We start from the raw sequence: 69498 nt of genomic DNA on the forward strand, positions 1-69498 counted from the left end.
CAGAACAGTGGAAGGAGAGTGCTCGAGGTCAGGCAGGTCTCTGGGTAAAGGGAGTGGGAGCGAGGACTCAGATCCTTCTCCTAGTCGATTCCACCGAGGTGGTGCATAAGCCAGGAAAGTTCCCCACCATAGCAGGACTGTTCCCTCACTTACTTATGTGCAAATCTCATGGTTTTTCCTAAAGTTAATTAAGTATTTTAGGAAAAAGCGTCAGAGCAGCCACCAGCAAGAGCTGCTGGCTGCACTCTGAGGCCACCAAAAATTTGGTCATGAGAACCCCTGGGCTAGATAATTGATTTGTGATGGTCCCTTCTGACTGTAAAAACAATGAGGCGTCCTTGTGGCACCTTAGAGACGAACAAATTTATTTGGGCATAAGCTTTCGTGGGCTAGAACCCACTTCATCAGATGATCATAAAGTCCATGAGTCTAACACAGGGGTAGGCAACCTAGGGCACGCGTGCCAAAGGCAGCATGCCAGCTGAATTTCCGTGGCACTCACACTGCTTGGGCCCTGGCCACTGGTCCCGGGGGCTCCGCTGCTGGCCTGGGGTACCGGCCGCTGGCCCCCTGCCAGCTGGGGTTCTGTCTGCCGGCCCCGCTCAGCCTGCTGCCAGCCCTGGGTCCTGGCCACCAGTCCTGGGGGCTCTGCTGCTGGCCTGGGTTTCCGTCCGCCGGCCCCGCTCAGCCCACTACTGGTCCCGGCCACCGGTCTGGGGGGCTGTGCTGCTGGCCTGGGGTCCCAGCCATTGGCCCAGGGCTCTACAGCTACACCCAGCTGTGGCCCACTGACCCCAGCCTGGGGCAGTGAGGGGTGCAGACAGGGGCAAGAGGGAGCACAGCTCAGCACCCTCACCTTAAAAATTGTTCCAGCTCCACTGTACTGGGATATTTTTAAGTCCTGATTTGCTGCTTACATCACTCTCACGCCACGTGGAACAGCGCACTGCCTTGGACGTTGAGATTAGAACGTACATGCAAGAACTGGAATCAGAATTTTCTCACAGATTTCAAGATTTCCAGCGATTTGGCCCAGTGCTTTCTTTTCTAATTAAACCGGCAAAGTTCAACGAAAGCAACGTGGATTTGTCTGTATTTCAGTGGATGGGTGTTGAAGATTTTGAAATGCAGCTCATTCAGTTAACAAGCTCAGAATTGTGGGCATCAAAGTTTGGAGATCTGCCGAGTGCACTTGAATCCACTGAGAGAGATTATGGGGCCTCTATTCTGACCTGCTGGACACCCCTGCCAGTGAAATTTAACTGTTTGAAGAAAATTGCGTTTGCATTCAGCATTTGAATCCACATACCTGTGTGACCAGGTATTTTCACACATGAAATCTGTCCTCTGTCCCTCTCAGAGCCGGTTAACAACTGATCACTCAGAAGCCTGTGTGCACCTTAAATACGTGCCAGACATTGGAAAATTCAGGAAGGAAAAGCAAGGGCAAGGATCACACTAAACTGATAAGATCTGCACTTTAATTTCATTTTAAATGAACCTTCTTAAACATTTTAAAAACCTTATTTACTTTACATACAACAACAGTTTAGTTATATATTATAGACTTATAGAAAGAGACCTTCTAAAAACATTAAAATGTATGACTGGCAGGCAAAACCTTAAATTAGAGTGACTAAATGAAGACTCCACCCACCACTTCTGAAAGGTTGCCTGACCCCTGGTCTAACAGAAGCCGGACACAGAGATGCTGCATTTGTTCGGTTGATCGCTAGGACCCAGGAGCACCTGTGGGGCGGCTCTGGGGGGAGCGATCGCTGGGGTCAGTCCCCGGCAGCAGGAAGTGACTCGCAGCCGCAGCGGGGACTCTGGCTCCCGGCGAGATCCCCGAGCCCCGGCGGCTGGTGCTGGGAGCCCGGAGCCCGGGCTGCAGCCGGGAGAGGGGAACCTCCAGCCGGGCCCTGCCCGCTGCTCCCCGGGAGCCTCTCCCAGGGCAGAGCCCCCAGCCCGGCCAGGGCCCCTTCCCGGCCCGGCCCCTGCCCGGGGGGCCCCGCTCGGAGGGAAGGTAAGAGAGACCCGCCCCCCCCGTCACCCCCGGGCTGCAGGGGGCGGGTTTGGCCCCGGGCTGCTCCCCGCGGAGCCGGCTGCGATTCCCTGCTCCGGGCCCGGGAAAGCTGCCGCCAGCCCCCGGTGTGTGCGGGGCGGGGGGGGAGCCACCCCCGGGGGAAGGGGCAGGATAGAAAGGGTCAGAAGAGGGGCGGGGGGCGTCGGCAAGCGGGGAGAACAGGGACGCGTGAGAGGGCAGGAGGCGGGTGAAGGGGGATCCAGGGCAGGATGGGATGGGGCGGGGGGGCAGTGGTTGCACTGAAGGGAGGATGGGGCAGTGCCTGGGAATCAAGCTGCGGAGTGGCGGGGGGGGGGGGGGATTATGGGGCTGAGGGGAACAAGGCTGGAATAGAGGGAAGATGTAAATCGGAGTCACTGCGAAGGAAAGGGGGGCTGTAGGGAGGGGAGGCTGGGGGAAGATGCTGAGAGCAAGAGGAGACTGGCGGGGGAAGGGAGAGCCCAGGGGCAGGGTTAAGGTACAGGAGCAGCTTCCCCACCCCATGGGGTGAGGGGTCTGCCCTGCCCAGCAGCCAGTGGGGATTTCCCCCCTAGAAATGGCCAAACCAGCAGTGGGGGGTGGGCAGGGTGACCATCCAGCCCGAATTGGGCAGGAGAGACCTGAAGTACAGAGTTTAAGTCCCTGTCCAGGGCTGAATGACTCCCGCACACCATTTGTCCCGGATTTCTGCCCGAGGCTCAGGGGCACCAGCCTGTTCCCCCTTAGCCCCCCTTGGCCACACGGCCCCAGACCCTGCTCCTTCTCTTTCCCCGTCCCCTCCAAAGTCCCACCGGTTGGCCAGGCCAGAAGCTAGATCTGGGCCATAATAAGAGTCACCCAGGGAGCCAAGGCTGCAGTGATAAGAGCTGCCTGGGGAGCCCAAGACCTCCACCTCCCCTGGGCAGGGAGCTGGGCTTCCTGAGAGCAGCCCCTGGCCTGTGTACCCACTCCCCAGGGCAGCTGGAGAGTCTGGGGCTCCCCAGGCAGCTCTTATCACATCCTGGCCTGGCCAGGGGGCAGGGCCTCAGGAAGAGGAGGAGGTTCAGGGGGTGGGACCTTGGGGGACAGGGGGTGGGGCCATGGAGGGGGCGGGGCTTCTGCATATGTCTAGCTTTTGCCTTTTGAAAGGTAGTCACCCTAGGGGTAGGGGGCAGGCAGGAGACTTCCCTGAAAGGGCCATGAGTTTACCAGGCAAATGTCCACCCAGAATCCCTCCCCCCCCACACACACACCCTGCTCCCAATTTCATATTTGCGTTTAAAGACAATCTCCTCATTTGGGGGGTCTGACACCTGGGTTGTCAGGACTGAACAGGTGCTGGTCTGATTTCAGAGCAGGATTCAGTGTCCAACCAGAGACACTGCGAGCCGCAAGGAGTGGAACTGGGGTTTTGTTCGGGTTCAGTTGCAGTCAGTGTATTCATTTCCAGTTCAAGACACCCCAAAATAATTCTGTTACCAGGCAGTGCCCGAGAAGGGGGAGGGGGTTGTTTGGGAGCAAGCCCTATGGCTTGCTTCAGTGTGGAACTGAATTTGGGGCATGGGGCCTGCCTCAGGTGGGACAACTGGAGGGAGGTGCTGCCCCAAGGGATGAGGACAGGTGAGAGGAGGCCTGCCGAAGGGGAATAAAAATTGAGCAGCCTTTTTCCTTGGGCTTGAAGAGTTACTGTTAACTTCTGGGACCAGGGAGCCCCCCATTTCTTCTCTCCCACCTCCCTCCCTGCTCCTGTGGGCTGCCCCCTTCCCTTCTCCTTCCATTCCGGTAGCGGTCACATGTCTGGGTGTTGTTTTGTTGTCTTGTTTTATAACGAGTGATATCAGAGTAGGTTTTATTTTATTTTGTCAACTATGGAGCTGAAAAATTGCTGAAACTTTATTTTAATTAGTGGACATTTTTTTTTCCCAAGTTCGACTCCGATTCTGGTTGACTGAGTAAGAGGAAAAATGATGGTTTAAGTCTGGTTCCAGTTCCATTAATAAATACCGGTTCAAAGTGGTTCTCTGGTTCTGTTCTGGTGTGAGTCCTGGTGGGCAAATGAAATTCTCAGCTGCTGAATTGTGCCTGGGGTCTGCGGGGGCAGCTCAGCGAGGCCCAGTCATGGGGGGCGCCTCTGGTTACTGCTAAGGCAGAGGAGGTTGGTGTCTGTCTCTCTCTCTCTGCTCATGATATTAGCGCCCGGGAGTTAGTTGAGCTTCCTGGGTCAGAATCTGCTGTCTCCTCCCTTGTGATCCTAGAGCCCAGACTGAGCAGCTGCTGCTCCCCCAGGATGGGTCTGTGCTGGGGAGAGACCTCATTAAAGTCCTCTCTGTGCCCAGCCAAGATGGGGACTTCCCCTGGTGGCTGCAGCTAGCCCCCTAGGCAACCCTGGGCTTTTCCCACACCAACTCCTGAGCCGGAGCCTGCAGGGCAGGAGAGAGAACATAGGGAAAGTGCTGGGGCGGGGCAGGAAAGTGACTCCACACAAAGGGCCCCTTTCAGGGACTTGCAGGTGAGTTTGTAGAGGAGGGGGAGGGGCTCCCCATGAGTCTGTGGGTCCCCGAGCTGCTGTTCTCAGTGACACAGCCAGGCTCACCCTGGAGAGCAAACGCCCATGAGAACGGGACAGTCCCCAGTTCTCCCAGGCAGAGGAGGCAGGGATGGAGACAGGAAGGGGAATGGTGAGACCGAAAGGAGCAGCAGGAGCAAGAAGTGGGGAGGGAGGTTCCCAGCCCTGTGCGGATCCCTTCCCTGCATCCCCCTGGGCAGAGTGACTCTCCTGGGAACAAGGTGAAGAGCTGACACAGGGACACACTGCCCTCGGGGCCAATGTCGGGGGGAATCCCCCAAAGTGGCTCCTTTGAGTCTGCTCTTTTCTAGCATTTGTCTTAGATACTCTGTCCCTGGGGGGTTTAAAACTGTCTCAGGGGGCTCAGTGCTGGTGGGAGGAGCCATGTCAGTGTTGGAATAAAGTGACTGAGGGTCTTCCCAGCATGGCAGAGTCCAGAGCGTCTGTCTGCAGAGAGAGAGCCTGGGGGGAATCGGGGTGTGACATGGACTCAAGCCCCTTCTGAAATCTCCCCCATCATCCTTCTCACCCTGACAGGCTGAGGAATCGCATCCACGTTTCACTGGTGACAGGGCAGGGAAATGGCTGTGATGGAGCCAGCTCAGGTAGGGGATTTTCAGGCAGTTGCAGGAGAGGATGTTGTAGAGGGTGAGGGGCAAGAGAGACACGGGGTGTGATATACTCTCTGGGACACATTGAACCTAGGCCTGATTTTCTAAAATAGGCCCATTGGCAGGAGGGACATTCCCCCATTTCTGAAACAGGAAACACCCCCATGGGCAGACCTGGGAAAACTGACCAGACTCCCAGTGCTGGAGCCTAGATCCATTACCCAGATGCTGCTGTAAAATACAAAGGGAAGCTGGGGGGATTCCTGTCCTGGCTCAGAGCTCTGCTTCCCGTATCAGCCTGTGGCTGGCAGGCGTGTGGGAAATGAGAAGACCCTGCCCTGCTCCGTCTGCTGTGGGGGCACAAAGATCTCTCACCTTCTCCCCACCCCCTGAAGCCTCCTGGCTGCTCTGATTAGGGTGAGGGTAGGATTCTGCTTTTCTGGACCTCTTCCCCCGTGACTAGTGGGATTGTGGCTGGGGCAGCAGGTGCTGAGTGGGAGACTCTTGTTGCTTCAGATGCCGGTGACCTTTGAGGAGGTGGCTGTGTATTTCACTCAGGGGCAGGGGGCTCTGCTGGACCCTGCTCAGAGAGCCCTCTACAGGGACGTCATGCAGGAGAACTACGAGACGGTGACTTCGCTGGGTAAGCGATTCCCATCCCCTCGGTTATTAGAAGTTGTGGGGTCTGCTTGTCTGACTCTGGTCAGATTCTTCCCTGGTCAGTTAGATTTGAGGAGGAGGGTCGCAAAGTCCACAGCTCCATTGTGAGAGACTTTCATCTCCATAGTCCATTCGAGGGAACAGGAGAGTCAGAAGCCTAATGGACAGGCTAATTCATCCTCATCTCTCCAGCTTTCAAGGGTCCAGAAGCAGAGTATTGCCCTGCCTGTATTGTTTCTCCTTCACACACTGTTAATCTGCCATTTTGGGACGAGCTCCATCGCTGGGGCGGGCTCTCAGTGCTGCAGGCTCCAGGGTGCTGGGACAATCTGTACAGTGCGGGTGCTCAGAGCCATTGAACCAAACTGTAAACCCTGGATAGAATGGAAACCACTTCAAGCCAGGGGGTCTGGCAGCTCCCCCAGCATCCCTAGCTCCAGCACGGATGTGCTGGTTTGGAAATAGGCAGGAGTTTAACACCAGAGCTGTGTGAGCCAGTAAGTCCCCCAGAGCTCATCTACCCTGAGAACTCCTCATGAGGTCATGACAACACCCCTCCTCCCACCTCCCTCCCCTCCCCTCCCCCCGCGATGTCTGCTACTCCCAAAAGGTCTGAGTTACCACAATCCCACGTAGGGCCAGGCTAAACTCAGAGAATATTCCCTGTGACAAATACTCTACCAATGTACCATGCACCCTGACCTTGCTTGATTTCACTCCCTGAGCAGGATTTCCCATTCCCAAACCTGACCTGATCGCCCAGCTGGAACAAGGGGAAGAACCATGGGTCACGGGTCTCCAGGCCGCTGAAGAAAGGAAGAGTCCGAGAGGCACCTGCACAGGTGAGGAATCAGGGAAACTGAGACAGAAACATCTGGCGAGTAAAGGAAAAAGCTGGGACTCCCAAAAATGTGCTGTGAACGACAGTCCTCAGTTCTTCCCCCTCTCACCCAGGTGAGGGCTGCAGTCAGCAGGTGTCATATGATCAAGGCAAATATCAGTCATGGCTTCCCACCCACCCTGTTAGCTGTCAGGAATTTCCTCCCTCACTTTCCTTCCCTGGGAGTGTTTGGGTGGGATGAGGAGGCAGAATCCAGTGTCTCCATCTGCCCAACAGTCACTGTGTTGTGTTTTCCCTCTTTGCTATTCCCCTTTCGGTCCCTTCTCCCCAGCACAGGCAGTGACTCCTGTCTGGGTTCTCTCTCTCCCAGCAGGTGATAGGACAGTGCGTGAGAACAAGGAGCAGAATCAGCAGCAGGAAGGTCCTGGGAAAGTGAAACCGCAGGGGATGTTTTTGAGAAGAGCTGAAGGGAATTTTTCCCAGTGCTTGGAACAGGGAAATACCTGGGGAGATCAACACAGATTAAAGATGCAGCTGGGAAGCTATCCGTGGAGGAAACTGGATGAATCCATTCAAGGTGGTGGAGGATGCAAAGATCCCAAGGAAACCACAGTCCAGCAGACAAACCACAATGAAGAGAAACCCTACAAATGCCTTGACTGTGGGAAAAGATTCCGTTTTAGTGCATTCCTTATTAGACATCGGAGAACCCACACAGGAGAGAAGCCCCATAAATGCCTGGACTGTGGGAAAAGTTTTGGTGAGAAGTCAAACTTTATTACGCACCAGAGACTACACACAGGAGAGAGACCCTATAAATGCCTTGAGTGTGGAAAAAGATTTAGTCAGAGATCACAGCTTATGGCACATCACAGAATCCACACAGGAGAGAAGCCCTATAAATGCTTAGACTGTGGGAAAAGCTTTACTAGGAAACCATATTTAATTATACACCAGAGACTGCACACAGGAGAGAGACCCTATAAATGCCTCAAGTGTGGGAAAGGTTTTATCGAAAGTTCATCCCTTACTAAACATGGAAGAATCCACACAGGAGAGAGACTCTTTCAATGCCATGAGTGTGGGAAAGATTTCATTCGTTGCTCACACCTTATTAAGCATCAGAGAATCCACACAGGTGACAAACCCTATAAATGCCTCGATTGTGGGAAAAGTTTCACTGACAAAACAAAACTTACTAGTCATGAGAGAATCCACACAGAAGAGAGACCACATAAATGCTTGGACTGTGGTAAAAGCTTCATTGAGAAGTCACTACTTATTATACACCAGAGAGTGCACACAGGAGAGACACCCTTTAAATGCCTTGAGTGTGGGAAAAGTTTTAGTCAGCGGTCACTCCGTATGGCACATCAGAGACTGCACACGAGAGAGACACCCTATAGATGCCTTGAGTGTGGAAAAAGTTTTAGCAAAAGTTCATACCTTACTAAACATGGGAGAATCCACACAGGAGAAAAACCCTATAAATGCTTTGAGTGTGGAAAAAGTTTTAGCCAAAGTTCATACCTTACTAAACATGGGAGAATCCACACAGGAGAAAAACCCTATAAATGCCTTGAGTGTGGGAAAAGTTTCCGTTTGCAATCAGGCCTTAGTACACATCAGAAGACCCACACAGGAGAGAAACCCCATAAATGCCTGGACTGTGGGAAAACTTTCAGTCAGCGCTCACACCTTACTCAACATGGGAGAATCCACACGGGAGAGAAACCCCATAAATGCGTGGACTGTGGGAAAACTTTCGTTCAGCGCTCACACCTTATTAAACATGGGAGAATCCACATGGGAGAGAGACCTTTTAAATGCCTTGAGTGTGGGAAAAGTTTCAGTAAGAGCTCAGCCCTTACCAAACATCAGAGAATCCACAATGATGTAAGAGACCCTAGAAATAGCTTGACTGTAGGAAAAGATTCAAGTTGACTTCCCGCATCAGTGATCCACACAACAAAGAGACCTTGAATGTCAGAGAAGGTTCCTTTTGGTGCTCCCAGAGTATCAGGCATCCGCAAATCCACACAGGGAAGAAACCTCTGAGATATTCTCAGTGTGAAAAATGCTCCAAGTGGAGCTAACACCACATTGGACATGGGAGTCTCCTCCGCACAACAGGGAAATTCTCTCAAAGCACTGACTAGGGCTAGCCATGGTGACAAACCCATTTCCTCGTTCCCACAAACATCAGGGGCGTTTGGCTCCCAAGGACCCAGCTGCCCATCACTGCGGTGAGGATCCAGCATCAGCCGAGCTTCAGCTGGTCAGTGACCCTCTGGTTCTGCCTGGTCGAAGCAAACCCCAAGCAGAGAAGGAGAAGCCCCCATGAGCTCCCCCTCCTGCTGCAGCCCTGGCTGCTGAGCTGATGGGCCAGAGGTGGGGGAAGGGAGAGAGAAACCCCTCCAGTCACTCCCGCTGCGTGGCTGAAGTTCCCCCCTCTCTCTTCCCTTCCCAGCCAGGATCCCCCTGGCATGGAGATGAGGAGAAGGACACTTGGGCCAGGCCCCGTCTTCAGTCTAGACCCCTGTCCCCACCCCCCATCTTCCACCAGGCCCTGGGCTGGGCTCCCCTACTGACCTGGGGCTGGTCCCTGCAGGGGGAGTGTCCCTGGGGGTTGGTAACTCCTCCCCTCCCCAAATTCCCCATAGTGCTGGGCTCTGGGGAATCAAATATTGAGGGACCAGGCAGATGGGTTCTGGGGACGACACTGGGGATTGAATGGTTGGGGCTGGGGGAGCTGGGAAGCAGGGGGAGCTGGGTGCTGGGGCTATTGAGTGTTTGGGGATGATGGGATAAGAGGTGAGGGAGAGCACAGGGGTAGAGAGGTGCTGCCTCTCATCACTCTCCCCCTCTGCCCCTTCTCCCTGCCCCCTCTGCATTCAGACAGCACCATTAGCAGAGACAGATTCCTACTGGGCATTTTCTTGGAAGCCTGGATTTCCTACCTCTGCTACAGCAGCATCAGCCGCTGAGAGGGAAGCAGCGTTGCCTAGTGGAAAGAGCACTGGCCTGGGACACAGGAGACCTAAGCTCTATTCCCCACTCTGCCAGCAGCTTGCGGGGTGACCTTAGAGCAGGGGTCCCCAACACGGTGCCTGTGGGTGCCATTGCACCCACCATGGCATTTTTGTGCTCCTGCAGGACACCCCGCTGCTGAAATGCCACCGAGAAGCGTTGCCGTTTCTCGGCAGCATTTCGGCAGCGACGCTTCTTAACCGGTGGTGGCATTTTGGCGGAGGGGTGTCCGGCGCCCGCCACAGTCTTCTGTAAAAGGTTGGGGACCTGTGCCTTACGGTGAGGGAATCAATTGGGAGTGATAATATCAGCCTCCGAGTGTCTGTCTAGGGCAGGAAAAGTTGGGATTAGCTAGTGCCGTCTCCTTTGTTCCTCCACCCTTTTTGCTAGTCTAGACTGACCCTGAGCAGTTTATTCCAACCCCCATTAGCAAAGTGATGGTTAGAGTCACTAAGTGCCCTCTTTGCAGTGAGATTGTCTCATTCCCAGACATCCTCACACTGCTCCAGGTTATGCTGAAAAGCATTTAATTATTTTGTTCTTATACACCAGAATTCAATAGATTCTAAAACAGCTGGAGCAGGGATAGTAAAATAATGTGGTGTTTTATCTTCTGTGTAGTTTGAGAGGGACTGGATGACTCTGGGGGATTCCCTCCTGCCCCCATCAACCTCACCCGTCTTCTCTCACAGAGCAGCCTCTGCCCAAGCTATGGAGAGTTTATCCTTTTCCCTTTCTACCCCTCCACCTTCATCTGTGTCATTTACCGCAGTGTCCTTTGCCCACCATGCTTAGGAATCACGCTTTGATTTTTTGATCCTCAATCAGGCCCCTGGGTGCTGGCGAAGAAAATGCCACATTCCTGAAGGGGAAATTCAAATGAACCCCAAAGCACAGTTTCAATCCGAGCCTCCATCTATTGGTAAAGTGGCATCTGGAGTTTTTCCAGCCAAATCCAGATCATCTGTAGACAGGACGTTTTTGGTTAGGTTTGTCTTTTTTTCCTTTTTCTTTTATTATGATGATGCTAAAACTTATTTAATAACACAGCCAAATAATGCGGCTGTGGTGAATAAAGCAGGTTTAGCCTGTTCAGAAGAAAATGGGTAAATTTGTTCTCCAGATTCTGAGTTTTAAGGTTCTCTGGGATTTCACTTTATGAATGGGAAAATGGTTTGTAGCCCACCCTGCATTGTGGGGTTTTCTCTCTTTCCCAAAGGCTATTCTGTCACATATTTTAATATTAGATTAGTTGAGAGAATGGAGCTCAGATGTGACTTCAAAAGACAAATGATCATTTGCCAAAATAGCCCATTCTGATTTTCTTTTCACGTTTCCCGAGCCTGTGTCATGAGATTTTCTTGTTCTTTGAACAATGACAATTATTAGTATCTATCAATAAAAACACTGAGGGCGAGTGCTGGATATGCACTCCGAGAGTCAGAGACTGAAATGGGGAAGGAAGTGATTGCCTGATCCCTGCAGAGATGTGAGATACAATTAGGATGGGGAGAGGGTGGGTGGGTGGCCAGGTCCTTGAAAGGGCACTCTTTGCTCTTGTGAGCCAGAGAGCTGAGGCTGAGAACTGTGAACTCACTGCACATGTCCCAGAAAGAGAGGAAATGTCCTACAAGTGCTGGGTGAAGTCATCCTTGAACTCTAAAGGGCTACTAATGATGCCCCAGGAGGACTGATGGGGAGAGGGGTCGCTGTCTCCCCATTGCTGAGAGGAGGAGGGAAGGCAAATGCCTCTCTCATGGATTGTGAGTGTTTTTATACTAGCTTTAACTTGTTCCTCTTCCCCTGGGGCCGATGTGTGGCTGGAGCACCAGTGTGCTGGGCTGGGGCTGAAATGCACGGTACCAAGCTGGGCATTGGATGGTGGTAGTGGTGGTGGGGATTTAGCTTTTATTTCTTGCTTTGAAAAGAATAAAGTAGAATTTAGTTTCTCAAACTCCCAGTGTCCCTTGTCTTTAATAATGTGGCGGGAGCCATGGGTCTTTAATGGACACAGCAGCAGCCTGGGAGGTGTTATTTTGCCATCCCTGAGCGCCAAATATTGCAGGATCTGGCTGTGGTGTTTTTCCAGGATGCCCTGGACTGTGAATCTCCTTGCTATCCCACCGCTCCCTGTGCCTCAGTGCAAGGAAGACATGCTTCTGCTGAACTGCGTGTCAGTTCCCTGTCACCTCCAGCCTTTTAGCTCCCCACCCAAACTCCCCAGGGCTCTGCCAGTCCTTACTTTGCCTTGCAGGTTAACACTAGGCATGACCTCGTCCTCCAGCTCCTCTGACGTGTCCTTCTGCAGTGTCCAGCCCCTCTCCACTGGACACTCAGAAATTCCCAGGTAAGCCGGCCCCAAAGGGACAATACCAGCTTGTTTGATTCAGTTGAGGATCAGCTCCAATATAACATCACAGCACTGAGATATAGTTTTAGTGAAAACAAACAGGAGATTATTACCAAGCAATAAGACCAACTGGTTACACATCAAACATAAGCTATAACAGGAGCTTGACTTTAACAAGTAAAATCCACGGCTAAAGCATTCTCCCGTGGTCACCAGTCACCACCGCTGGGATCCCCCTTTTTATGAATGCAAAACGTTCTCTCCTGTTTGCTTCCTGAAGGCTTGCAGGGTGCAATTCTTGTCCCCCAGATATAGTCCAGTAAACTGCTGAAGTGTACCTCCCTCCCATTGATTCTTCTCCAGTGTGCTTTTTCTGTTGGTCCTATATGCAAACTGGGCTTCAGTTGTGTTCACCTACAAGTCATCATTTACATATGAATCGTGGGAGGCAGATGACTCGATATCCCTTTGTCTGGCAAAACTTGTTTGTCTACCCTGCTTTGATTCAGACTTTAAAACATATTTTCCAGTATATAAACATAGTTCCTTAAAGATCATCTGCTCACACTTCTTGTAATGATCATGAGGAACAGTGTGACATGAGCCTTTATTGGAGACCACCCATGACCCATTGTGGGTAAATACTATGAAAGCAGTGCATTAGGTGTAGTGAGTTTGTCAGGCCTGATAGGCGTTGCTGTCATAGAACGATGCTCCCTTTTCCAGTTGACATTGAGGAGCTCTTAGGGTCATGCCAGAGCTTCCAGTTCTTCAGGTTTTCAGACTCTTCTATGGGTCTGTGGGGAAAATTTGTCATCTAAAAGGGAAGTCGCCTCTGGCTAGCATTTCCCATTTGCCTGCCTCCCATGGAAGGAGAGTCAAGCTGCCTGGGGAGGCATTTTTTTGAACCTAGGTAGAGCAGTTGTGGGTAGGAATGATAATAGTGTGTTTTGTCAAAGGGCTGTGAGATCTATTGATGAAAAGTGCTATCTGAGAGCCAGGCAATGTTCAGATTTATTTTTGACCTAGCTCAGTTCAGTCTCCCAGATCCTAATGGAGGAGGCAGCAGCTCGTGACCCAGGATGAACAAAGGGAGAGTTGGAGCACGGCCTCCTCTCTCTGAGCAGGGCCCAGACCCCTCTGCACACAACAGCTACTGAATCAACTCCCTCCACTGCCCACCCCTCCAGACCTCTATCCTGGAGGGATCAAGGGAAGTCCAGGCTGGATTAAGGCATAGGCAACCTAGGAATGAGTCTGGGGCTCCATTCATTGGCCGGGGGTGGGGGTGGAAAGGGCCCTCAGGAGTCTGCCCCACAACAGGGGTAAGAAGGAGCTGTGTTCACTACCCACTCGGGTTTGGTTTAGGCTCACCCCCATTTCAGGCAGGGGGTGGGAGGAACACTGCTGAGAGAGTGATGTTGAGAGCTGGTCGGTGCGAGGGCTGAAATTGACTGAATGATGCTATAACCTCACAATGCCACTCACTCAATTTTGGACCCAGTGCCCCTCTCCCATTATGATGCGTGTTATGTTGTCAGACGTTTGGCTGCGTGTGTGTGTTCTGTTAGTGTGCTGTCCCAGCTCTGTGCAGGTAGCTGGCACAGCAGACCTCGAGCGAACCGCCCAATGACCACAAAATCCGTTAAGGTACGAAGGCACCCAGCCAGGTTTATTATCGGCAAAGCACGGTCCTAGTATCCCTCAGATTCTACCGGACCACTAATGCATGTACACTCATAACAACGAACCCAGCTCAGTCAGTTGGAGGGACTTTCCACTGCCCCCGAGGCTGGACAAAGACACTTCCTCTGAGATGCATTTTTATACACCAATACGAACAAGTTACGTATTGCTCCTGACGTTACCAGGGTGCCACCCTCTGACATATTAGGGTGCTACCCATTGCCTTGTACGTGTTGGTTCGATCAAAACATCCCTATTCATCATGCTGCCATCATGACCTTATCTTTAGGATGGGTCAGTATGTTCCTTCTATCTCTGGGGAATGTGCTGGTATTGAGGTGTTCTGGTACCACCTTTCTAGAATGTGTTTGCATGCATGGCCTGTGCCTAGTACTTCTTAGGTATGTGTGTTTCTGTAATATCAGCCCTGTTCTTGCCAGATTCTGTGAGCAGAGCCTGCCTCTTCCTCACAACTTAACATTGTTTATATCAGCCAAGTTTCGACTACTTTAGCCCAGGCCTCAGGCCTCATACCAGGCCTCTGATACATGGGCTTATGTTTCAGGCCCTCTTCTTACTACATTCCCCCACTTTTTGTTTTTTTATGGGGAGGATGTTTACCCATCATCCCAGAGAACCATAATGCATGGACTGAAGATGAACCAGTGGGCTAAACACTGTTATGTGGTCAACTTACTTTGCCATCCATACATTCATGCCCCATCTGTCCCTTGGTCTGCACATTCCTTCATATGACCGATGGACAGATTTTATTTTCCAATTGATTGTAGTCCCTTATAGTGGGCCTGGGAATGTTAGGCCCGGGACCATGACTGAGGAATGTAGTATTATGATTGAGCCTTAGAGGCACTCCCAAATAATTAATATATATGAATAATATGGATATGGCGTATATATTTGTAGCTTATATGGGTATATAGGTATGTGTACATATGACACCACCTTATATCCAAGCATAACCATGTTTTTCCAGTCTGCTGGTGTACTCTGGCCCTTTAACTTTGGTGACACAGATAGAAACACACTCCTATTAGAGCAATTGCAGTTATCACCTGTATCATCATTAGTAGTCAGCTGAGTGTTTTGAAATACTGGGCTAGGCATTGTTATAGGGTGTTCCACAGTGTTATGTATAGGAGAAGTAAAACATGAATTTGAAGTCGTGACACTACAAATGATGCCTTTATATATAAATGTCTTAGTTACTACACAGTACTGCCCATGTATGTTATAAGTTACTCTTACTGCTGGTGGTCACCCTCTGGTAAGCTTTGCTGGGCAGGGAACAAGAGCTGCTAGCTTCTCTGTTCCATGGATTGCATTGCTCTGTGACACACCAGTGGTTGACATAGATCCAGTTAAAAGAAAAGGAGTACTTGTGGCACCTTAGAGACTAACCAATTTATTTGAGCATAAGCTTTCGTGAGCTGTAGCTCACGAAAGCTTATGCTCAAATAAATTGGTTAGTCTCTAAGGTGCCACAAGTACTCCTTTTCTTTCTGCGAATACAGACTAACACGGCTGCTACTCTGAAATAGATCCAGTTGTTTTTTATGGGTGCTGCCTTTCAGATAACCTACTGAATGGACAGTAACCAATGGATCAAGTATTGCTGTGTCAGGATGTAGTATTGATATCCAGACACGGAAGAAGATTGTTTTGAATAACATGCGCCTCTGTTAGGATGCAGTGTCACTGACCCAAATTATGACTGGTACGGACAGGCAATTTGTGTACCCAGTTTGTAGGTACTATAACTTTTCTGTTTGTTTGTTTAACGCTTTGTTCTTTCCTTGCCTTCATGTTGTTTGCGGCCATTCATTTGTTAATTTTTACCTGTGCGGTGGTTACACAGTTTCGCAATGTTATGTGCCTTGTCAATGATGTACAGCAATACAGTACTCATACGGTTGCTTTTACATAGTAGCCAAGTTTAACTTAACAAACAGTGGTTTTTAGCTGATTGCCAACTTAGTTGTCATAGAGTATCAGAGTTGGAAGGGACCTCAGGAGGTCATCTAGTCCAACCCCCTGCTCAAAGGGGAACCAATCCCCAATTTTTGCCCCAGATCCCAAATGGCCCCCTCAAGGATTGAACTCACAAACCTGGGTTTAGCAGGCCAATGCTCAAACCACTGAGCTATCCCTCCTCCATATAGCCATTGTCCATATATGGTAGACTGAGGTGTATTTGACCAGTCTCTTATTTATAAAGCACTTCATTTTTCATGATGCTTGCGGGTTCCTTCACTGTATACTGATATCTTCTGGTGTTTTTGTGGTACGATATCTTCTGGTCTCTTTGGTCTGTAGGATGCAACCTTAAACAGCTTACGTTAGTTAACATAATAAAGTTTTTTGTTTGGTTGTTTGACATTTCTCTTGTTTTTAGTAACCCAAGTTTAAAACACAGATTAATTTAGTGTGTTTACAATGTAATAGGGACCAAGTCTTTTATAACTCAAGCTATACTTTTGCAATTGTTGTGTAGACATTCACTTTCACTTGAGGTGCATTACTAATATTTTACACTAAGTGGAATGCTTAATGGCTAAACTAGATGCTCACAATCTTCCATGAGAAGGTGCATTGCTTTCCCTTGCTGAACACTTTTTGAGCAAAAGAGTTAGTAACTTAATTTTTACCAAGCTTTTTAGACGTAATTTGCTTGTGATGCCAATTTCACTTTTGTTAACTGCTTAGAAACACAAACGTTAGCAACCACTACTTCCCTTTAACATAAGTTAAAAGAGAATAAAAATTAAACCAAAATGAATTTTAAATACAGGTCGATGCAAATAATTTGAAGGTATAAAAGTTTTCTGACACTTGGTTGTGTTGGGGGAGACAAAGGTGGAAGTGTGTTGAAAAGGTGGAAACCAGTTCAGTGACAGTATTGTTTGCTACTTTTCCCTCCTGTGCACTTACTTGTCCCGTTCTGACAGGCACCAATGAAGGTTTAGGTTTTACCGGAACCTGGCTTTTATCATACAGGGGTGGTTGCAATGTGGTGGACACTGTTTCAAGCAAGGACTCAGATCCTTCTGCTATTCGATTCCACCAGGGTGGTGTATAAGCCAGGAAAATTCCCCACAATAGCGGGGACCATTCCCCTGCTTATCTCTGTGCATATTTATTGGGTTTTTTTGTAAAGTTAATTAAGTATTTCAGGGAAAAGCATCAGAGCGGCCACCAGCAAGGGTTGCTAGCCCCACCCTTGAGGCCACCAAAAATTTGGTGGTGAGAACCCCTGGGCTAGATGCTCAGGACGGGCCCTTCTGACCTTAGAGTCTGTGAGGGTAACAGGAGCCGGGCACAGGGATGCTGCAGAAGGGTTGATTGATCGCTAGGACCCAGGAGCGGCTGGGGGGCGGCTCTGGGGGGAGGATCGCGGGGCTCAGGCCCGGCCCCAGGAAGTGACTCGCAGCCGCTGCGGTGACTCTGGCTCCCGGCGAGATCCCCGCGCCCCGGCGGCTGGTGCTGGGAGCCCAGAGCCCGGGCTGCAGCCGGGAGAGGGGAACCTCCAGCCGGGCCCTGCCCGCTGCTCCCCGGGAGCCTCTCCCAGGGCAGAGCCCCCAGCCCGGCCAGGGCCCCTTCCCGGCCCGGCCCCTGCCCCGGGGGGCCCCGCTCGGAGGGAAGGTAAGAGAGACCCGCCCCCCCCCCGTCACCCCCGGGCCGCAGGGGGCGGGTTTGGCCCCGGGCTGCTCCCCGCGGAGCCGGCTGCGATTCCCTGCCCCGGGCCCGGGAAAGCTGCCGCCAGCCCCCGGCGTGTGCGGGGCGGGGGGAGCCCGGGCCGGGCTGGGGGCTGGGGCAGCCACACGGGGATGGACGGCGCACTGAGGAGGGTGGGAGCCGGGGTACAGGGGGTAAAAGACCCCCCGATGGGGTGAGCCAGCTGTAGTGCTTGCAAAAATCAGGGGAGGCGGGGGCAGAGGGGCTTTTCCTCCCCCTTTTGGCAGGATCTCAGCTCCCATTTCCCCGCCCGTGTCCTTAAAGGCCCAGTGCATCGCAGAGCCTGGACAGGGCCCCTCTCCCCTCCTGTATACGATGTTACTGATGTTAGAGGAGACTTGATCCAGTGCAATATTTACAGACCCTCCCCCGCCCCGAAAAAATATCATTGTCACACTGACTTTTAGTGTTTAAAAGAATCCAGTCCACAGTTTCTATGTTTGCATAACGCCGCCCAGTGCTTCATAAATGTGTTTTAGCCAGGGTGGCTGTTCCTCTGTGTTTGACTCCTCTTGGCATCCAGTCTATGATGTTTCACTCCTTTAAATTCTTTCCTTATAAAAATGTTCTTTTTATTACTCTGAGCTCTTCATCCTAAACTTCATTAGCGTTGTGCGGATGGACGTCATTGTGCCCTGGAATTCATATTTTTAATAGCAAATAATCATGGGAAATATTCATAGATGCTAGTATACCTTCAAATCAGCGGCACTGCTTTGGGTACCCACATGGCCCCACAGTATGCCCACATTTTTATGGCTGATTTAGAACAACGCTTCCTCAGCTCTCGTCCCCTAACGCCCCTACTCTACTTGTGCTACATTGATGACACCTTCATCAACTGGACCCATGGAAAAGAAGCCCTTGAGGAATTCCATCATGATTTGAACAATTTCCATCCCACCATCAACCTCAGCCTGGTCCAGTCCACACAAGAAATCCACTTCCTGGACACTACGGTGCTAATAAGCGATGGTCACATAAACACCACCCTATACCGGAAACCTACTGACCGCTATTCCTACCTACATGCCTCCAGCTTTCACCCTGACCACACCACACGATCCATTGTCTACAGCCAAGCTCTACAATACAACCGCATTTGCTCCAACCCCTCAGACAGAGACAAACACCTAGAAGATCTCTATCAAGCGTTCATACAACTACAATACCCACCTGCTGAAGTGAAGAAACAGATTGACAGAGCCAGAAGAGTACCCAGAAGTCACCTACTACAGGACAGGCCCAACAAAGAAAATAACAGAACGCCACCAGCCGTCACCTACAGCCCCCAACTAAAACCTCTCCAACGCATCATCAAGGATCTACAACCTATCCTGAAGGATGACCCACCACTCTCACAGATCTTGGGAGACAGGCCAGTCCTTGCTTACAGACAGCCCCCCAACCTGAAGCAAATACTCACCAGCAACCACACACCACACAACAGAACCATTAACCCAGGAACCTATCCTTGCAACAACATAGGGCTCTGGCCACCACTTGCCAGGATACAGAGTGTCAGTCATTCTCTGTGCCCAGGCAGCAAGTCTGCAGTCACCCCTGCCCTGTAGGGGTCTTCACAGTGATCACACACCTGTGTCCCACCACCTTGATGCTTGAGTAACACATTGGGGAAATTGAGGCGCACACACACAGTATTCCAAGAAAACATTAAGAACATCCCCACTTCATCACACCCTGGGATATCAGTTGGCTGCTCGGCACAAGAGCATGCTCATGGCTGATGTGTGGGAAGGGTTTTCTGAGAAGTGTTTTGAAAGGAAGGAGACCCTGATGTTCTTCACATCCGATGAACCCAGGTGCTTCTGCTACATGTGGCCACATTACAGAGACAGGGCTAGATTCACAATGGCATGTAGGCACCCAAACCCCAGGCTAAGCACATAAATCTGGGATTAGGAGCCTAAATCCTAAGAACTAAGAATGGTTCAAGGAAGAACACTAGATTTGTTTATGTGTAAACTGATGGCTCAAGGGAATATACCAAAGTTGTATTGTTCAAGCTAGACAATAGTTACTGATCATTCCTGGTTATGGGCAGTGTTCCTTCAAGGGAGCTCACAATGCAATTTGGCAGCTTCAGTATTTTGGATACCAATAAAGGATTTATTAAAGCTAACGTTAAAAAAAAATTACATAATACACAGGTTAAGAAAAGAGTCTGTGTACATCTGAGTATAGTGCTTAGAAATATCCACTAATACGAAGTTTGTTTTAAAAGTCAAAGATACATGAAGTACATAGTCAGCAATAACTCAAATTCAGGGGAATAAATTTAACAATACAGTGTAGATATTAGAATCCGAATACTTGGATACATCACTCATGAAATGAGTATACAGAGAGTTGTTTGTCGAAAGCAAATATATCATTGAGTGTAAATTGTCTCTCGGTAATTGAGAATTTGCAGGCGTGGGTTCGTTAACATCTGGAGCAGAGATTCCCCCATCATGCAGTGCTTCCCTGCTTTTCTGGTCCCAGAGTTCAATGCGGTTCTTGCCTTGGAATCTCTGTTCTCCATTCTGTATGCTAATGGGGGTGCTTCCTTGTCCCATCTTCTATGAAAATGAGGCTAGGGGAGTTGCCTTAATCCCGTTACCCTTGTCCGGACACCACCTTTTCATTGCTTTCTGTAAGTCTTTCTTCTGATTGGTTTTGGTTCAAGCAGAGGCACCGGGGCGGGGTGGTCCTTGAAGAGTCAGACAGGCCGGATACTGTGCCCTGGTTCCCCAAGAACACAGAGCTGATAGGTAACACTGCCTGCCCTGGGACTGGGGGCAGAGTCCAAGGCGGCTCGTTAATTGGGTGTTGCCACCAGAGGGCTCTGGTTATTGCTAAGGGAGAGGAGGAGGCGGGTGTGTGTCTCTCTCTGCTCAGGATATTAGAGCTCTGGAGTTGAGCTCCCTGGGTCTGAAGCTGCTGCCTCCTGTATTTTGACCTGGGAGCCCAAACCTAGAAGCTGCTTCTTATCCAGCAGAGGAGAGACCTTTGTTAAATCCCCCTCTGTGCCCAGCCCAGTTGGGAACTTGCTGTGGTGGCTGGAACCAGCCCATGGGGCAGCCCCGGGCTCTGCCGACACGAGCTCCTAAGCTGGAGCCTACAGGTGATGGGGGGGACCTGGGGGAAAGGGCTGGAGCCGGGCAGGAAAGTGGCTCTGCTCAAAGGGCCCCTTTGAGGGACCTGCTGGTGAGTTTGACCTACGTGGGGAGGGGGCTCCCTGTGTGTCTGTGCGTCCCAGAGCTGCTGCCCTCATGGATACACCCAGGTTCAAACCTCTGTTAGCAGTGGCTGATCTGCCTAATGAGACCAAAGCCCACAACAATGGAGCAGTCACCATTTCTCCTAAGGCGAGGGACAATGATAAAAAAGAAGAGAGGAGAGACTGGAAGGGGCACCAGGAAAAACAAATGGGGAGGGAGGTTCCCAGCTCCCAGACCTGCCCAGATCCATTCCCTGCACCCTCCTGGGCAGACTGACTCTCCTGGGAACAAGGGGAGGAGCTGAGAGAGGGAAAACCAGTTGCTGACTCTGCTGAACACGGCACTACTTGGGAGGGAAAGGGGAGAGTTAGAGGGAGTGACACAACAATGTCAGGGGGAATCCCCCAAAGTGGCTCCTTTGATTCTGCTCTTTTTCCGGCATTCAGCTCAGAGATGCTGTTACGGGGAGAGTTTAAAAGTGCCCCAGTGGGTTTAGTTCTTCTGGGAGGGGCCTGGCCTGGATGGTAATGAATTAATTGGATTTCTTCCCAGCATGGCAGAGTCCAGAGCATCTGTCTGCAGGGAGAGAGCCTGGGGGGAATCAGGGTGTGACATGGACTCAAGCCCCTTCTGAAACCTTCCCAATAGACCCTCTGGCCCTGACAGATTTCACTCGAGATCATCCCGTCTTCCAGGAGACAGGGAAGGGAAATGGCTGTGATGGAGCCAGCTCAGGTAGGGGATTTTCAGGGAGCTGCTGGGCAGGGGGAGGGAGAGGCAGGGAGGAGACAGGGTGTGATAAACCTGCTGATTTTCTGAGTAGGAGGGGGCATACCACCGTTTTCCAGACTCCCAGTGCTGGAGCCTGACCCCACTGGCCAGAGGCTGCTGTGAAATATGAAGGGAAGCTGTCTGGATTCTTATCCCTGTCCCTGACTCAGAGCTCTGCTTCCCATATCAGCCATATTATATGGCTGGCAGGTGTGTGGTAATTGGTAAATGAGAAGACCCTGCCCTGCTCCATCTGCTGGGGGGGTCAAGGAGCTCTTACCTCCCCACCCCATGAAGACTCCTGGCACTCTGAGCAGGATGGGGATGGGATTCTGCTACTCTGGCCCGCCCAGAGCTTCCGAGATGTTTTTTTTTTCTTTCTTCCTTTCCCATGTGACTAGTGGGATTGTGGCTGGGGCAGCAGGTGCTGAGTGCGGATCTCTTGTTGTTCCAGATGCCGGTGACCTTCGAGGAGGTGGCTGTGTATTTCACCCAAGGGCAGGGAGCTCTGCTGGACCCCAATCAGAGAGCTCTGTACAGGGACGTCATGCAGGAAAATTATGAGATGGTGACCTCGCTGGGTAAGGGATTCCTGTCTGCTCAATTATTATAAGTCATGGTGTCTTCATTTCTGACTCGGGTAAGGTTCTTCCCTGGTCAGTAGATTGAAGGAGAATGGGTTCCATAATGTGCAGCTGCCATGTGAGAGAAACTTTCAATGGGACACGGGTGTCAAAACCTAATGGAGATGCTAAACCATGCCCACCCCTCCTGCATTCAATAGGGCAGAAGTCGTTCATTGTCCTGTCTGTATTGTTTCTTATTGACACATAAAATCCCTCTCCCTTTCCCTTCTTGAGAATAGCTCCAACCCTGGAGAAGACTCTGGGCTCTGCAGATTTAGAAATAGGAAATGGTATATCTCCAGAGCTGTGTGCGCGTCAGCAAGGCCCCACAGCACACAGATCCTGGGAACTCCTTGTGAGGGTGTAACAATTCCCCTCACCTCCCCAGATGTCTGCCTCTCCCAAGACGGCTCAGTGACCATATTCCCGTCCTGTTGGATTCCGTGCTTCCCCAGCAGAGCATGGGGAGAGATACCACTCATGGAATGCCCTTTGTGACAGACACTCTCTCAATCCTCCATGAGCCCTGATCTGGTCTGATTTCCCCCCTGCACAGGATTTCCCATTCCCAAACCTGATCTGATCTCCCACCTGGAACGAGGGGAAGAGCTGTGGGTGCCCGATCTCCAGGCCTCCAAGGAAAGAGAGATCCCAAGAGGCCCCCACACAGGTGAGGACTGACACAGAAACCATCTGGGGAATGAAGGAAAACGTTGAGAATCCCAAAAATATAGCGTGAGTAAGAGCCCTTAGTTCTTCCTCATCTCAGCCAGGGCAGGGCTGTAGTCAGCAGATATCGCTCATGGCTCTCCACCCGTCCTGTTCGCTGCAGGAGTCTCCTTCCCAACGTTCCTTCCCTGTGAATATTTAGGTGGGATGTGGAGGCAAAATCCAGTTGCTCAGTGTTTACAGTGTTAGCGTGTTGGGTTTTCCCTTGGTGCTATTCCTCTTTCTCCCCAGCACAATGACTCCTGTCTGGATTGTCTCTTTCTCCCAGCAGGTGATGAGAGAGTGAATGAGAAGGAGGAGGGGAATCATCATGAGGAAGTTCCTGGGGAAGTGGAACCACAGGGGACCTTTGTGGGAAGAGCAGACGGGAGTTTATCCCAGTGCCTGAAAGAGGGAGAAGCCTGGGGAAATTGGCACAGGTCAGAGAGGCAGCTGGAAAACCACCCAAGGAAGAAAGTGGATGAATCTATTAAATGTGGGGGAGTATACAAGGATACCACAGCCCAGCAGACAAATCCGAAGGAAGAGAAACCCTATCAGTGCCTCGAATGTGGGAAAGGATTCATTCTGAGATCACACCGTGTGACACAACAGACAATCCATACTGGAAAGAAACCCCTTCAATGCTTGGACCGTGGGGAAAGCTTCAATAACCTCTCACTTCTTAATAACCATGGGAGGAGCCACATGGGAGAGAAACCCTATCAATGCCTTGAGTGCGGAAACTGTTTAAATTGGAAGTCAGCATTAATTACACATCAGATAAGCCCAACACGAGAGAGACCCCATAAGTGCTTAGAGTGTGGAAAATGTTTCATATGGAGGTCACACCTTGTTAAACATCGGGCATTCCACATAGGAGAGAGACACCACAAGTGCTTGGACTGTGGGAAAAGTTTCATACAGAGGTCAGACCTTATTAAACATCAGGCAATCCACACGGGAGAGAGACCCCATAAGTGTTTGGACTGTGGGAAAAGTTTCAGGAACAGATCAGCCCTTTCTAAACATGAAGCAATCCACACAGGAGAGAGACCCCATAAGTGCTTGGATTGTGGGAAAAGTTTCATACAGAGGTCAGACCTTATTAAACATCAGGTAATCCACACAGGAGAGAGACCCCATAAGTGCTTAAACTGTGGGAAAAATTTCATGAGGAGGTCAGACCTTCTTAAACATCAGGCAATCCACACAGGAGAGAGACCCCATAAGTGCTTGGACTGCGAAAAAAGTTTCCTATGGAGGTCAGACCTTGTTAAACATCAGGCAATCCACACTGGAGAGAGACCCCATAAGTGCTTGGACTGTGGGAAAAGTTTCATACGGAGGTCAGATCTTGTTAAACATCAGGCAATACACACAGGAGAGAGACCCCACAAATGCTTGGACTGTGGGAAAAGTTTCATACAGAGGTCAGACCTTGTTAATCATCAGGCAATCCACACAGGAGAGAGACCCCATAAATGCTTGGACTGTGGGAAAAGTTTCAGAAACAGATCAGCCCTTTTTAAACATCAGGCAATCCATACAGGACGGAGACCCCATAAGTGCTTGGACTGTGGAAAAAGTTTCATACAGAAGTCAGACCTTGTTAAACATCAGGCAATCCATGCAGGACAGAGATCCCACAAGTGCTTGGACTGTGGGAAAAGTTTCATACAGAGGTCAGACCTTGTTAAACATCAGCTAATCCACACAGGAGAGAGACCACATAAGTGCTTGGACTGTGGAAAAAATTTCATACGGAGGTCAGACCTTGTTAAACATCAGGCAATCCACACAGGAGAGAGACCCCACAAGTGTTTGGACTGTGGGAAATGTTTCATTCAGAGGTCAAACCTTGTTAAACATCAAGCAATCCACTCAGGAGAGAGACCCCACAAGTGCTTGGACTGTGGGAAAAGTTTCACACAGAGATCACACCTCATTAAACATGGGAGAATCCACACAGCAGAGAGACCCCATAAATGCTTGGACTGTGGGAAAAGTTTCAGAAACAGATCAGCCAGTGTTAAACATCAGGCAATCCACACAGGAGGGAGACCCCATAACTGCTTATGCTGTGGGAAAAGTTTCACACACAGCTCAGACCTCATCAAACATCAGGCAATCCACACAGGAGAGAGACCCCACAAGTGTTTAGTCTGTGGCAAAGGTTTCATATGGAGGTCACACCTTGTTAAACATCAGGCATTCCACACAGGAGAGAGACCCCACAAGTGCTTGGACTGCGGGAAAAGTTTCATACAGAGGTCAGACCTTGTTAAACATCAGGCAATCCACACAGGAGAGAGACCACATAAGTGCTTTGACTGTGGGAAAAGTTTCAGAAACAGATCAGCCCTTTTTAAACATCAGGCAATCCACACAGGAGAGAGACCTCATAAGTGCTTGGACTGTGGGAAAAGTTTCATACAGAGATCAGACCTTATTAAACATCAGGCAGTTCACACAGGAGAGAGACCTCATAAGTGCCTAGACTGTGGAAAAAATTTCATGAGGAGGTCAGACCTTGTTAAACATCAGGCAATCCACACTGGAGAGAGACCCCATAAGTGCTTGGACTGTGAAAAAAGTTTTCTACGGAGGTCAGACCTTATTAAACATCAGGCAATCCACACAGGAGAGAGACCCCATAAATGCCTGGACTGTGGGAAAAGTTTCAGAAACAGATCAGCCCTTTTTAAACATCAGGCAGTCCACACAGCAGGGAGACCCCATAAGTGCTTGAACTGTGGGAAAAGTTTCATACAGAGGTCAGACCTTGTTAAACATCAGGCAATCCATACAGGAGAGAGATCCCACAAATGCCTCAACTGTGGGAAAAGTTTCATACGGAGGTCAGACCTTGTTAAACATCAGGCAATTCACACAGGAGAGAGACCACATAGCTGTTTGGACTGTGGGAAAAGTTTCATACAGAGGTCAAACCTTGTTAAACATAAGGCAATCCACACAGGAGAGAGACCCCACAAGTGCTTGGATTGTGGGAAAAGTTTCACACAGCGATCACACCTCATTAAACATGGGAGAATCCACACAGGATCTAAACTTCTGTGACACAGGGAGAGAAAGGTTTCAGAGTAACAGCCGTGTTAGTCTGTATTCGCAAAAAGAAAATGAGTACTTGTGAGCTGTAGCTCACGAAAGCTCATGCTCAAATAAATTGGTTAGTCTCTAAGGTGCCACAAGTCCTCCTTTTCTTTTTAGGGAGAGAAAGGGTTAAGCAACTTGCATGTAATTGACCCAGATTCAACCTTTAGAGATATGTTAGAAAAGTGTTTCCACATTAGATAAGCTTGAGCTTTGAAATGTAAACTTGTGTTGTTAAAGACATGGAAGGAGATGGTAACTGTAGTAGTCTATGTTTACCTTTATCTTGTTAGAGGTTAACAATGGAACCTAACGGTTCCTGTCTAGGGCTGTATTCTGTTAAGTCAGAGATCAAAAGGGAATATTAACATGTAAATGAAACTTGGGTGTAATAATGTCATCGTCTGCATGTCTCTTTAAAGTTTGTGGTTAACTGTCTATGAACTGCTTTATGGATAATTACCTTATGTTAATCCCTGAAATTAATTACTGGTGATGTTTAGGAAATAGAAGCTTACTTCAAAAGCCTAGTGAACAATAGTTCACCCAAGGACTGTGTGCTGACGAGAGGCTGCAAAAATATGTATAAAAACTCTTGGGACCTGATCTTTTTATCTCAGATCTTCTTAAGCTTTATTTGGGGGAAGTTCGAATCAGAAGACTGAGATCTCCAGTCCAGCTGGACCTCCCAGATATCGAACATTTGGACATTGGACTAGAACATGATGAAATGATTCTGAAAAGGATTCTATTCAATTCTAAAGCACCATCTCTGCAGTGAAACTGACCTAAGGACTCTAATCATGTCTGTGTGTATAATGATCTTTTAACCAATACTCTCTCTCTTTTCTTCTTTTAATAAATCTTAGTTTTGTTCATAAGAATTGGCTGTAAGCGTGTTTTTGGGTAAGAACTGAAGTATTCATTAACTTGGTGGGTGATGTGTCTGATCCTTTGGGATTGGTAGAACTTTTTATAAGATGAACAAGATTTTTAGTAATCCCCATCATGTTGAAGTGGGATGTCTGGGAGGCAGCCCCAGGCTGGGTTGCTTCAAGGGAGCTGTGTTTTGGCCTCTGTGTAGCTGGTACAGTATTGTAGAAGCTGTTTGGTTGCTGGCTTGGTGAATTGAAATATTGGAATATCCACCAATTTTGAGGATTGTCTGCCCCATTCTTTGCAAAAAGAAAAGGAGGACTTGTGGCACCTTAGAGACTAACACATTTATTTGAGCGTAAGCTTTCATGAGCTACAGCTCACTTCATTGGATGCATTCAGTCGAAAATACAGTGGGGAGATTTATATACATAGAGAACATGAAACAATGGGTGTTAGCATACACACTGTAATGAGAGTTACATCTACCAATGTGATATATGCCATCATGTGCCAGCAATGCCCCTCTGCCATGTACATTGGTCAAACCAGACAGTCTCTACATAAAAAAATAAATGGACACAAATCAGACATCAAGAATTATAACATTCAAACACCAGTCGGAGAACACTTCAATCTGTTCGGTCACTCGATTACAGACGTAAAAGTTGCAATTCTTCATCACTTAAGATGAGCTATTACCAGCAGGAGAGTGGGATGGGGGGAGAGAAAACCTTTTGAAGTGATAATCAAGGTGGGCCATTTCCAGCACATTTCCAGGAGTTAACAAGAACGTCTGAGGAAGGGGGGGGGGGAGAGGAATAAACAAGGGGAAATAGTTTTACTCAGTATAATGACTCAACCACTCCCAGTCTGTATTCAAGCCTAAGTTAATTGTGTCCAATTTGCAAATTAATTCCAATTCAGCAGTCTCTCGTTAGTCTGTTTTCGAAGGTTTTTTGTTGAAGGATAGTCACTTTGAGATCACAAATCGAGTGACCAGAGAGATTGAAGTGTTCTCCGACTGGTTTATGAATGTTATAGTTCTTGACATCTGATTTGTGTCCATTTATTCTTTTACGTAGAGACTGTCCAGTTTGACCAATGTACATGGCAGAGGGGCATTGCTGGCACATGACGGCATATATCACATTGGTGGATGTGCAGGTGAACGAGGCTCTGATAGTGTGGCTGATGTGATTAGGCCCTGTGATGGTGTCCCCTGAATAGTGGGCACAGTTGGCAACGGGCTTTGTTGCAAGGATAGGTTCCTGGGTTAGTGGTTCTGTTGTGTGGTGTGTGGTTGCTGGTGAGTATTTGCTTCAAGTTGGGGGGTTGTCTGTTAGCAAGGACTGGCCTGTTTCCCAAGATTTGTGAGAGTGATGGGTCGTCCTTCAGGCTAGGTTGTAGATCCTTGATGATGCGTTGGAGAGGTTTTAGTTGGGGGCTGAAGGTGACGGCTGTCTGGGGAAGACAATGGGGACTGAATGGTTGGGGCTGGGGGAGCTGGGAAGCAAGGGGAGCTGGGTGCTGGGGCTATCAATTTTTTGGGGCTCATGGGATAAGAAGAGAGGAAGAGCACAGGGGTAGAGAGGTGCTGCCTCTCATCACTCACCCCCTCTGCCCCTTTCTCCCTGCCCCCTCTGCTTTTAGACAGCACCATTATCAGAGACTGGTTTCCACAGGGCCTTTTCTTCGAAGCCTGGTTTTCCCACCTCTGCTACAGCAGCATCAGCCTCTGCGAGGGAAGCAGCATTTCCTAGTGGATAGCAAACTGGCCTGGGACTCAGGAGTCTACTGGGAATAAATGGGGAGTAATCATATCAGTCTCCGAGAGTCTGTCTAGGGCAGGAAAAGTGGTTGGGATTAGCTAGTGCGTCTCCTTTATTCCTCCACCCCTGTTCTAGTCTAGACTGACCCTGAGCAATTTATTCCAATCCCCCATTAGCAGAGTGATTGTTAGAATCACTAAGTCCCCCCCTTTGGGATGAGATTGTCTCATTCCCAGACATCCTCATATTCCTCTAGCTTATGCTGAAAAGCATTTAATTATTTTGTGCTGTTTCTCCCGTATACACCAGCATTCAATAGATTCTAAAAGAGCTGGAGCAGGGATAGTAAAATAATGTGGTGTTTTAACTTCTGTGTTGTTTGAGAGGGACTGGATGAGTCTGGGGGATTCCCTCCTGCCCCCATCAACCTCACCTGTCTTCTCTCACAGAGCAGCCTCTGCCCAAGCTGTGGAGAGTTTATCCTTTTCCCTTTCTACCCCTCCCGCTTCATGTGTGTCATTTACCACAGTGTCCTTTGCCCACCATGCTTAGGAATAAAGCTTTGATTTCTTTGATCCTCAATCGGGCCCCTGAAAACTTGAGAAGAAAATGTCACATTCCTGAAGGGGAAATTCAAATGAACCCCAAAGCACAGTTTGAGCTTCAATCCCTATTGCTAAAGTAGCATCTGGAGTTTTTCCAGGCAAATCCAGAACATTTCTAGATAGGAAGTTTTTGGTTAGGTTCTTTTTTTTTTCCTTTTCTTTTTTTTTCCCCATTACGATGATGCTAAAACTTTTGTCAATAACACAGTCAAATTATGTGCTGGTGCTGAGTAAAGCAGGTTCAGCCTGTTCAGAAGGAAATAGGTAAATTTATTCTCCAGATTTTGAGTCTTAAGATTCTCTAGGATTTCACTTCATGAATGGGAAAGTGGTTTGTAGCCCACCCTGGTTTGTGTGGGGGGGTTCTTTTTGGTGAAGCCTGTTCTGCCACGTATTTTGATATTAAATTACTTTAACAGGATGTAACTCAGATTTATTGAGGACTTCAAAAGACAAATGATCACTTGCTAGAATAGTCCTTTCTGATTTTCTTTTCACGTTTCCCTATGTCGTGAGATTTTCTTGTCCTTTGAACAATGAAAATGATCAGCATCTATCCGCAAAAACACTAAGGTTGAGCACTCCGAGAGTCAGAGACTGAAATGGGGAAGGAAGTGACTGCCTGATCCCTGCAGAGATGTGAGATACAATCAGGATGGGGAGAGAGTGGTTGGGTGGACAGGGCCTTGACATTATCTGATTAAAATATGACCATGTAGAGCATTGTTGCTACCACTGTGATAAAATTGCAATGAATCTTACACAAAGTGTGCTGTGTAAGGTGTCAATGGAAAGGGCATGATTTGCTGAATATGACTATGCTACTTGTATGTATGTACCATTTTTGTATTTGAAGTTATGACTACTGGCTCTATACCTGTATTACAAAAATGTTTGCTCCTGGGTAACACCCACAAGGTAGTTCACCTGCACATCTTGGAGGAACTATTCAAGTTGAGTGGCCCATCAAAAGAACACTTAACTCACAATGGCAGATGCCAACCTGCGCTGAACGGACTTTATGTAATGGCCTCTTCTGTGAGTGACTAAACGAAATCAGGCATGGACATGTGACTTGCCCATGTGACTCCACACACCATCTTGTTATTGTGGTTTGCCACAGTGAGAACAATGAGGTTCCCTTCACTTGAGAGAAGTTATAAAAGGCCCTGGAAACATCTCTGTTTTGCCTTTTTCCTGCTCAAACCTGTGGACTATGGACTTATACTAATGGGAGCATTCTAACCAAAGGACTGAGGACTTTCCAATGATTTGGAAGCAGCCAGAGACTTGACTTAAGCCAGCAGTTTATTCCATCCCTGCTACAAGCCTGAACCAAGAACTTTGCATTTATTGTATGTATTTGATTCCTTTAATCAAATTTTAAGTCTCACCTTTCTTTCTTTTTCATAAATAAGCCTCTAGATTTTAGATACTAAAGGATTGGCAGCAGCATGATTATTGGGTAAGATCTGAGTTATATATTGACCTGGGTGTTTGGCTGGTCCTTTTGGGATCAGAAGAACCTGCTGTTTAATTAAATTAATTGTAAATAACCACTCATTAAGTTCAGAGTTTTTGGTGGTGATATAAGGGCTTGAATGCCTAAGGAAACTGCTTTTTGGACGTCTTGTTAGCCAGTGTGGTGAAACAGAAGTTTATTTTTGTTGCTGGTTTGGTATATGTCATGGGAGAATAATCACCAGTTTTGTGGTGTGTCTGCCTCATTTCTCAGCAGTTTGTCCTGAATTTGGTATTTTCAGTTGTGACCCAGGGAGGCACTGTTACAGGCACAGTTTGCTCTTGTCAGCCAGACAGCTGAGGCTGAGAACTGTGAACTCACTGCACATGTCCCAGAGAGAGAGGAAGTGTCCTAGGAGTGCTGGATGAAGTGATCCTTGAACTCTAAAGGGCTACCAATGATGCCCCAAGAGGACTGAAGTGGAGAGGGCTCGGCGTTTCCCCATTACTGAGAGGAGGAGGTCAGGCAAATGCCTCTCTCATGGATTGTTAGCGCTTTTCTACCAGCTTTAACTTGTTCCTCTTTCCCTGGGGCACGTGTGTAGCTGGAGCACCAATGTGCTGGGCTGGAGCTGAAATGCACCATGCTGAGCTGGGTGTTGGATGGGGTTGGGGGGGGGGGGAATTTAGCTTTTATTTCTTGCTTTGAAAAGAACAAAGTAGCATTTAGTTTATCAAACTCCCAGTGTCCCTTGTCTTCAATAATGAGGGGGAGGGGAAATGGTCTTTAATGGACTCTGAGGTTGTCCGGCTGTCACCCATTGATGCAGCTGGGGAAAAGGCTGGTATTCTGGGGTGTATTAATGTGTATTAATGTGAGTGTTGTGTGTAAGTTTGCAGGAGGTCGTTGTCCTGCTCCGCTGGGCACTGGGGAGGCCTCAGCTGGAGTCCTGTGTCCAGTACTGGGCACCACACTTTAGGAAAGAGGAGGACAAATTGGATCGAGTCCTGAGGAGAGCAACAAAAATGGTAAAAGGTTGAGAAAACCCGACCCGTGGCGGAAGGTTAAAAGAAGTGGGTCTATTAGTCTTGAGAAAAGCAGACTGGCCATGGTCTGCAGACCTGCTAAGGGCTGTTATACAGAGACTGGGGATCAGTTGTGCTCCGTGGCCACTGAAGGGAGGATGAGAAGTAAAAAGTGTTAAACTGCAGCAAGGGAGATTTAGGTGCGAGATTAGGAAACTTTCTAACCATGCAGGTATTTAAGCTCTGGAATAGCTTCGAAGGGAGCTTGCGGAATCCCTGGCATTGGAGCGGGGTGGGTTATTTGTTTTTTTTTAAGCCCCTTGGAGGTGTTATTTTGCCCTCCTTGAGCTCCACAGGCTGAAGGTTCCGGCTGTGACGTTTTCTCAGGGTGCCCAGGACTGTGAATCTCCTTGTTGCCTCAAGGCAAGGGGGACGTGCTGCTGCTGAACTGGATGTCTGTTCCCTGTCACCTCCAGCCTTTTAGCTCCCCACACAAACTCCCCAGGGCTCTGCTAGTCCTTACTTTGCCTTGCAGGTTCACACTAGGCACAACCTTGTCCTCGAGCTCCTCCATCATGTCCTTCTCTAGTGTCCAGGCCCTCTCCACTAGACACTCAAATTTCCAGGTAAGCTGTCCCCAAAGGGATCATACCAGCTTGTTTCAAGATTAGATACAGGCACTAACTGTGAAATATCAGTATCACCAGGCCTTTTAACATAAAGTGTGTTGTCATATAATGAAACAGTAGAACCACGAAGGCTTTTACAACGTGTTCTTATGTATCACTCCTAATAGGTTCAAGGGTTTTTCCAGAAAACCCTGCACATTGTACATTTTTACAGTTCTTGGTATCCGCACCACAGTCAGAAAAGTTAACATTAGCATTAAGATTAAATTTATTACAAGTGTACATTCACAATCAGTTTTGTTATGCCTTTGGCTCAATACCATTGGGGTTTTGGCATTTTAGGGTTAACCTAAAAAGAAAAGGAGGACTTGTGGCACCTTAGAGACTAACCAATTTATTTGAGCATGAGCTTTCACACTGTAGCTCACGAAAGCTCATGCTCAAATAAATTGGTTAGTCTCTAAGGTGCCAGAAGGACTCCTTTTCTTTTTGCGAATACAGACTAACACGGCTGTTACTCTGAAACCTAGGGTTAACCTGTGGCACATAAACTTTTTCCCTTTCTCCCTGTTCCCGAGGGTCAAAATTTGAACTCTTTTGTGTAAGAGAATCCATTGGCTGGCTGGGTGAATCCTCTGCTAATGGCCGTGGGCAAGTCTTTCTCCCCCCAGTCAGTCCGGGAATTTGCATCAACACAGACACTAGCTTGTTTACTAGTTTTCAGATCCCCAAGTATTACCAATCCCAAGGCTGGACTCTGTCTTAAAGAGATACTATCCATTTTCACTAGCATGTTAGATTCAAGGTTCTTTTGTCCTTCCATTACCAACCTCTGCTTCCACATGGAATCAGATGTCAAGTCCATTACGAGACTACAGGTCATATTCAAATTGTCTAGAGATGAGAGTTTACCTGCTGTCCCCTGCATCCTTGTGGATTCAGTTATAGGGCTGTTCTGCTCTGAAAAACCAGTAACCCGATCTTTCCTCACTACCTGAGTCACAGACTGCTTACTTAAAGAATCGACATGGAGACATTCATGTTCCAACAACATTGTCTTCCCAACAAGCTGTCTAAGTATATAGGGCTGTTTAAACTCCCTAACAATTTTTTTTTCATCTGAAATCTTTTCAAAGCAAGGCCAGTGGATTCATATACATTTGAAAGACTCTGGCCCTTACAGTGTGGTTCCCCTCCGCCCTGGAGAGGGACAAGCTCCTCTGGACACCAAAGTGGGCGGAGCCAGCGAATCCTGCACCCGCCCCCTAGAGGTCAAGGCGCAGGACAGGAAGTATAAAAGCCCAACCCCAGAGCTCATTACAGGAGCAGCTGCTGGAGAGGCTAGATGCTTGTAGCCTAGCTGGGAGACCCCAGCAACAGACTAGAAGGCTGGCCCGCTTGACCAGAGCCTGGAGGAGCTGCCTAGCCTGCCCCTTGCCAGTTACCCACAGGAGCTGCCAAGCCTACCCCTCGCCAGTTTCCCTGAAGATCCCATGGTGCTGGACCCCCCCGGAGGACACCATCCAGAACCAGGTACCTCTGGAGGGGGAGTTCAGAAGTAGCCCATGGGCAGCCGACCCTAGTCTGGCTGCAGCACTGCCAAAGCCTATGTCAATGTGTTGAAGCCAGGATCCCTCCCTGACTCACTCAGCAGCTGGCCTTCTGCCGCTGCTAGGGCCCTGGGCTGGGACGCAGTGGAGTGGGTGGGCCTGCGTCCCCCCTGCCACCCAGCTTGTGGGTGGCAGTCTCCCCCTCTCCCAGGCCCCACTGAGCCAAGAGCCTGGGCTTATTGTTTACCTGCCTTTGCTCAGCCTATGCCTGAGGTCCTGAGCCATTGACTCTTTGCTGCCCTGCTCAGACCCGGGGCCTGCTAATTATATAACTGTTTGCTCACCCCCTGCCTGAGGACCTGAGCCCGTGACTCACTATTGCCTGCTGACCACGGGCCATGCGTGAATAACTGTCTGTGTTTGCCTCTACTGCTGCCATGGCGAGAGACTCCCGCAGCCAGGCTAATTCCCTGTCACAACTGGAAGGAAGTACCGAGGCGGTGTGGTCCCCCGCCTTCCCGGAGACGGATGGGCCCTGGCCAAACCCCTCCACACGTGGTGGAAAACGTGGGCAGTGATCCCCCGATCCTGGTGAGAAGGGATTGGAGGAGGAACGTGCCCGGGATGACCACGGATATGGACAAGCTCATTAAGTTCCTGGCCGTGAGCCAGCAGCAGGCAGCCCATCTCCAGCAGCTGGTGCAGCAGTTAGGGGTGCAGCAGCAACAGCTGATTTTGGAGCTGGGGTGCCAGAACCGGGACCACCAGCAGCAATGCCTGCAGCAGCTGGTGACTCCGCTCCCCCATCCTGCGGAACCCCAGCCGGGAGATGCCGCTGGGACGTCCAGCATAGCCCCGCCGATCTGGGTGACCAAGATGGGCCCCAACGATGACCCCGAGGCCTTCCTTGTGACCTTTGAGAGGGTGGCGTGAGTTGCAGGGTGGATCTGAGACCAATGGGCCACCCTCCTGGCTCTGTGTCTGACCGGGACTGCCCAAACTGACCAACTGCCCAAAATGCGGGCTATCGACAGAGAAGGCACGGGACTACGCTCGGGTAAAGGCAGCAATTCTGGATGCCTTGGACATCAGCCCAGAAACCTTCTGGCAGCAGTTCCGGAGTCTGACCTACCCTACAGGCGCCCGACCTCAGTTGGTGGCCCTGGAGCTTAGGGAGGTGTTGGATGGGGCAGGGGTGTGGACAGGGGTTGGGGCAGTCAGGGGACAGGGGGGTTGGATGGGGCGGGAGGTCCCAGGAAGGGGTGGTCAGGGGACAAGGAGCAGGGGGGATGGTTGGATGTGTCAGGAATTCTGAGGGGGGCAGTTAGGGGGCAGGAAGTGGGAGGGGATGGATAGAGGGCAGGGGGCCAGGCTGTTTGGGGAGGCACAGCCTTCCCTACCTGGCCCTCCATACAGTTTTGGAACCCCGATGTGGCCCTCAGGCCAAAAAGTTTGCCCACCTCCTGACCCAGATTGTCCCTGGGGAGCTCCACTTTCTGCCTTGCACACATCCCTGTAAGAATCCGGACAGCCTGGAGAAGAAAGACCTTTCCTTGAATCCATACTAATGGCTTCCTCTTAGAGAAAACAGGCTGACAGGGTCACTAGCCATGGGGGCTTTTCCTCTCATGGCAGAGAGTGAGGAACGCATTTTGAGACTTTGACCTCCGAGTCTCACGCACAACGCCCACTTGCTTTGAAATTAGCTCTTGTCTGTTAATGTTCCTCATTTTCATTCCACAAGGCTTCTTCCTCGTTTGATGGGTTATTTCATTACAGGGGTATGCACAATGCAAATGTTTGCTACTACATTATAACAAGGTATAGTTAAGTGAAAAAATGCAAGTAACATCCTATTGGTTGTCATGAAGTTTAAACACCAACTACACACGTATACATTTAACAGTCACTTTGATCTATCCTATCCTAATACACAAGTGAATTGGTCTAGGGCTCTGGCACCTGCTCTGCCAGTGTCAGACAGTTTACACCAGGAAACCTGGTGCAGGGATATAGAGATGCTCTGGCTAATCCCAACCACGTTTCCGACCACAGAGAGAACCTCAGAGAATGAGGCTACATAGGCAGGGGTGAGATCTCCACGTGTCCCACAAAAGGCCCTGTGGGAATCGGCCCCTCTCAGTGGTGCTGTCTGAATGCAGCGGGGGCAGGGAGAAGGGGCAGAGGGGGTGAGTGAGGAGAGGCAGCACCTCTCTACCCCTGTGCTCTCCCTCTCCTCTTATCCCATGATCCCCAAACACTCGATAGCCCCAGCACCCAGCTCCCCCAGCCCCAGCCATTCAACACCCAGTTTCCTCCCCCTAACCCATCGGCCCGGTCCCTCAATATTTGATCCCCCAGAGCCCAGCACCCTGGGGGATTCAGGGAGGGGAGAAGTTATCAGCCCCCAGGGACACTCCCCCTGCAGGGAACAGCTCCAGGTAAGTGGGGGAGTCCAGCCCAGGGGCTGGTGGAAGATGGGGGGTGGGGACAGATGTGTAGAGTGAAGACGGGGCCTACCCCAAGTGTCCTTCTCCTCCTCTCCATGGCAGGGGGGTCCCAGCTGGAAGAGGAAGGGAGAGGGGGGAATTTCAGCCAGACAAGAGGGACCAGTTGGAGGAGTTTCTCTCTCTCTCTCTCTCTCTCTCCCCCCCTTTCCCCGCCTGTGGCCCATCAGCTCAGTTGACAGGGCTGTAGCAGGGCGGAGGGGCTGATGGGGGCTTCTCCTCTGCCTGGGGTTTGCTTAGACCAGGCAGAGCCAGATGTTCACTGACCAGCTGCTGCTGGATCCTCACCCCAGCGATGGGCAGGTGGATCCTTGGGAGCCAAATGCCCTTGAAATGCGTTTGTCACCATGGCCAGCCCTTGTCAGGGCCCTGAGAGAATTTCCCTGCTGTGTGGAGGAGTCTCTGATGTCCAACATGGTGTTAGCACCACTTGGAGCATTTTCCACACTGAGAACATCTCAGAGGTTTCTTCGCTGTGCGGATTTGCTGATGCTGATATTCCAGGAGCACCAAATGAACCTTCCCCGCCGTTCAAGGTGTCTCTGCTGTGCAGGTCACTGAAGTGTGAAGTAAAATTGAATCTTTTCCTGCAGACAAGCTATTTCTAGGGTCTCTCTCCCTTGCAGATTTCTGATGTTTGGTGAGCTCTGAGCTCTTACTGAAGCTTTTCCCACAGTCAAGGCACTTATAAGGTCTCTCCCTCGTGTGGATTCTCCCATGTAGAGTAAGGTGTGAGCGCCGAGTGAAAGTTTTCCCACAGTCCAGGCATTTATGGGGTTTCTCCCCTGTGTGGGTTTTCTGATGTGTATTAAGGGTTGATTTCAAACTGAAACTTTTCCCACACTCAACGCATTTATAGGGTCTTTCTCCTGTGTGGACTCTCCCATGTTTAGTAAGGGATGAACTTTCCATAAAACTTTTCCCACATTCGAGGCATTTATAGGGCCTTTCTCCCGTGTGAATTCTCCTATGGTTAGTAAGCGCTGAGTTTGTGATAAAATCTTTCCCACAGTTGAGGCATTTATAGGGCCTTTCTCCAGTGTGGATTTTCCCATGTTTAGTAAGGTATGAACTTTCCATAAAACTTTTCCCACACTCGAGGCATTTGTACGGTCTTTCTCCTGTGTGAATTCGCCCATGTTTCATAAGGGATGAACTTTCCATAAAACTTTTCCCACACTCAAGGCATTTATAAGGTCTGTTTCCTGTATGGATTCTCCTATGTTTAATAAAATACGAGGTCTGACCGAAAGTTTTCCCACAGTCCAAACATTTATGCAGTTTCTCTCCCATATGGGTTCTCTCATGTCTAACAAGGTGTGATGCAGTAATAAAAACTTTCTCGCACTGAAGGCATTTATGGCGTCTCTCTCTTGTCTTCAGACACGGATGTCTAATAAAGTTTGAGTGCTGAATGAAACTTTTCCCACACTTAAGGCATTTATATGGTCTCTCTGCCATATGGATTTTCCTATGATTAGTAAGATGTGAGTGCTGACTGAAGCTTTTCCCGCAGTCCAAACATTTATGGGGTCTCTCTCCTGTGTGGGTTTTCTGATGTGTATTAAGGGTTGATTTCAAACTGAAACTTTTCCCACACTCGAGGCATTTATAGGGTCTCTCTCCCGTGTGGATTCGCCCATGTAGAGTAAGGTGTGAGCGCCGACTGAAAGTTTTCCCACAGTCCAGGCATTTATGGGGTTTCTCTCCTGTGTGGGTTTTTTGATGTGTATTAAGGGTTGATTTCACACTGAAACTTTTCCCACACTCGAGGCATTTATAGGGTCTCTCTCCCGTGTGGATTCGCCCATGTAGAGTAAGGTGTGAGCGCCGACTGAAAGTTTTCCCACAGTCCAGGCATTTATAGGGTTTCTCTCCTGTGTGGGTTTTCTGATGTGTATTAAGAGTAGATTTGAAACTGAAAGTTTTCCCACAGTCCAGGCATTTATGGGGTTTCTCTCCTGTGTGGGTTTTCTGATGTGTATAAAGGGTTGATTTCAAACGGAAACTTTTCCCACACTCAAAGCATTTATAGGGTCTCTCTCCTGTGTGCAGTCTCTGGTGTATAATAAGACATGGCTTCTCACTGAAGCTTTTCCCACAGTCTACGCATTTATAGGGCTTCTCTCCTGTGTGGGTTCTCCCATGGCTAATAAGGTTTGCACTGAAACGGAATCTTTTCCCACACTCAAGGCATTTGTAGGGTTTCTCTTCACTGTGACTTGTCTGCTGGATTGTGGTTTCCTTAGGATCCTTGCATCCTCCGCCACGTTCAATAGATTCACCTAGTTTGTTCCTAAGATAATTTCCCAGCTGCATCTCTGATCTGTGTTGCTCTCCCCAGGCTTCTCCTTGTTCCAAGCACTGGAAAAAATTCTTCTCAGCTCTTCTCAAAAATATCCACTGCGGTTCCACTTTCCAAGGACCTTCCTGCTGCTGATTCTCCTCCTTGTTCTCACTCACTGTCCTATCACCTGCTGGGAGAGAGAGAATCCAGACAGGAGTCACTGCCTGTGCCTGGAGAAAGGACAGAAAGGGGAATAGCAGAGAGGGAAAACACAACACAGTGACTGTTGGGGAGCTGGAGACATTGGATTCTGCCTCCATATCCCACCCAAACACACCCAGGGAAGTAAAGTCAGGGAGGAAATTCCCAACAGCTAACAGGATGGGTGGGAAGCCGTGACTGATATTTACCTTCAAAATATGACATGGGCTGACTGCAGCCCTGACCTGGGTGAGATGGGGCAGAACTGGGGGCTTTTGCTCACGGCACATTTCGGGAGTTCCAGCTTTTTCCTTCTCACCAGATGTTTTTGTCTCAGTTTCCCTGACTCCTCACCTGTGCGGGCCCCTCTCAGGCTCTCTCCTTCCTTAGTGGCCTGGAGATCCGGGACCCACGGCTCTTCCCCTCGTTCCAGCCGGGCGATCAGGTCCGGTTTGGGACTGGAGAATCCTGCGCAGGGGGTGAAATCAGGCAAGGTCAGGGAGCATGGAGCATTGGTAAAGTATTTGTCACAAGGAACATTCCCTGAGTTTTACCTGATCCTACATGGGACTGTGGTAACTCAGACCCTTTGGGAGCAGCAGAGATCTGGTGTGTGTGGGGGGGTGTTGTTATATTCTCACTAGGAGGTCTCAGGCATGGGCAGCGGATATCAGAGGCAGGGGGAGGCTGAGCCTCCCCAAACAGCCAGGTGTGGCCCCGCCCACATTCCACCCCCAGTCCCCCTCCTGCTTCCTGCTCTGCAGGCGGCCGGCTCTTCCGTTGCTGCCCAGCCTCCCGGCGCTCCGGGGCTGGGAAGGATGGGGCTGCGCTGCCCGGCAACCTGGCACTCCGGGAGGCCTGGGGCCACGCTGCCCGGCAACCATATTTCCCTCTAAGGTGCATGCCTGCAGAGCCATAGATGAGATAATGAAGGGCCACACAACTAATTAGTGGAGCCGTGCAGGTGTGACTCCGCTAATTAGGTGCCTCCTGGACCCTGGAGAGAGGATGTGGAAGGTGAGGGAAATAGGGGGTAGGTGGGGGGAAATAGTTTCTACACTCCCACCCACTCCCTAAGTTTGGAGTGTCTCAGGACTCCCATCCCCCAGCTGGGCTGCGGCGGCAGGGAGAGAGTCTGATTCTCAGTCTCTCCCAGCCCTAGCTGGACTGTAGGGGTGGGGAGAGACTTCTGTTGGAGAAAAAACACTGTTACTGCTTCCTGGAGTTAGTTTTTTGAAAAGAATCCAAATAAATCATCTCTTCTCCTCTGCAAAACGGTCATTAAAAGTCACATTTAATAACGTTTTTTGTAATCACAAAAGTGACAATGTATTCGTTCTGCCTAGCTTTTGCACTGGATGCCGTTCCAGAATTACTTAACTGGTACATAGGTTAATTAATGCTACTTCCACCAGCTGCTTAAAACGTTTGGACTTCACTTTGCTTGGAACATGTATTGCAGCTTTAAAGTTTGATTTGCAGTATCACTCTTAAAAAGAAAAGGAGGACTTGTGGCACCTTAGAGACTAACCAATTTATTAGAGCATAAGCTTTCGTGAGCTACAGCTCACTTCCTCAGATGCATATCATATGCATCTGAGGAAGTGGGCTGTAGCTCACGAAAGCTTATGCTCTAATAAATTGGTTAGTCTCTAAGGTGCCACAAGTCCTCCTTTTCTTTTTGCGAATACAGACTAACACGGCTGCTACTCTGAAACCTGTCAGTATCACTCTTGTATTTTCTATCCTGTCATGTCCCAGTCCCAGCTCCAGGGTTGCAGTGGCCTGGAGAGATGCCTCATCCTAATGGAAAGCACTTGGATTCCAGACAAGTGATTTCCATTAAGCTTTCACATTTGTTTGGGGAGAGGATTGGAAACCATTAAGGCCAGATCTTTGCTATCTGGTCTAGTTCTGGCCTTTGACTCATAAGTAGTAAGCACTAGGGCAGTGATCTCCAACCTTGTTACTCCCAAGATCACTTTTTGAATTTAAGGGCAACCCAGGATCTGCCCTGCCCTTTCCCCAAAGCCCTGTCCCACTCACTCCATTCCCCCTGCCTCGTCACTCGCTCTCCCCCACCCTCGCTCACTTTCACCAGGCTGAGGTAGGAGTTGGGGTTTGGGAGGGGGTGTGGGCTCTGGGCTGGAGACGAGGGGTTTGCAGTGTGGGAAGGGGCTCTGGGCTGAGTCTGGGGTTGGAGTGCAGGAGGGGGCTCTGGGTTGGGGCAGTGTTGGGGTGCAGGCTCTGGGAGGAAGCTCTGGGTTGGGGAAGTGTTGGGGTGCAGGAGGGGGTACAGGGTACTGGCTCTGGGAGGGGGGTCAGGGCTGGGGCAGAGTGTTGGAGTGTAAGAGGGGGTGGGGGTGCTGGCTCTGGGAAGGCGGTCATGGCTGGGGCTGAGGTGCAGGAGGGTCTTCGGGTACAGGCTCCAGGAGGGGGCTGAGAGCTGGTTTGGGATGCTGGCTCTGGGAGGGGGATCAAGGCTGGGCTTTGGGGTGCAGGAAGGGGTTTGGGGTGCTGGCTCAGGGAACGGACTCAGTGCTGGAGTTTGGGGTACGGCCTGCCGCTGGGCAGCACTTACTGCTAAGGCAGGCTCCCTGCCTACCCCAGCCCCACACCGCTCCTGGAAGGGGCCAACGTGCCCTATGGCCCCTGGGAGGGGGCGGGCAGAACGTTGCTCGGCACGCTGCCCCTCTCTGCAAGCACCGCCCCCGCAGCTCCCATTGGCCACAGCCCCATCCCCAGCGCCGAGCCACTGGCCCACCCAAGAGTCAGGCCGGCCCCAGAACCAGGCTGGTCCGCTGGCTCCCTCAAGCAGCAGGCCAGCCACAGTGCCGGGCGCTGGCCAGCAGCACCAGGACAAGCCACCTCACTCCCTATCCCCCTGAGCAACAGGTGGGCAGCGGGCGGTGCGTGGCCCTTCCACCCATCCCAGAGGACACGGCAGGCGGAATGGTGGCCTGGCGTGCAGGAGTGCTGGGGTGGCACCCCAGTGCTGAGCGGCCGAAGCAGGCTCCCTAGAGAGTAGCCTGCCTGGGTGGGGCCTAGTAGCTGCACTGCAGGTAGGAGGATGCAAAGAGTGGGCAAGGCCACCCATGGCTATTTAGGTAGGCACAGCCTTCCCTTGCCTACATTACACAGTGCCCATGATGCCAGGGGTTCTCAACCTTTTTCTCTCTGAGCCTCCCCCCTCTGCACCCCAACATGCTATAAAAACTCCTCAGCCCACCTCTGTCAAACCAACTGTTTTTCTGCATATAAAAGCCAGGGCCTGCATTAGGGGATAGGGAACAGGGCAATTACGTGGGGTCCCACGGAACATGGGGCCCCGCAAAGCTAAGTTGCCCAGGCTTTAGCTTCAGCCCTGGGCTTCTGTCCCATGCAGTAGGGCTTCCACTTTCTCCCCTGGGCACCAGCAAATCTAATGCTGCCCCTGCTTGGCGGCCCCCCTGAAACCTGCTCATGGCTCCCCAGGGCACCCTGGGCCTCTGGTTTAGAACCACTTCACTTTGCAAGCCATTCCTTCCTAAGCCATCCGGGCAGTCAGCTATGCAGACCCCACAGCTTCTAATAAGCAAAGGCACAGGAATCCCTTACCCAGGGAGGTCACCGTCTCGTAATTCTCTTCCATGACATCCCTGTAGAGGGCTCTCTGAGCGGGGTCCAGCAGAGCCCCCTGCCCCTGGGTGAAATACACAGCCACCTCCTCGAAGGTCACCGGCATCTGGAACAACAAGAATCCCCCACTCAGCACCTTCTGCCCCAGCCACGATTCCCCTATTCATCAGGGAGGAGGCCTAGAGAAGCAGAATTCCACCCCCACCCTGCTCAGAGCAGCCAGGAGGCTTCAGGGGGTGGGAGAAGGTGAGAGCTCCTTGTCGCCCCCAGCACACGGAGCAGGGCAGGGTCTTCTCATTTCCCACCCGCCTGCCAGGCACAGGCTGATACGGAAAGCAGAGCTCTGAGCCGGGGACAGGGACATGAATCCCGACAGCTTCCCTTCGTACTTCACAGCAGCCTCTGGCCAGTGGGGTCAGGCTCCAGCACTGGGAGTCTGGTCAGTTTTCCCAGCCCTGCCCAGGGGGGTGTTTCCTGGTTCAGAAATGCGGGATTGTTTCCCCTCCCCCGCACCCATCAATGGGCCTGTTCAGAAAATCAGGCCCAGGTTGATCACGTTCCAGCAGGTTTATCACACCCTGTCCCCTCCCTGTGTCTTTTCTGCCCCTCTCCCTCTACAACAACCCCCCTGAAGCTACCTGAAAATCCCCTACCTGAGCTGGCTCCATCACAGCCATTTCCCGTCCCTGTCCCCTGGAAGATGGGACCATCTGGAGAGAAACTTGGACGTGATTCCTCAGCCTGCCAGGGTGAGATGAGCAATTCGGGAGGGGGGGGTCAGAAGGGGCTTGAGTCCATGTCACACCTCGATTACCCCCAGGCTCTCTCCCTGCAGACAGACTGCCACGCTGGGAAGAAACCTAGTTAGTTTATTACCACCCAGGCCAGGCCCCTCTCAGCAGAACTAAACTCACTGGGGCACTTTTAAACTCTCCCTGTAACAGTGTCTGAGCGCAATGCTGGAAAAAGAGCAGAATCAAAGGCGCCTCTTAGGGGGATTCCCCGTGACACTGTTCCCAAAGGCAGCATGTCCCCCCACTCTCCGACCAGCCCAGTGATTCAAGAGAAATGAACTGGCTTTTCCTCTCTCTGCTCCTCACCACGTTCCCAGGAGTATCACTCTGCCCAGGGGTGAAACAGGGAATGGATCTGTGCAGGTTTGGGAGCTGGGAACCTCCCTCCCCAATTCCTGCTCCTGCTGCCCCTTTCAGTCCCTCCACTCTCCCTTTCTGTCCCCTTCCCACTGCCTGGGAGAACTGGTGACTGCCCCCATTTACATGGGTGTTTGCTCTCCGGTAGACAGATCTGCTCCTGGGACAACTAACTGGGGTTTGAACCTCGCTGTGTCACTGAGGGCAGCAGTTCTGGGACCCGCAGACACATGGGGAGCTCCCCCCGCAACCCCCACATACCCCACTCCTATCCAGTACAAAACTCACCAGCAGGTTCCTGAAAGGGGCCCTTTGTGCAGACTCACATTCCTGCCCAGGCCCAGCCCTTACCCCCAGGTCTCTCTCCTCACCTGCCAGCTCTGGCTCAGGGGCTGGTGTCAGCAGAGCCTGGGGCTGCCCCAGGAGCTGGTTCCAGCTACCGCTGAAAGTGCCCACCTGGACTGGGCACAGAGGGGCTTTAATGAAGGTCTCTCCCAGGCCCTGACTCTGCTGCTCAGTCTGGGCTCCCAGCTCAAAATGGAGGCGGCAGCAGCTTCTGACCCAGGGAGCTCAACTCCAGGGCTGTAATTACATGAGCAGGGAGAGACTCACACACCCCGGCCTCCTCCTCTCCCTTAGCAATAGCCGGAGCCCTTTGGTGGCAGCAACTAACAACTGAGCCTCCCTGCCCTGCCCCTGCAGCCCCCAGGACCAGGCAGGCAGAGGCTGATCCCACTGGCCCATCCGCACTCGCCCTCTGCCAGCGTCAGCAGTGACTCCGGTCTCACACCGGTGTGGCCGAGATCTGAATCCGGCCCGGAAATCAGACCAGGGCCCTGGGCAGCCCCAAACACTCAGGAAACAGACTCCAAAATCAGGAGTCGGTCTTTTTTTATTTTTAATCTAATAATAAGCGCGGGGGGGGGGGGGGTTGCACAGAAGGAAGGGGGATGGCTGTGCAGATTTGCCTTGTAGCTTCTGTGCTCTGAGGGGTTGTTCGCCAGCCAAGGCACCCCCATGCTTTTTTGACCATTTCTAGGAGAAAAAAAATCCCCACTAGCAGCTGGGAGGGGAATCCCCCTCGCCCCCCACACCCCATGGCGCGGGGGAGCTGCCTGGTATCCCTGGCTCTCCCTTCCCCAGCCAGTCTGCTCTTGCTCTCACCGTCTCCTCCCTCGTAGTGCTGCTCCCCCCCCCATCTTCCCTTTATTCCAGCCTCGTTCCCCTCCGCCCCATAATTCTCCCCTTGCCCCCTAACTCCCCTGCAGCGCCCTGTCCTCCCTTCAGCCACCCCTCCCCAATCCTGCTCCCTGCATCCCTATCCCCATCCTCCCGGCCCCTCACACATCCCTGTTACCCCCGCCTGCCCCACCCTTTAGCCTCCTTCCCCTGCAGCCCGGGGGTGACGCGGGGGGGGGGGAGCGGGTCTCTCTTACCTTCCCCCCGAGCGGGGCCCCCCGGGGCAGGGGCCGGGCCGGGAAGGGGCCCTGGCCGGGCTGGGGGCTCTGCCCTGGGAGAGGCTCCCGGGGAGCAGCGGGCAGGGCCCGGCTGGAGGTTCCCCTCTCCCGGCTGCAGCCCGGGCTCCGGGCTCCCAGCACCAGCCGCCGGGGCGCGGGGATCTCGCCGGGAGCCAGAGTCCCCGCAGCGGCTGCGAGTCACTTCCTGCGGCCGGGCCTGAGCCCCGCGATCGCTCCCAGACGCATCCCAGCTGCTCCTGGGTCCTAGCGATAATCCCATCGCATGCAGCCGCCATGCCGCAGACCCTGCCTCCTGGGGCCCCACTTACCCTGGGCACAGTTGGGGGCATCGTGCAGAAAAGCCACAGGATCAATGGGAGGACAGAAAGGAGACTTCCCTCATCCTGGGGAGTGGGGGACAAGGGGGCCTTCTATGGAGACCGGGAATTGTTCTAGAGAGTCCCCAATATCAGGAGGACAGAGGTGATGTGGGGTGCCTCCTGGGCACCCCACCTCTCCTGGGCACAGGCAGTTTCTCCCAGAGCTCTGTAGACGTCCTGCAAAGAAACCACAGGATCAAAGGGGGGACAGAAAGGAGACGTGCAGATCCTGGGGAGGGGGGAGAAGTGGGGTTTCTAGGGAGACTCAGGGTTGTTCCAGAGGATCCAGGGATGACGGGGAGCCTGGAATACTCTGTGTATGATTCGCTCTGGTAACAGACTGGCACAGGGAGCAGTTGGTCACAGCTGGTCTCTTGTCGCCACACCCCACTCATAGGCTACCAGCCCTGGGCCTGAGCTCCCAGCTCTGCTCCCCTTGCTTGGGTCATGGAACTGTCAGAGCTTTACCACTGGGTTCCTCTGGTTATCTGTGGTCCAGATAGAGCCCGGGGTAGGTTAAGCAAAACCCCTCATATCCGCCCTCTAATACACTCTTCTCTTTGCCCTTGCAAGAGATACTAATGTAGGTACACTCCAACCTCACAAGAAGCACAGTGGGGACACACAACGGCAGTTTAATTCTAATGCTTTCATAAAAGTAGCATAACTTGTTGCACAGAAACTTGCCACTGAAGGCATACCCTTGACTATCTAATCCTTCTTCCTCAGCCTCCAGAGAAAGAGACTATCTTCTATGCACCTGAGCAGCCCTTTATATATGGCTCTCACTGGCTCTGATTGGCTGCTGCAACAAGCCTCCCCTTGATTGGCTCTCTCAATAAGCCTTTTCCTGGCTGGGTTCTGCACAGCCTCTCCAAGGCTGCTTTAACCCTTCTGTTAACCCACCGCAGGAAGCGGTGCAGGTTGCTGCATCTAATCAATTCAAAAATTTCAGGGAATGTCTTAGGCAGCCATATGGAGATGGTGGATGATGTGGGTGAAAACTGGAAAATTATAAGGGGAAATAGGGGACCCGTGGGTAGATGCATCTGCTTCAACCAGGTCTGCACGTGTTTATAGAGCAAAGAGCCAGCTGATGGCAGCCACTAAGGCCTGGCTCAACAAATGGACTTTGGTGATGCAAAGGCCAAATTTGAGAAGTCTAGAAAATCACTGGAACAACAGTAGGATTCACAAAGCCTGAGTTGATCACCTAGTGCTCCCTGTACAATCATAGAATCATAGAATATCAGAGTTAGAAGGTACCTCAGGAGGTCATCTAGACCAACCCCCTGCTCAGAACAGGACCAATCCCCAACCAAATCATCCCAGCCGGGGCTTTGTCAAGCCTGACCCTAAAAACATCTAAGGAAGGAGATTCCACCACCTCCCTAGGTAACGCATTCCAGTGCTTTACCACCCTCCTAGTGAAAAAGTTTTTCCTAATATCCAACCTAAACCTCCCCCACTGCAACTTGAGACCATTACTCCTTGTTCTGTCATCTGCTACCACTCAGAACAGTCTAGATCCATCCTCTTTGGAACCCCCTTTCAGGTAGTTGAAAGCAGCTATCAAATCCCCCCTCACTCTTCTCTTCTGCAGACTAAACAATCCCAGTTCCTTCAGCCTTGCCTCATAAGTCATGTGCTCCAGACCCCTGATCATTTTTGTTGCCCTCCGCTGGAAGCTTTCCAATTTTTCCACATCCTTCTTGTAGTGTGGGGCCCAAAACTGAACACAGTACTCCAGATGAGGCCTCACCAATGTCGAATAGAGGGGAACGATCACGTCCCTCGATCTGCTAGCAATGCCCCTACTTACACAGCCCAGAATGTCGTTAGCCTTCTTGGCAACAAGGGCACACTGTTGACTCATATCCAGCTTCTCGTCCACTGTAACCCCTAGGTCCTTTTCTGCAGAACTGCTGCCGAGCCATTTGGTCCCTAGTCTGTAGCGGTGCATGGGATTCTTCCGTCCTAAGTGAAGGACTCTATACTTATCCTTGTTGAACCTCATTGGGGGTGGGTTAATTAGCTCTCCTGCTGGCTTAGAGCAGGTACACAAGAGCAGCATTTCTCAAATGTGGCCACCATGGCCACATGCGGTGACCAGGGGCTTTTCTTGGGGACACAGCCTCCTGGGTGGTAATTTGTGGGGGGAGGGGGCAAAGCCTTCTGGACCCACAAATGCTGGAGGAGCAGGAAGCCAGTTGTGAGTTCCCCATCTTGTTGGGGGCCGTGGGGCTTGGGTTTCTGGCTTCAGCCCTGCAGTGGTGAGTGGCAGGCTCCAGCTATGGGGCTTCAGGGTCCAGCTCCGGCCCTGGGCTCAACCCCCTCTCCCCATCTCTCCTGCCCCCCACTGTCTCCTCCGGCCCTGGGTTCTGGCCATGCAGCAACAGGCTCCAGACCTCAGCTGCAGGGCTTTGGGTCCCGGGCTCACCATCACCTCCACCACTGTTGGTCCCCACTGACACCCTACTCACTTCCCATCCTGGGCTTAATTTGTCCCCCAGCTTGCTGAGTCTGAGTAAGTCTGATGTGAAAAGTGATACTCATATGTTTGTTAACCACGTTTCGCTGCCTCCCAGCTCGCTAGCAAGTCTGCTGCGGTGAAACGCGACGGTAACAAACATGCAAACATCACTTATCACAGCAGCAGACTTACCAGCTAACAAGTCTTTTAAAAGACTGTGTTTCTATTCTCTGTAGGTCCAGTAAAGAATAGAGGCAACTCAACTGTATATTATTTTTATTATTCTCTAAAAAAAAAAATCCTACAAAATAAACTACAATGATTTGGACATGTATATATGCATATTTATTTGTTTTTCATAAAGTGAATTAAGTGTTTTAGGAAAAATTATCAGAGTGGCCACCAGCAGGAGTTGGTGGCCATGTGCTGAGGCCACCAAATTCTTGTTCTGAGAACGCCTGCCCTAGAGAGCTTACAGTGGTGCAGCTGCATCAGTAGCCATAGCCTAAGAGTGCTGTCTAATCTCTTGATCTCTTTTTGGCCTAGCAAAGTGAGATCCTGCACTCAACTCGGTGGCACTGGTCTGTTTCGATGGCTGCATCTGATCAATTCCAACATTTCAGGGGATTTTCTAGGTTGCCATCAGAAGAAGGCGGATGATTTTGGTGACAATTGGGAAACAATGAGGGGGAAACAGGTGACAAACCTGAGTGGGCAGAGCACCAGTCCCTGACCCAGAGCAACAGGAGCTTCCCTGTAGACATCCAAGTACCCGACGGGGAGCTGCAGTCAGTGCCCACAGGGGGGAGCCAGCTGGGAGATGGGCAGAGGGGATCCCTGGGAGAGGGGCAGACATGAGGGGGTTTAAATAGAGCTCAGGGCAGGTTCATCTGGTCCTACAGGTAACCAGCAGAACCAAGTGGCAAAGCTCTGACAGCTTCATGACCTGAGCCAGCGGAGCAGAGCTGGTAACTCCAGCCCAGGGTTGGTAGCCAGTGAGCCTGGTGTGGAGACAAGAGGCCAGCTCTGACCAACTGCTCCCTGTTCCAATCTGTTACCAGAGCGAATCACACACAAAGTGTCCCCTGCTCCCCGACACCCCTGGATTCTCTGGAACAACCCAGAGTCTCCATAGAAACCCCCCTTCTCCCTCCTCCCCGGGATCTGCATGTCTCCTTTCTGTCCCCGCATTGCTCCTGTGGCTTCTATGCACAATGTCTACATAAGGCTGAGAGAAGCTGCCCAGGGGAGGTGGGGCCTTAGGAGGCAGGTTATGGGGCACAGGGGCTGCATTAGATGGGTTGATCTAAGTCAAGGAAAGTGTGGGCCCCTTACTGAATGAGGGAGGCAACCTAGTGACCGAGGATGTGGAAAAAGCTAATGTACTCAAAGTTTTTTTTGCCTCTGTCTTCACGAACAAGGTCAGTTCCCAGACTACTGCACTGGGCAGCACAGCATGGAGAAGAGGTGACCAGCCCTCTGTGGAGAAAGAAGTGGTTCGGGACTATTTAAAAAAGCTGGACATGCACAAGTCCATGGGGCCAGATGCGTTGCATCCGAGAGCTAAAGGAGTTGGCGGCTGTGATTGCAGAGCCATTGGCCATTATCTTTGAAAACTCATGGCGATCCGGGGAAGTCCCGGATGACTGGAAAAAGGCTAATGTAGTGCCCATCTTTAAAAAAGGGAAGAAGGAGGATCCTGGGAACTACAGGCCAGTCAGCCTCACCTCAGTCCCTGGAAAAATCATGGAGCAGGTCCCCAAGGAATCAATTTTGAAGAACTTAGAGGGGAGGAAAGTGATCAGGAACAGTCAGCATGGATTCACCAAGGGCAAGTCATGCCTGACTAATCTAATTGCCTTCTATCACGAGATAACTGGCTCTGTGGATGAAGGGAAAGCAGTGGACATGTTGTTCCTTGACTTTAGCAAAGCTTTTGACATGGTCTCCCACAGTATTCTTGCCAGCAAGTTAAAGAAGTATGGGCTGGATGAATGGACTATAAGGTGGATAGAAAGTTGGCTACATTGTCAGGCTCAACGGCTAGTGATCAATGTCTAGTTGGCAGCCGGTATCAAGTGGAGTGCCCCAAGGGTCGGTCCTGGGGCCGGTTTTGTTCAATATCTTCATAAATGATCTGCAGGATGGTGTGGATTGCACCCTCAGCAAGTTTGCAGATGACACTAAACTGGGAGGAGAGGTAGATATGCTGGAGGGTAGGGATAGGATACAGAGGGACCTAGACAAATTGGAGGATTGGGCCAAAAGAAATCTGATGAGGTTCAACAAGGACAAGTGCAGAGTCCTGCAGTTAGGACAGAAGAATCCCATGCACCACTACAGACTAGGGACCGAATGGCTTGGCAGCAGTTCTGCAGAAAAGGACCTAGGGGTTACAGTGGACGAGAAGCTGGATGTGAGTCAACAGTGTGCCCTTGTAGCCAAGAAAGCCAATGGCATTTTGGGATGTATAAGTAGGGACATTGCCAGCAGATCGAGGGACGTGATTGTTCCCCTCTATTCGACATTGGTGAGGCATCATCTGGAGTACTGTGTCCAGTTTGGGCCCCACACTACAAGCAGGATGTGGAAAAATTGGAAAGCTTCCAGCGGAGGGCAACAAAAATGATTAGGGGTCTGGAACACATGACTTATGAGGAGAGGCTGAGGGAACTGGGATTGTTTAGTCTGCAGAAGAGAAGAATGAGGGGGGGATTTGATAGCTGCTTTCAACTACCTGAAAGGGGGTTCCAAGGAGGATGGACCTAGACTGTTCTCAGTGGTAGCAGATGACAGAACAAGGAGTAATGGTCTCAAGTTGCAGTGGGGGAGGTTTAGGTTGGATATTAGGAAAAACTTTTTCACTAGGAGGGTGATGAAGCACTGAAATGCGTTATCTAGGGAGGTGGTGAAATCTCCTTCCTCAGATGTTTTTAAGGTCAGGCTTGACAAAGCCCTGGCTGGGATGATTTAGTTGGGGAATTGGTCCTGCTCTGAGCAGGGGTTTGGAGGAGATGACCTCCTGAGGTCCCTTCCAACCCTGATAATCTATGATTCTATGATCGCTAGGACCCAGGAGCCGCGGAGTGGGTTGATCGCTAGGACCCGGGAGCGGCTGGGGGGCGGCTCTGCGGGGAGCGATCGCGGGGCTCAGGCCCGGCAGCAGGAAGTGACTCGCAGCCGCTGCGGTGACTCTGGCTCCTGGCGAGATCCCCGAGCCGCGGCGGCTGGTGCTGGGAGCCCGGAGAGGGGACTCTCCAGCCGGGCCCTGCCCGCTGCTCCCCGGGAGCCTCTCCCAAGGCAGAGCCCCCAGCCCGGCCAGGGACCCCTGCCCCGGGGGGCCCCGCTCGGAGGGAAGGTAAGAGAGACCCGCCCCCCCCCGTCACCCCCGGGCTGCAGGGGGCGGGTTTGGCCCCGGGCTGCTCCCCGCGGAGCCGGCTGCGATTCCCTGCCCCGGGCCCGGGAAAGCTGCCGCAGCCCCCGGTGTGTGCGGGGCGGGGGGAGCCAGCCCGGGCCTTGCTGGCGGCTGGGACAGCCACACCTGGGGGACGGGGGCTGGAGAGGGGCAGGGGGGGTGTGTGGCCAAGGAACAATTGCCGGGGGTAACGGAGATGTGAGGCCGGGGGCAGGAAGGGGATGCAGGGGCAGGATGCGATTGGGGTCGGGGCAGTGGTTGCACTGAAGGGAGGCTGGGGTGTTGCAGGGGAATCCAGACCGGGGGGTGGTGGGGGTGGTGGGGAGGGTGAATTATGGGGCTGAGGGGAACGAGGCTGGAGTAGAGCGAAGATGTGAGGGGGGGGCTCTGGGAGGGAAAGGGGGGGGATGTGGGGAGATGAGGGAGACTGTGAGAGCAAGAGGAGACTGGCTGGGGAGGGGAGAGCCCAGGGGCAGGGAGAAGGTGGAGGGGTGGGGAGAGATACAGGGTAGCTCCCCCACCCCATGGGGTAAGGAAGGGTGAGGGGGCTGCCCTGCCCAGCGGCCAGTGGGGATTTGTTTCCCTAGAAATAGTCAAACCAGCACTGAATTGGGCAGGACAGTCCTGAAGTGCAGAGTTCAAGTCCCGATCCCGGGCTGAATGACTCCCGGACACCATTTGTCCCGGATTCCCTGGGCCAGGGCTCCGTCCCTGCCTAAGGCTCAGGACCAGCGCCAGCCTGTTCCCTGTGGGGGGGATTGAGGTGTTATGAGGCCCCGCCCCTTACTCCTCCTCTTTCCCTGAGGCCCCGCCTCCTGGTCAGGCCAGAAGCCAGAGTCAGGCTATAATAAGACCCACCTGGGGACCCCAGGCTGCTTTGAGGAGCCCCAGAGCCTCCACCTACTCTGAGCAGTGGATCCTGGGGTGGGATACACTCTGGGGGATATTCTCTTGCACCCCAGCCCCCTGTACAGGGCAGGTGGAGGGTCACGGATCCCCATAGTGGCCCCGAGCTCCCTGAGCGTCTCTTATCATTCCATGGCCCGGCTCTAGCTTCAGGCTTGGCCAGGAGGTAGGGTCTCAGGGGGAAGAGGAGAAGCAGGGGGTCCGGCCTCCAGGGAGAGGAGGGGCGAGGTTACAGAGGGGATTGGGGCTCCTGCATGTGTCCTCCTTTTGCCTTTGAAAAGGTGGTCGCCCTAGGGATAGGGGGTGGGCAGGAGACTTCCCCCACAGGGCCAAGAATTTACAAGGCAAATGTCCACCCAGAACCCCTCCCCCTCACACACACCCTGCTCCCAATTTCATGTTTGTGTTTAAAGACAATCTCCTTATTTGGTGGGGTCTGGATCCTGGGTTGACAGGACTGAACAGGGGCTGGTCTGATTTCAGAGCAGGATTTGGTGTCCAACCAGAGTCACTGCGAGCCGCAAGGAGTGGAATTGGGATTTGGTTTCATTCAGTGGCAGGCGGTGTGTTCGGTTCTGGATCAAGACACCCCGAAATGGTTCTGTGCCCCAGAAGTGGAGGTGGGAGTGAGCCTTGTTGCTTGCTTCAGTGGGGAACTGAATTTGGGGCATGGGGCCTGCCTCAGGTGGGACATTGGGAGGGAAGAAGTGCCCCAAGGGGTGGGGATGGGTGAGAGGAGGCCTGTCTAAGGGGAAGAAGAATTGAGTAGCCTTTTTCCTTGGGCTTGAAGAGTTAATTTAATTTCTGGGACCAGGGAGCCCCCCACTTCTTCTCTCCCACCTCCCTCCCTGCTCCTGTGGGCTGCCCCCTTCTCTTCTTCTTCTACTGGGACAGGCCATTCTGGTAGCAATCACATGTCTGGGTGTTGTTTTGTTGTCTTGTTTTTGTAACAAGTGAGATCAGAGTAGGTTTTATTTTATTTTGCCAAATATTGAGCTGAAATATTGCTGAAACTTTATTCTAACTGGTAGCCGTTTCACCCTGAGGTCGATTCAGATTCACTGAGTAATAGGAAAAATGCTGGTTTAAGTCTGGTTCCAGTTCCATTAATAAATGCCGGTTCAAAGTGGTTCTCTGGTTCTGTTCTGGTGTGAGTCCTGGTGGGCAAATGAAATCTGCAGCTGCTGAGTTGTGCCTGGGGTCTGCAGGGGCAGCTCAGCGAGGCCCAGTCATGGGGGGCGCCTCTGGTTACTGTTAAGGCAGAGGAAGCTGGTGTCTGTCTCTCTCTGCTCATGATATTAGCGCCCGGGAGTTAGCTGAGCGTCCTGGGTCAGAATCTGCTGCCTCCTCCCTTGTGATCCTGGAGCCCAGACTGAGCAGCTGCTGCTCCCCCAGGGGTCTGTGCTGGGGAGAGACCTCATTAAAGCTCTCTCTGTGCCCAGCCAAGATGGGGACTTCCCCTGGTGGCTGCAACTAGCCCCCTAGGGCAACCCTGGGCTTTTCCCACACCAACTCCTGAGCCAGAGCCTGCAGGGGATGGGGAGAGACCCTGGGGGGAAAGTGCTGGGGCCGGGTAGGAAAGTGACTCCGCACAAAGGGCCCCTTTCAGGGACTTGCAGGTGAGTTTGTAGGGGAGGGGGAGGGGCTCCCCATGAGTCTGCGGGTCCCCGAGCTGCTGTTCTCAGTGACACAGCCAGGCTCACCCTGGAGAGCAAACGCCCATGGGAACGGGAGTCACCAGTTCTCCCGGGGAGAGGGAAGGAGACAGGAAGGGGAATGGTGAGACTGAAAGGGGCAGCAGGATCAAGAAGTTGGGAGGGAGGTTCCCAGCCCTGCCCAGATCCATTCCCTGCATCACCCCTGGGCAGAGTGACTCTCCTGGGAACAAGGGGAGGAGCTGACAGAGGAAAAGCCAGGTCCTGCCCTGGCTGAGTCATCCTGCTGCTGGTGAGACATGCTGCTGTGGAGGCCAATGGCAGGGGGAATCCCCCAAAGTGGCTCCTTTGATTCTGCTCTTTTCTAGCGTCTAAAAGAGTCTCAGGGGGTTCGTGCTGGTGGGAGGGGCCGGGTCGGTGTTGTAATAAAGGGACTGAGGGTTTTCCCAGCGTGGCAGAGTCCAGAGAGTCTGTCTCCAGGGAAAGGGGGTGTGACATGGACTCCAGCCCCTTCTGAAACCTCCCCCATCGCCCCTCTCGCCCTGACAGGCTGAGGAATCACGTCCACCTTTTGCTCCAGATCGTCCCATCTTCCAGGAGACAGGGAAGGGAAATGGCTGTGGTGGAACGAGCTCAGGTAGGGCATTTTCAGAGAGTTGCAGGAGGGGGTGTTGTAGATGGGGAGGGGCAGGAAAGACACAGAATGAAGGAGGGAGGGGACAGGGTGTGTAAACCCCCTGTGACACATTGAACTTGGGCCTGATTTTCTGAAAAAGGCCCATTGGTGGGGGGGGGGGGGGATTGCCCCATTTCTGAAACAGGAAACACCCCCCTGGGGAAGGCTGAGAAAACTGAGCAGACTCCCAGTGCTGGAGCCTGGACCCACTACGCAGAAGCTGCGGTGAAATACGAAGAGAAGCTCTCAGGATTCCTGTCCCTGGCTCAGAGCTCTGCTTCCCGTAACAGCCTATGGCTGGCAGGTGTGTGGGAAATGAGAAGGTGCTGCCCTTCTCCGTCTGCTGTGGGGAACAAGGAGCTCTCACCTTCTACCCACCCCCTGAAGTCACCTGGCTGCTCTGAGCAGGATGGGGGTGGGATTTTGCTTTTCTGGGCCTCCTCCCCTGTGAATAGTGGGATTGTGGCTGGGGCAGCAGGTGCTGAGTGGGGGATACTTGTTGTTTCAGATGCCAGTGACCTTCGAGGAGGTGGCTGTGTATTTCACCCAGGGGCAGGGGGCACTGCTGGACCCCACTCAGAGAGCCCTCTACAGGGATGTCATGCAGGAGAACTATGAGATGGTGACCTCGCTGGGTAAGCGATTCCCGTCCCCTCTGTTATTAGAAGCCTTGGGGTCTGCATGTCTGACTCTGGTCAGGTTCTTCCCTGGCCAGTTGGATTGGTGGGAGAGGGTTGCATGGTCCACAGCTCCAGTGTGAGACACCCTTTTATCTCCACATCTCCTTCCAGGGAACAAGGGAGTCAGAAACCTAATGGACAGGCTAATTCGTCCCCATCTCTCCAGCTTTCAAGGGGCCAGAAGCAGGGTATTGCCGTGTTTAAAGAGGCTGGTTCTGGCAGGACACAACTGAGAGTGCCAATTCAGGACAAATTGCTTAAAGCAGGGCAGTTACGGCCCAAGGCTGGGATTTCTGTGCACACCAAGGCAAACCAAACCAGCCAAAGAGAGAAGACTTTGGTTTTACCCCACTGGCTAACCACAAGTCACACAAGCAATTCCCTTAGACACTCCAGTTTCCTAGTGTCTCCACCAGTGCCACTCATTATGGGAACAAATGGTTATGAAAACCAATACCCCAGTAAAAGAAAAAAGGTTCTTTCGATCCCAAAGGACCAAGCCCCAGACTCAGGTCAATATACAAATCAGATCTTACCCACAAATCACGCTGTTGCCAATCCTTAGAATCTAAAATCTAAAGGTTTATTCATAAAAGGAAAAAGATATAGATGAGAGCTAGAATTGGTTAAATGGAATCAATGACATACAGTAATGGCAAAGTTCTTGGTTCAGGCTTGCAGCAGTGATGGAATAAACTGCAGGTTCAAATCAAGTTTCTGGAGGACATCCACAGCTGGGATGGGTCATTCAGTCCTTCATTCAAAGCTTCAGTGTAGCAAAGTCCCTCCAGAGATCAGAAGCAGGATTGAAGACAAGATGGAGGAGCTGCAGCTGCTTTTTATATTCTCTTACCATGTGGTCTGTCTTTCTTTGTTTCAAAGACAAGCTGTCCATCACCTGGCCTGGAAAAACCTCAGAGTTCTGTCCATAGGCAGGTCCCTGCATGCCTTGCTGAGTCGCAAGGTGTGTCTGCCTTCTCTCAGTGGGTCAATTGTATAGCTGATGGTCCTTAATGGGCCATCAAGCAGGCTAGGCAGAGCTGGCACCAACTTGTCTGGGGTGTCACCCAGAAGCACAGCATAAGTTTGGAATACAGACAATATAGAGACGATACTTATATCTTTAAATACAAAAATGATACATGCAAACAGATAGCATAATCCTAACCAGCAACCCTTAACCTCATCTTAGATACCTTATTTGACCCCCTTTATACAAGGTTTGGTGCCACTTTGGGACCTTGATTGCAACAATGTTCTATACGGTCCCAGTTCACGTCAATAACGTCACACCCTGTCTATATTATTTCTCCTTCATACAAAACTGTTCACTGGCCCTCTTGGGACTAGTTCCATAGATGGGGAGGGCTCTAGGTTCTGCAGGCTTGGAAATAGGCAGGAGTTTAACACCCGAACTGTGTGTGTGTCATCAAGTCCCCCAGAGCACACCTATCCTGAGACCTCCAAGTGGGGGTGTAACAACACCTCCTTCCCAGCTCCCAGATGTCGTCTGCTCCCAAGAGGTCTGAGTTACCACAGTCCCATGTTGGGTCAGGTTAAACTCAGGGAATGTTCCTTGTCACAAATAATCTACCAAGACTCTATGAGCCCTGAGCTTTCCTGATTTCACCCTGAGCAGGATTCCCCATTCCCAAACCTGATGTGATCGACCGTCTGGAACGAGGGGAAGAGCCATGGGTCCCTGATCTCCAGGCCGGTGAGGAAGGGGAGAGCCTGAGAGGCACCTGCACAGGTGAGGAGTCAGGGAAACTGAGACAGAACCATCTTGTGAGTGAAGGAAAAAGCTGGGACTCCCAAAATGTGCCATGAGTGAGAGCTCTCAGTTCTGCCCCATCTCACCCAGGTCAGGGCTGCAGACAGCAGGTGTCGTATCATCAAGCAAATTAGCAGCCACGGCTTCCCACCCATCCTGTTAACTGTTGGGAATTTCCCCCCTGACTTTACTTCCCTGGGAGTGTTTGGGTGGGATGTGGAGGCAGAATCCAATGTCTCCAGCTCCCCAACAGTCACTGTGTTGTTCGTTACCCCGTGCAATTCCCCTTTCTCCCTGTCGTAGGCAGTGATTCTGAATTCTCTCTCTCCCAGCAGGTGATAGGACAGTGAGTGGGAACAAGGAAGAGAATCAGCAGCAGGAAGGTCCTCGGAAAGTGGAACCGCAGGAGATAGTTTTGAGAAGAGCTGAAGGGAATTTTTCCCAGTGCTTGGAACAGGGAGAAGCCTGGGGAGATCAACACAGATCAGTGATGCAGCTGAGAAACTATCCCAGGAAGAAACTAAATAAATCCATTGAACGTGGCAGAGGATGCAAGGATCTCAAGGAAACCACAGTCCAGCAGACAAGTCACAATGAAGAGAAATCCTACAAATGCCTTGACTGTGGGAAAAGATTCCATTTCAGTGAAAACTTTCTTAAACATGGGAGAACTCACACAGGAGAGAAGCCCTATGAATGCCTGGAATGTGGGAAAAGCTTCAGCGAGAAGTCAAACTTTATCATACACCAGAGATTGCACACAGGAGAGAGACCCTATAAATACCTGGAGTTCGGGAGAAGTTTTAGTCAGAGGTCACTCCTTCTTCCACATCAGAGACTGCATACAGGAGAGAAACCCTATAGGTGCCTTGAGTGTGGGAAAAGTTTCAGTTTGAAATCAACCCTTAATAGACATCACAAAACACACACGGGAGAGAAACCACATAAATGCTTGGACTGTGGGAAAACTTTCAGTCAGCGCTCAAACCTTATTAAACATAGGGGAATCCACACAGCAGAAAGACCGTATAAATGCTTGGATTGTGGGAAAACTTTCGGTCAAAGCTCGTACCTTATTAAACATAGGAGAATCCACACAGGTGAGAGACCGTATAAATGCCTTGAGTGTGGGAAAAATTTCATTCGTCACTCACACCTCACTAAACATAGGAGAATCCACACAGGTGACAAACCCTATGAATGCATCCACTGTGGGAAAAGTTTCATTGAGAGAACAAAACTTACAAGACATCAGGCAATCCACACAGGAGAGAGACCCCATAAATGCTTGGACTGTGGGAAAACTTTCAGTCAGAAGTCACAACTTATTATACACCAGAGACTGCACACAGGAGAGAGACCTTATAAATGCCTTGAGTGTGGGAAAAGTTTTAGTCAGAGCTCAAATCTTATTACACATCAGCGAACTCACACAGGAGAGAGACCTAATCTATGCCTTGAGTGTGGGAAAAGTTTTAAGCACAGTTCATCACTAATTAATCACAGGAGAATCCACACAGGAGAGAGACCCTATAAATGCATTGAGTGTGGGAAAGGTTTTATAGAAAGTTCATCCCTTACTAAACATGGGAGAATCCACACAGGAGAAAGACCCCATAAATGCCTCGAGTGTGGGAAAGGTTTTATAGAAAGTTCATCCCTTACTAAACATGGGAGAATCCACACAGGAGAAAGACCTTATAAATGCCTTGAGTGTGGGAAAAGTTTCAGTTTGAAATCAACCCTTAATTCACATCAGAAAACCCACACAGAAGAGAAACCCCATAAATGCCTGGACTGTGGGAAAACTTTTGCTAGGCACTCATCCCTTATTAAACATGGAAGAATCCACATGGGAGAGAGACCTTATAAATGCTTTTACTGTGAGGAAAGCTTCAGTAAGAGCTCAGAGCTCACCAAACATCAGAGAATCCACAAGGGTGAGAGACCCTAGAAACAGCTTGACCGCAGGAAAAGATTCAATTTGACTTCACACGTCGGTGACCCACAGAATAGAATGTGGGGGAAGCTGCATTTGGTGGTCCTGGAGTATCAGGCACCTGCAAATCTGCACAGTGAAGAATCCTCTGAGATGTTCTCAGTGTGGAAAATGCTCCAAGTGGAGCTAACACCATGTTGGACATCAGAGACCCCTCCACACAGCAGGGAAATTCTCTGAGTGCCCTGATTAGGGCCGGCCATGGTGAGAAACCCATTTCCTCGTTCCCTCACACATCAGGGGCATTTGGCTCCCAGGGATCCGTCTGTCCATTGCTGGGGCGAGGATCCAGCAGCCGAGCAGCAGCTGGTCATTGACAGACTCCCCAGGCAGAGGAGGAGAAGCCCCGATCAGCCCCTCCTCCCTGCTACAGCCCTGGCTGCCGAGCTGATGGGCCACAGGTGGGGGATGGGAGAGAGAGAAACTCCTCCAGACGCTCCCTCTGGCTGGCTGAAGTTCCCCCCTCTCCCTTCCCCTCCCAGACGGGGTTCCCCTGCCATGAGGATGAGGAGAGGGACACTCTGGCCAGGACCCACCTTCACTCTACATACCTGTCCCCATCCCCTATCTTCCACCAGCCCCTGGGCTGGGCTCCCCCACTTACCTGGGGCTGTTCCCTGCAGGGGGAGTGTCCCTGGGGCTGGTTATTCCTCCCCTCCCTGAATCCCCCTGGGCTCTGGGGGCTCAAATATTGAGGGACTAGGCAGATGGATTCTGGGGAGGAAACTGGGGATTGAATGGTTGGGGCTGGTGGAGCTGGGAAGCAGGGGGAGCTGGGTGCTGGGGCTATCGAGTGTTTAGGGATCATGGGATAAGTGGCGAGGGAGAGCACAGGGGTAGCAAGGTGCTTCCTCTCCTCACTCACCCCCTCTGCCCCTTCTCCCTGCCCCCACTGCATTCAGACAGCACCACTGGGAGGGGCTGATCCCCACAGAGCCTTTTGTGGGAGGCCTGGAGATCCCACCTCTGACTCTGCAGCATCAGCCTCTGAGCATCTGTCTATGGTAGGAATCGTGTTCAGGATTAGCCAGTGCATTTTTGTGACCCTGCACTGGATTTCGTAGTGTAAACTCACCCTGAGCATTTTATGTGTAAGACTAATGTTTTGTCATGGATATTTTTAATAAAAGTCACGGACAGGTGACCTGTCCGTGACTTTTACTAATAATATCCATGACAATATGGGGAGGGAGAAGGCTCCATCACCCATGCTGCTGGGGCTCTGGGGTCTTATGGTGGGTGGGCAGCTGCGGGGGCTCTGTCTGGGAGTTCCCCCCATCATTCTTGGCTTGGAGCTCCTGGGCCTCCCGCCACCTGTGGCAGCTGGGAGCTGTGGGGAGCCCCAGCCGCCCATGGTGACTCAGGACCATGGGAGCTACCCACGGCGGCCGGTAGCAGCTCTTGGCTGCCACAGGTGGCAGGGGGACCCCGAAGCTCCAAGCCACCATGGGCTGAAGTCACAGAGGTCTCTGGAAGTTGCAGATTCCATGACTTCCACAAATCCATAACAAAATCATATCCTTACTTATGTGTTCTGACCCCCTCCCATTCGCAGAGTGATCATTAGTCCCTGAGTTCCCTCTTTGGGGCTGGATTTTCTCATTCCCAGATAGTCAGTCTCACATTACTCCAGGCCCTGCTGAAAAGCATTAAAGTGTTTGTACATTTTCTCCCTTATGCACCAGAATTAACTAGATGCTAAAAAAGTAGGGAGCAGAGACAGTAAAATGTGGTGTTTTAGCTTCTGTGCTATTTTAGGGCAATGGGGTGAATCTGAGGGATTCCCTCTTTCCCCCAGCACCGTCACTCTCCACACTCAACACAGCAGCTTCTGTCCCAGCAATGGAGAGCTTTATCCTGTCCCCGTTCTACCCCTGCACCTCCCAAGGTGTCACTTTCCGCCGTGTACCTGGCTCTCCATGCTTAGGAATCACAGTTTTGATGTCTATGATCTTAAGTCAGACTCTGGAGGGCTTGAGAAGGAAGTGTCACAGACCTGGGAGCGGGCGGGGAAATCCCAATGAACCTCAAAGCACAGTTTGACTTGTAGCCCTGTTTCCATCTCTTGGTAAAATTGCTTTCAGTTTTTGTTTAGGCTAGTCCAGATCATTTGTAGATGGGTAGGTTTTTTGTCTTTCTTGCTCATACTTTAATTATATTGATGCTCAAACTTTTGCAACTAATACAACCAAATAATGAGGCAACAAATGAAGCCTTTTTAGCCACTTCAGAAGAAAATAGGTACCTGTTTCCCCCCTGATTTTGAGTCTTAAAGGATTCACTGAGATTTCACTTTATGAGTGTGAAAGTGTTTTATAGATTGTGGGTTTTTCTCTCTTCGTGAAGGCCGTTAGGTCACATACTTTGATATTGGTTTAGTTTGACAGGATGTCGCTCAGATTTGTTGAGGACTTCATGAGACAAATGGTCATTTGCCAAAATCGTCCTTTTTTAGATTTTATTCTAATCTTTATATAACCCTTTGTCATGAGATTTTTGTGTGTGGTTTGAACGACGACAGTGATCAGTGTCTCTCAGCACAAGCACTGATGCTGCGAGCTAGAGTCACAGTGTGAGAGGCTGAGACTGAAACGGGGAATGAAGTTACTGCCTGATCCCTGCAGAGCTGTGAGATACCGTTGGGAGGGGGAGAAGTTGGGGGAACAGAGCTGGGAAACTGCTGGGTTTGCTCCTCAGAGCCAGATGGCTGAAGCTCAGAACTGTGAACTCGCTGCACCAGTGCCAGAGAAAAACTAGAATTGGACTGTGAGTGTCGCGTGAAGCTGCCCCTGAGCCCTAAAGGGCCATGGACAACATCCCAAAAAGAATGATGGAGGAGGGGGCAGCATCTCCCTACTGCTGAGATGCCAAGATTGGGTACATGCAAGAAGGGAGCCAGGGATGTCAACAGACCTGGGCCAGCCTTGGAGCCAGGCCGACCCCCAGCATTGAGGCCAGAGGGAAATGGGGAACCTGACAGCCCACCTGGTCACCGTGACACTGCATCCCGTATTCTTCACAGAGATACTATTACAGGGGTGGGCAAACTTTTTGGCCTGTGGGCCACATAGGGGTTGCAAAACTGTATAGAGGGCTGGGTAGGGAAGTCTGTGCCTCCTCAAACAGCCTGGCCCCTGCCCCCTATCTGACCGCGCCCACTTCCCACCCCTTGACTGCCCCCCTCAGAACCCTCCACCCATCCAACCCCCCCTGCACCTTGTCCCCTGACTGCCCCTCCCAGGACCCCTGCCCCCCCGGGACCCCACCCCCCTATCCAACCTCCCCGCTCCCTATCCACACCCCCACCCCCTGACAGGCCCCCCGCAACTCCCATGCCTGTCCACCCCCCCTTTCCCCATCCCCTTACAACCCCCCCCGAACCTCCGCCCCATCTAACCGCCTCCTGCTACCTATCTCCTGACGGACCCCCAGGACCCCCTGCCCTTTATCCATCCCCCCAGCCCCTTACCACGTGCCGCTCAGAGCAGCATGTCTGGCAGCCGCACCGCTCGGCTGGAGCCAGACACGCGGCGCTGCAGGAGCGTGCAGCCCCGCCACCCAGAGCGCTGCCTGCATGGCGACATGGCTGCGGGTGAGGGGGGACAGCCCAAGAGCCGGGCAGGACTGTCCCGCGGGCCGGATGTGGCCCACAGGCCGTAGTTTGCCCACCTCTGTACTATTATGATATGGTTATGGCACAAGTAGGATGTATTTTATACAAGATAGGACATGTGAGATATCATTGAAAAGGTTATGATTTACTGAATATGATTATCCTATTTGTATGCATCTATCATTTTTATATCTAAAGTTAGGAATATTGACTGTGTATCTGTATTACAAATGTGTTTACACCTGGGGAACGCCCACTAAGCAAAAGATTGGCAGTCTAAATGGCTGGCTAGGAAGGGCCATTGGAGAGAACAATAGATCTTCAACGAAGCTAAACTCCCACCAGGGAGCCTTCCTGAGGAAGCTACAAACCACCTCCAAGTTATGGCTGCTGGGATGCTACAGGGTCATGTGACCAGATCACCCGGTACTGGACTCCATCTTGGAGAACCAGTGTTTTTCCACTGAAAGGCGTGGGACCAAGCTTGGTGATAAAGGATTCCCACCATATGCAAAAGCTATTTAAGGCAGGGGAGTGACATCATCATGGTTCTTCCCTTATTCTCTGCCCAAAGGAGACTCTGGGAAACACCTGAGGAACAAGCACTGAACTGGGGGGAAGTGCTGAACCCAGGCTAGAGGGGTTTCTAGCCTGTGAAAGGAATACCTGGGAATTTTAAGTTGCAAACAAGGGCAGCTGGCCCTCTTTAAGAATACCTAAAACTGGCTTAAATCATCATTTAGGGTGAGAAGTTGCTATTCATATCCAATTTCTTTAGTATATTAAACTTAGATTGTGTTTTGTGTATTTGCTAGGTAATCTGCTTTGATCTGTTTGCTATCCCTTATAATCTTTTAAAATCTATCTTTTGTCGTTAATAAACTTGTTTTTGCTTTATCTAAAACCAGTGTGTGTGGAAGACATAACTTAGAGCAGAAAGCTGTTGTCTATTCCTCTCCACATTGAGGGAGGGGGTGAATTTCAGGAGCTTACGCTGTACAGTTCCCTGTGCAGCGCAGGATGGTATAATTTTGGCTTTAAACTCCAGAGGGGGATGCAGGAACTCTCAGGTGCCTTATCTGTGCCTTCCCATGCAGAGCTGATCACAGAGTCTGTATGAACTCCAGCTGGGTGTGTCCCTACTATATGTGTGCTGGTAACGTGCAGACTGAAGCCTGGGAGAGGGCTTGGCAGGCTGGTCACAGCAGTACAGTGTATAGGAGGCACAGGCTGGTTGGATAGGGGGGCTCAGTGGTACCCCAGTTCCAGATGGTACCCTAGGAGGAACCTGTCACAATCCCCTCCCCATCTACTGCAGTGTCCTGCGTGGGGACAAGAGAGACTGTCTCTGCCCCACTCACCCCACGCTGCATCTCTCTTGTGACTAAGCCCCTGTACTTCATGTTAACCACTTCAAGATGGTTATGATATATTGTATATAAAGAGTGCCTGGTGAGGAATCATTGGAAAACTGATGATCTGCTGAACATTATGCTGATGAAATGTGTGTAACACAACTGCATGTAGAATGGTGAGATTGTACTGTATGTTTGTTACTAGGGTGACCATATTCTAGGTCCCCCAAAAGAGGACACTGATGCGCAGGGAGCTGGGGGGTTAGAGTTGTGGGTGCGGGGGGGGGGTATTCATGAGGTGAAGGCAGTGTCGGTCACCGTCACAGTGGCAGGGTGCTGGCATAAGCTCAGAATGCAACGACAGACATCAGTCAGGACCTACCTGTGGGACCCCCTCCCCGGGGCTGGGAGCTGGGGCCTGGGTGGGTTGGATCTGGCAGCAATCTATCAGCTGTAGATGCAGGGGCATGGACCAATTGGGAAGTGACCAATCAGGGCTGTTTCTGAGCTGCAGTCTGTCTGCTCTGCAAAACCCCAGGACATTTGCTATTATGGGAAAACCCCGCTCAGACAGAGAAAGCAGGCTCATAAAAGAGGTTCTGTCTGGGAAAATCCAGATGTATGGTAACCCTATTTGTTACTGAAATATGTCATCGTTCTGGGGAACGTCCACAGACTAACTCCTCAGAGATGACAAAGGACCGACCGTGGGTGTTAGAAAACTCTTATCTGGCCATCCACCAATAGGAAGAAAGGGGTAAACAAACAAATTTACAATTCATCTGAAGGACGGTTTGGAGCTCATATAAGCCATGGAGTTGCCTGACCCAGCAAAGACTTTTCCACTAGAAAGGGTCTGAGTTTAAGAAGGGCGGGGGGGAAAGGACTCTGGCCACCTCCCCTTCCCCATCACTACTTTCAGTAGCATGATCACTTGAAAGAAAATAGGAGCATCATTGAACTCGGGGGAGTAGTCCTAGCTGGAAGGCTTTCCAGTGAGCATGGACTGCTGAAAGCTTTTGTGTGAGAGAAATCCTTTTGCTTGTAAGGGTATGTCTACACGCCAAGCCAACACCTATGTATATTAGGTTGACTTACAGCCACCACAGTAATGACTGCGGAAGCCGATGTCCACATGACCCTCCTTGGGTTGGTGAGGCGCGTTCTCACCAGGAGCACTTCCACCAACCTAAGAGGGGTAGTATGGGGAGCTGAGAGCCTGCTTTGTCAACTCCAGCAGCAGCTCCCACCTAGGAGCCTGACTGCCCCACAACTCTGGGTGGGCTTCACCCCTCTCCCCTCTCTGTTCCCTGCAAAGAGCAGGGTAAGCCACCTGGGGCTTCTTGACCCCCAGCGTTCCCCTCCCAGTTTGACACCAGATCATTGAAAGCTACAGTCTTTCAACCAGTTGTGCACCCACCTTATAGTAATTTCATCGAGACCAACGAATTTCTCCCTGCTGGTCAGAACTGAATCTAACCCTTCCCCCATCATCAGAAAGCAGAAGTTGTCCCCGACGCATTCCCAGGACTTATTGCACAGTGGGTGCTGCTAGGATGGCCAGGTGTCCAGTTTTCGACTGGAAAGTCCAGTCACAAAGGGGACCTAACAGTGTGCGGTCAGATCGACTGACTGGACACCCAAAGTCGAGTTACTATGGGTAGGGGAGGCACTGGGTCATCACCTGCCCCTGCCCCTACTCAACCGGGGCTGCCTCCTACCTGCATTGAGCAGCTCCAACTCTCAGCCCCCGCTCCACAGGCAAGTCCCTCCTGACCCAGGCAGGGAGGGGGAGAAGAGGAGTTGACGGGGGGAGGGCAGAACCTTGGGGGAAGAGGCGGAGTTGGGGCGGGGCCTCAGGGGAAAGAGGCGGGGCAGGGGAGGTTCCGGCTCTTCTGCTGGAGTGTCCGGGTTTTAAATATTACCAAGGTGGCAACCAAAGTAGCTAGCTGAGAGGCTGTGAAAAATACGAACAAGCATACACGTATCACTTTTCACAGCAGCAGACTTAACTTGCTAGCAATAAATAAATTACGATGTTGATGTTGTCTCTGGGTAAGGGGACTGTTGGTCCCCCACTGACACTTAGTGGGGTGGGGGGGGTTGGTTGGCCCTCCCCAGCACCAAAAGAAAAGGGAACAGCCAGTGGGAAATCAAAATCCTGAGACTGACAGTGGGGAGGGGTCAGCACTCCAGGTCAGCCTGATTGACAGGACAGGCAGGCCAATGAGGGAGTCAGGAGCAGTCCAGAGCCGGGTGCTGTAAGCAGCTGGGGAGAGCGAGGGGGGACCCTGGGCAGTGGGCTTGCAGCCTGGACTGAGAGGCAAATCATAACCATGACTGGGGTCGATGCTGGGAAGAAGGGTCCTGACACCCAGAGCACAAGGGCACCTGGCCACCTCCAGAGTAACTCTCCAAGCTGCTGAATCCCTGCAGCACAGCCAGGGCCTGGGCAGGAGGCCTGGGACGTGCGAGGAACAGACTGTGAACTGCCCAGGCATTCCAGAGGCGGCTGGTTGTGGTTCATCCCACAGAGCGGGGTGATGTGTTTTCCTTTCACTGTTCCCATTTTTTTATTACTTGCTGCTGAATGAATTGTATTTGTTCTGAACTCTGCAATGCTCAGGGAAGTGTCTGGAGCGGAGAAAGCACCCCGGAGGGGGGACACCCTAGACCCTGTCCTGGGGGTCGAGCCCCACAGGAATGCTGGATCCAGCCTTGTCCGGGTTACGGCGACTAGAGTGGAAGGGGAGCCCTCAAGGTCATTCAGGTCTCTGGGTGAAGGGAGTGGGAGTGAAGACTCCACCTGGGTGGTGTATAAGCCAGGAAAGTTCCTCACAACAGCGGGACCATTCCCCCGCTTACCTCTGTGCATATTTATTGTTTTTTCCTAAATTTAATTAAGTATTTTAGGGAAAAGTGTCAGAGCGGCCACCAGCGAGAGCCACCAACTCTGAGGCCACCAAAAATTTTGTCGTGAGAACCCCTGGGCTAGATGATCCTGATGGGCCCTTCTGATGTTAAAGTCTGTGAGTGTAAGGGCTTGTCCCCCACCGGCGAGATTAAAGTCCTGCCATGGCAGCGCTTGAAGGTGGCTTGTGTAGTCGTGGCACAGCAAAAAACCACCTCCGTGAGGGGCGTAGCTCCCACCCAGCGCTGGTGCGCTGTCTAAAGGGGCGCTTGCCGGAGCTGAAACTTGCAGAGCTCAGGGGGGTGGTTTTTTCACACCCCTGAGCGAGAAAGTTGCAGCGCTGTAAAGTACCAGTGTAGACAAGCCCAAAGAAGCCAGACGCAGAGATGCGAAGCGCGGTGCGGGGGATATCGCTAGAACCCAGGAGCAGCTGGGTGGGAGCGATCGCTGGGGTCAGTCCCGGCAGCAGGAAGTGACTCGCAGCCTGTGACGACACAAATCTCAACCCTCCCCTTTTGCAACTAGGTGCAGTTTCCGCCACGCAAAGTGACCATCTTGGCTACTTCTCAGGACTTGCTACTGCCTGGCCACGGTTGCACATCAGGAGGGATGGGGTTTTGGTGGAAAAACACTCACGATTTGCTTCCTCCTTGCTGATGTGCCAAATTGATTTTACCACCTGGTCCAGGGGTTGCGAATCAGGAGGGATGGGGTTTTTGTTCAAAAACAGTCACAATTCCCTCCCTCCTAGCTAATGTGCGCAGTTGATACATGAAAAGGGAAGTAAGGTTTGGGGGTACCGAGCATGCCCATGAGCCCAAGGTGATACCACAGTGGCCCCTTTGATTTTATTCCCTGGCTTCCTCCTTGCTTATTTCCAATGACTTGGATGCCCATGCACCTGTCACTGGTCCAGGGATGGTTGCAAATCAGGAGGGATGGGGTTTTGTGGCCGAAAACACTCACGATTTGCTTCCTCTTTGCTGCTTTTATAATTTGCATTATACACATGGACACAAATACCGAGAATATTTTTTTTCAAATGAAAAACATTTATTATTATAATCTGGTATATAAATAAAAACATTTCTTTTGGTTGCATTATGTTTTGAACAAGAGACATTTAAACACAATGGGTTTTGGGGTTTTTTTGGTAAAGAAGGGAACTATGCACAATTTTTGCAATCGTATTCTTTCTTCTCATCAGTCAGGTAGTCTTGACTGGTTCCTTCTGGAATGCAGGGCATATGTGCCCACCTCTTGCAAGAATCACACTGGACCTTTGCTACATAACAATTGAGAAAATGAAATCACAGAAGTTATAATGTTACCCATACTTTGCATTCACCCATGCTATTCCTTCCACATGTCAGCATTACCTAACAGATGCCTATCAGCATGATGAAAATGTTTACTGATGTGGAATTTTTACAAGAATCATGATCCTTAGGCAGTTTATGGCATTTATTTCTCATACAATTCTGTTTCTTACCATCATACAATCCTCACAGTTTTCCCTGTTGACAAGGTTGCAGAATGTGCAGTAGTCCTCCACACTTTCTGAAAAATCAATATAGCGCAGTGAAATGATGAATACGTTACGACCAACACTGAAAATGCAAACCTTGAGTTATTAATTAATGTCAATATTTTAATCCAGTCACTGGTTTGAATATATCTTTTCTTTTTTGAGAGTCATATTTTCTCAAATTTTTACTTTACTGCAGCTGTATATATGAATACCAATTTCATTCAGCTGGTCGATCAATAGGAACCATTCACCCCATTCAGATTTTTGAGTACTTGAAGATATTATTGATTCATAGTCACCATTACAGAACCAGACCTGTGAGATATCCCACTTCAGGGATATTAAGATAATGTCTGCTACGTGACATAATTCCACTCTTCCTGTTATCTTCACATGTGCCTAATGAGTCCACAGTACATGGTAGAAAGTAATTACCTGACTCCTTCTTTAGAAGAATTGCTATATGTTTTCTAAACGCAGTATTAGCCTCTTGGGTTGTTTCTACCGTACTGATGTCTTTGTGCTGCAAATACGTTTCTGCAAACTAACAACACTGATATTTAGAATAAACATCATAATGACCAGAGGTGAAAGTGGGCCGGTCCAGCATACCGGTAAGAACCGGTACTGGCCCGTACACGGCTGACGTTACACTTCCTCTCTGGCAGTGCGTTATGCTTTAACATCGCTGCCCCCTTTATCACATCCCCCCCCACATCAGCGACCCTGCCATAGGGTCAGGCAACGCTGTTGCATGCTACTGGCAGGGCCGCTGACAGTGGGGGAGCAAAAGGGGCCCTGTGTTCTGGCAATTTACAAGAGCCTGGTGCTCCTGGCCACTGCAGCAGCAGCTGTCAGGAAGGGCTGGCTGGTGGAATCTGGCCCCCCAGCACCGCACCTTCCGCCAGAAACCCCATCCCTTCTGGGGGCCACAAGCCCACCCCACACACCTTGGCAAGGATGCCAGTGCAGTGCCCACTGGTAATCTCTGGCATTTACTTTCACC

At 51.1% G+C, this 69498-nt stretch overlaps 4 protein-coding genes across 5 annotated transcripts; 3 read left to right on the forward strand and 1 right to left on the reverse strand.

The window, feature by feature from the left end:
- The first annotated feature begins 3206 nt into the window (after window positions 1-3206).
- LOC311530834 (uncharacterized protein) lies at window positions 3207-11706 on the forward strand. Of its 2 annotated transcripts, none has more exons than XM_084647779.1 (4): window positions 3207-5215; window positions 5738-5864; window positions 6610-6723; window positions 7093-11706. In XM_084647779.1, exons 1-4 carry the CDS (start codon window positions 5192-5194, stop codon window positions 8664-8666), a joined length of 1839 nt encoding a protein of 612 aa, XP_084503905.1. In that variant the 5' UTR covers window positions 3207-5191; the 3' UTR covers window positions 8667-11706. The 2 variants fall into 2 exon arrangements, with proteins under 2 accessions (XP_084503905.1, XP_084503906.1); XM_084647780.1 differs by having other exon boundaries at window positions 7096-11706.
- Window positions 11707-17233: 5527 nt separating this feature from the next.
- On the forward strand, window positions 17234-27360 carry LOC311530791 (uncharacterized protein). Its single transcript, XM_084647694.1, has 4 exons — window positions 17234-17448; window positions 21991-22117; window positions 22719-22832; window positions 23160-27360. The coding sequence occupies exons 2-4, from the start codon at window positions 21991-21993 to the stop codon at window positions 25949-25951; spliced, it is 3033 nt and encodes a 1010-aa protein (XP_084503820.1). The 5' UTR covers window positions 17234-17448; the 3' UTR covers window positions 25952-27360.
- Window positions 27361-35759: 8399 nt separating this feature from the next.
- On the reverse strand, window positions 35760-45420 carry LOC311531000 (uncharacterized protein; the record flags this gene model as incomplete). Its single annotated transcript, XM_084648061.1, has 5 exons — window positions 35760-38887; window positions 39253-39366; window positions 42496-42622; window positions 43170-43257; window positions 45104-45420. 5 exons carry the CDS (start codon window positions 45418-45420, stop codon window positions 36942-36944), a joined length of 2592 nt encoding a protein of 863 aa, XP_084504187.1. The 3' UTR covers window positions 35760-36941.
- Window positions 45421-51148: 5728 nt separating this feature from the next.
- LOC311530830 (uncharacterized protein) lies at window positions 51149-62340 on the forward strand. Its single transcript, XM_084647775.1, has 5 exons — window positions 51149-51335; window positions 54503-54590; window positions 55138-55264; window positions 56949-57062; window positions 57419-62340. The coding sequence occupies exons 2-5, from the start codon at window positions 54567-54569 to the stop codon at window positions 59035-59037; spliced, it is 1884 nt and encodes a 627-aa protein (XP_084503901.1). The 5' UTR covers window positions 51149-51335; window positions 54503-54566; the 3' UTR covers window positions 59038-62340.
- The last annotated feature ends 7158 nt before the right edge of the window (window positions 62341-69498 follow it).

The sequence above is a fragment of the Lepidochelys olivacea genome, assembly GCF_965140295.1.
Source record: "Lepidochelys olivacea isolate rLepOli2 genome assembly, chromosome: 14".
NCBI classification, from domain to species: Eukaryota; Metazoa; Chordata; order Testudines; family Cheloniidae; genus Lepidochelys; species Lepidochelys olivacea.

What these genes read in the sequence shown, in the direction of transcription:
- LOC311530834 (XM_084647779.1), top strand. Translation starts at nt 5,192, where the DNA reads ATGGCTGTGATGGAGCCAGCTCAG. An exon ending in CTGTGATGGAGCCAGCTCAG is followed by an intron (nt 5,216 to 5,737) that starts GTAGGGGATTTT and finishes TTGTTGCTTCAG; the next exon opens with ATGCCGGTGACCTTTGAGGA. An exon ending in CGAGACGGTGACTTCGCTGG is followed by an intron (nt 5,865 to 6,609) that starts GTAAGCGATTCC and finishes CTCCCTGAGCAG; the next exon opens with GATTTCCCATTCCCAAACCT.
- LOC311530791 (XM_084647694.1), top strand. Translation starts at nt 21,991, where the DNA reads ATGCCGGTGACCTTCGAGGAGGTGGCTGTGTATTTCACCCAAGGGCAG. An exon ending in TGAGATGGTGACCTCGCTGG is followed by an intron (nt 22,118 to 22,718) that starts GTAAGGGATTCC and finishes CCCCCTGCACAG; the next exon opens with GATTTCCCATTCCCAAACCT. An exon ending in CCCAAGAGGCCCCCACACAG is followed by an intron (nt 22,833 to 23,159) that starts GTGAGGACTGAC and finishes TCTTTCTCCCAG; the next exon opens with CAGGTGATGAGAGAGTGAAT.
- LOC311530830 (XM_084647775.1), top strand. Translation starts at nt 54,567, where the DNA reads ATGGCTGTGGTGGAACGAGCTCAG. An exon ending in CTGTGGTGGAACGAGCTCAG is followed by an intron (nt 54,591 to 55,137) that starts GTAGGGCATTTT and finishes TTGTTGTTTCAG; the next exon opens with ATGCCAGTGACCTTCGAGGA. An exon ending in TGAGATGGTGACCTCGCTGG is followed by an intron (nt 55,265 to 56,948) that starts GTAAGCGATTCC and finishes CACCCTGAGCAG; the next exon opens with GATTCCCCATTCCCAAACCT.